At 40.6% G+C, this 72,089-nt stretch overlaps 2 protein-coding genes across 3 annotated transcripts in view; both read left to right on the top strand.

The window, feature by feature from the left end:
• Nucleotides 1-27,938, top strand: part of aff4 (AF4/FMR2 family, member 4) — a 29,356-nt gene extending 1,418 nt beyond the window's left edge. The window contains exons 2-21 of the mRNA XM_072661835.1: nt 98-275; nt 7,438-7,564; nt 9,451-10,227; nt 13,254-13,298; nt 13,444-13,530; nt 13,896-13,920; nt 14,239-14,308; nt 14,791-14,874; nt 17,313-17,463; nt 17,831-18,631; nt 19,014-19,093; nt 19,254-19,467; nt 20,774-20,862; nt 21,186-21,249; nt 22,201-22,337; nt 22,565-22,636; nt 23,394-23,487; nt 23,697-23,740; nt 24,971-25,188; nt 26,586-27,938. Coding sequence (XP_072517936.1) covers nt 7,442-7,564; nt 9,451-10,227; nt 13,254-13,298; nt 13,444-13,530; nt 13,896-13,920; nt 14,239-14,308; nt 14,791-14,874; nt 17,313-17,463; nt 17,831-18,631; nt 19,014-19,093; nt 19,254-19,467; nt 20,774-20,862; nt 21,186-21,249; nt 22,201-22,337; nt 22,565-22,636; nt 23,394-23,487; nt 23,697-23,740; nt 24,971-25,188; nt 26,586-26,713 — 3,303 coding nt within the window. The 5' untranslated portion in view covers nt 98-275; nt 7,438-7,441 and the 3' untranslated portion in view covers nt 26,714-27,938. The remainder of the gene's footprint in view (nt 1-97; nt 276-7,437; nt 7,565-9,450; nt 10,228-13,253; nt 13,299-13,443; nt 13,531-13,895; nt 13,921-14,238; nt 14,309-14,790; nt 14,875-17,312; nt 17,464-17,830; nt 18,632-19,013; nt 19,094-19,253; nt 19,468-20,773; nt 20,863-21,185; nt 21,250-22,200; nt 22,338-22,564; nt 22,637-23,393; nt 23,488-23,696; nt 23,741-24,970; nt 25,189-26,585) is intronic.
• Nucleotides 27,939-36,044: 8,106 nt separating this feature from the next.
• On the top strand, nt 36,045-65,751 carry shroom1 (shroom family member 1). 2 transcript variants are annotated; one of them, XM_072662331.1, is made up of 8 exons: nt 36,045-36,131; nt 55,506-58,210; nt 58,291-58,340; nt 58,562-59,122; nt 59,235-59,810; nt 60,086-60,209; nt 60,424-60,696; nt 62,476-65,751. In XM_072662331.1, the coding sequence occupies exons 2-8, from the start codon at nt 55,673-55,675 to the stop codon at nt 62,728-62,730; spliced, it is 4,377 nt and encodes a 1,458-aa protein (XP_072518432.1). In that variant the 5' UTR covers nt 36,045-36,131; nt 55,506-55,672; the 3' UTR covers nt 62,731-65,751. The 2 variants fall into 2 exon arrangements, with proteins under 2 accessions (XP_072518432.1, XP_072518433.1); XM_072662332.1 differs by lacking the exon at nt 36,045-36,131 and adding an exon at nt 46,026-46,069.
• Nucleotides 65,752-72,089: the final 6,338 nt, after the last annotated feature.

Raw genomic sequence — 72,089 nt, 5'->3', positions numbered from 1 at the left:
TTTTCCTTCACAGTCAGAGCTTTAAAACAAGTATTTCAGGCTAGATTTGAATAGGACTGGATTGATTTCGTCTTTTTTTCTTTATTTTCTTTCTCAGATTTCTACGGCACAGCCTCAGTTGGTGTAGCGTAGTGGGCGACACCATCTCCACCACCAGCTTCCTTGTGACAGTCTAGGTTTCGAGTTCCCAAGCTGCATAAGCATTCAACGCTACACCAATAAGAGTCCTTGGGCAAGACTCCTACATTCGCCTACCTGTGTAATATGATGTAAATGTAAGTAACTCTGGAATAGTGTCAGCCGAATCACATCAGTGTAAAATGTAATGGAAAAACAATCAGCTACATTTTTTAGTCTTAGTCAGGATTTATCAAAGTGATTTATTAGTCCAAACTGTTGGTGTGTGAGTTCCCCTCCTTCTCTCCTGTGTGTGTTCACTTCATTAGCAGAGGGATTGCTTGTCTCATGACCTCTATCCGGGTTTAGATTACCCTCTTTACGACTGTTCTGTAAGAATCAGGGCGGCAACATTTTTTTTATGGTATTCTCTGGGCACTTTTGACCTTTTGATGTTAATTCTGTCTAATCGGAATCGCATCGTCGTATCAGTTAACAATCCATTTGGCAGCGTCCCTTTTGCACTTGGAGACCATTTTAAAGTTGAGCTTGGTAGGGGAGGGGCAGCCAGTGGAGTAAGTTTTGCTGCATAATTGGCCAACGCGCTCATGCATGGCCCCAAGGCTGCTGCCAGGCATAGCGTAATCTGTGTGGCACGGACAGTAAGTCCTACACCACTTGATTTGAACTAGGACAGACCTTCTGGTGCTTATGTAACGTGCACACACGCGCACACTTCACTTCAATAGCTTATGACTTCACTTGAAGGTGGCTGTGCACATTTTGGTGGCAGAAGGCCTAACCGTGTCCACATGTCTGTTCAGTAAACTGTGGTGGCAGCAGTTGCTTTCTGGAAAGCATCAGCTTTTGAACACAGGATTGCCTGTTCATAAACACTGTTTCAAGTCCTCCTTGCACTGTTTCCTGTTTTAGTTTCGCTGCCTGGCGTCAGTTAACTGTTTCCTATGGCGCTCTTTGTGATGAAGGCCGCGCGCAGTCTTCGCATCAAAACATTATGTAAAACGTTATGTAAGCAGCAGCCGTAAAATGATTTTGGGTTAGAGCGTTTTAGCCTGTTTGGCCGCTAACGTCAGGCTGTTTCTTCATGATTCGCTGGAGGGGGGGGTGTTCATGCAAACCCTGACCCAGTCTGCTCTTCTGTTACGGTTAGGAAATGGAGCTGAAAACCTGCAGTGGTTTTTATGTAAGAGCAAGTTTTTCTGCTTGCTGAGGTGTCTTGCTCATCTTATCGTAGCATTACTCAGGACCATTTCTTGGTAATTGCACAGTGCCTTGTCATGTGTAAAGAGACATTTCCCAGGGAAAGGTCACCATGCATACCTAATGACATTTTTGCTGATAATTTGACATACAGAACATGAAATGGGAGTAATGATGCTGTTTATAATGAAACATGCAGAGTGCTAGTACTGATCTCCACAATATGCTTGTGAGTGTATTGTGTATCACGGTCAAAAATTGTTGGGTTGTTAAATTCCTAGTTTGACAAACCATTTTGGGTGGCTTTGAAAACTGTATTTACGTTGGCATGGTTAAATAATGAGAGTTTGGTACATGATAACAAAAGGTGAACATTTGAATGTGGTTGTTTTCTTCATTAAAAAGAAAATCAGACCTGATCAAAATCAAGCAGGCCAATTCAAAAACTGTTAGGTAGCAAGAGTTTTTCTTCTATATAATATTATTATTTTGTTAAATGGTAAGCAGGAAAGATGTAGTGAAACAAAAATAATTAAAATGATTTACAGGCTGTAGCAGCATGCTGCAATGTTACTTGGAGCTACTATCACTCGTATACGGCCAATGAAGTAAAATAAAACGTCAGCCAATGCTACATGGTGCAGTGTTATGTTACCATTACAGCCGCGGTGCAGAAATTACTTTTAACATCTTATAATTCTGTTATGCTGCTGTCTTAAGACAGCAATTGACAAAGAGAAGCCTGCCTCAATCTCCACTTTGCAAAGCTTACAGCACGCTACATTGTAGGATCACTGCATGTAGTTCCGTAATCAATGACATCAGTTATGTCAACGAGCCTTAAGTGACAGCGAAAGCAAATGAATAATGTGGATGTCTGAGCAAGGCTAAAAGCTAACCCTAGCCGACTGGCTTTATCATCTTTTCAGCTTGCTAACCACACACCACAGAACAGGATAATAGCACAACCATTGCAGTGAACTGTAAATCAGCCAATCGAAGCAGGGCTCATTAAATTATTTATGAGCCCATCATAAAGGAACGTCAGTGTGTTTCATTCCAAAAACATTATAAATTGGACATGTTAAGCTGGGTTTGGGCGTTTTCTCACCCCAACCAGTCACATATGTACTATTATTCTACACCATAGAACAACTTGAAATGCAGAACAAATGCATTTAGTGGCCGTTAAATAAATGGAGAAAGAAATGCTTGAGCTCATGGTAGTAGATGTTGGATTTGCCTCAGCATTTGCGGAACATTGCTCTTAAACTTCCACAGTGCCGTGTGTGTGTGTGTGTGTGTGTGTGTGTGTGTGTGTGTGTGTGTGTGTGTGTGTGTGAGTGTGAGAGAGAGAATCAGATCGTCCACTGCAGCTGAACCAATGATTGGTGTGGCGCACAGTGATTGGTGTGGCGCAACAGATAACACCACTACCTGCCACTGGGCTACCACACCATGTGGGAGACTGGGGTTCGATTCCCAGTCTAGGTGACTATGCTGTGCTACACCAATAAGAGTCCCTGGGCAAGACTCCTAACACTACACTGGCCCACCTCTGTAATACGAGTAACCTTGTAAGTCGCTCTGGATAAGAGCGTCCGCTAAATGCCGATAATTTAATGTAATAAAAAGAAAAGCTGTCAGTCCAGTATATAGACCTTTTTAGAGGAAACATTTCTGAGCCAGATTAAAACTGTACCTGTACCAGAAAGTAATTTCCCGTAGTATTAGAGCTGATGTCTGTTTGAAAAGTAGGACATCCAAAGTACAGATTTTTGCCCAGCATCTCTTGGGAAATACCTTTGCCTTTAACTGTCAGTTTCAGTGTATGAGTGTACAGAGCGTCTTCACAGGATGTGTGAACACACTGTGGCGAGGAGAGCTGTTATAAATGGTCAAGCCATTGAAGGTCACCAGTTTGCTGTAAAATATGACCAAATCTCTTTAATCCATTTGAATGCGTCCGCCAGCTACACAAACAAAAACCCTATTCATGTTTCTGCCCATTATTTAGAGAACTTTTAATGTAATTATTATAACGCTGACAGTGTTCCAGTGGAAGTCAAGGGACCCACCAGGTGCTTTTTAACCTGGCGTTTTATTTGCATTTGCACAATAGCACAATAGTCTGGGTTTAAATAACTTGCAGAAACATGAGTCACACAACTAATACAAAATGTCCTGCCATGTCTTGTGAACAGAGACCAAATAGATAACACATTAACAGTAACAGGCAAGCTGACACCAAGGCATAAATTCAGTCACTATGTTGGAGTGCTGTTTGTGTTCTTAATTATGGGGAAAAACCCATCATGTTTTACTCAGTTAAACTCTCATGATGTGATTGCTGTGATGAACTATGCTCATTTTAAGCTTTGTTATGTAGCGATTACATTGTCCGTACAGTCCCTTTTTGGCCAACTGATGGGACAGCATTGTTTTGGGGGGGGTCTTATTGCACAGCTTTTATCGTGTTCTAACTAGTTATCCACTCTTTAAGTGCTAAACCAGATAGATCGAAGGTAAATGATCTGCCTTGCAACTGGATGCAGTTGTTCTGCCCTTGACTGAGGCATATTGCATCATGCAACACGCTAGGGACGTGTGCCAGCATCCCAGCAGGTGCGCATGTTTTTGTGTCCACGCACATGCATAACGTACAAGGAAAGCCATAGGACTGCACATTGATGAGGGAGCAAGGGCTAATTACATTAAGTATGTACACCTAGGCAAGTCTATAATGACTGTTGGGAATAACAGGGAACATTAGGCTAGGTAAGTGTCCAGAGGGGTTTCTTTATGATTCCCACATTGCAGTCGATTGCCTCAGCGTGATGGGACTACTGGTTATTTTAGGAGGGTTTCCCCTAGCTCATGCTCAGGCTCTTGCAGAAAACAGACCATGTCCCTTTAAGAAATGTACACTGTGCTGCTTCAGGCTGGAGGGGAGGGAGGGCTCTGTTTGCAGATCTGTCCTGTGATTGGCCGAGCTCCTCTCTGAGCCGTGACCTCACAAAGCAGACTCGCTCTCTGGCAAAAATAACATCTCCTTATATGGAAAGAGGTGGACTGCACCATTTCTCTCCCACTAGAGGTGTGAATGTCTTTTTCCTGAGTCAAACCTTTATAAAACTATCAACTTGCTCAGAATGTTGAAAGGCAGCGACTTCAATCTGTCATTATTTATTTCTCTGTTTCAGAGACCAGGGAGACTATTTGCTTTGTTTGGTTTTGCAGAAGCCTTTAATTAGTTTAGTGGGAACTTTGCTCCCTAGTGTAGTAAAGATTGAAATGTCTGCCTTGTCAGACGTTCATTTTGAGAAGAAGCAGAGCTGTTGGTACGAGACAACAGCTGTCATTTACCAAAGGTTGATTCACAGCCACAAACCTTATTCAGAATTAAGAGTTTGTACCATATATAAGAGTGTGTGCTGCATTCAGTTTGTCTCTCGCTGAATGAGCCTTCTGTCCAGCTTTGATGTATTGTACTTTGGCAATGCTCCCCCTATGTCCTAAAGAATAGTATCTCCCACAGACAGCCTGTAACCTCCCTCCCGAAGTCAGATTTATCTCAACTGCTAGGAAATATGCCGCGTCGGATGAAGTGTGTATGCAGCTGATCAGAAAAGTGATTGGGACCGACCAAGCGGGGCAGTCGGGAGCACCACCAAAGCGTCTGGAGTTTTATTCTTAATCCTCTTCCAATGGTTCTTTGGTTGAGGCTATGGCCTCTCAGTCAGGGTAAGCACTAGTGCTAGTTTTGCTTAGCCATGGTTCAGCATAGTAACTTTAGTGCTACTGTTGACAAAGTTGTGGCCCTACAGACAACCAACCACATCCTCAATTTTGTGATGTCGATGCAATGGCAGGGAACATAAAAAATGTGAACACTAATCACCTTGTTTTGTTGTACCTTTCAGTCAGATTAAACTCAGAATAGTGCTCATCCATGTTTGTGTTTATAGGAGTGTAATAATCTATAGATACTGCAGGTCTGTCACGTACAGTAATTGGTCAGTTTAATGCGCATAGATCAAGTGTAGTTATCGACTTTATTGTGGTTATTATTGTTCTATGTTGAAGGAACACCAACTAAACTAAATAAATATCCTAGTGTGTCTCTAAGGCATTAACATTATCAAGGGTTTATTTTATGATCGTAAGATAAATGTCATTAGGATTCTATTTTTATGTCCACTTTAACAAGGAGAGAATGAAAAACACCTGAATTTGGTCACTAATCATTCACTCTTCCACATGGTATAACATTAATACGCTGAAGGTGGACAAGGCGTCTGAAATTCTACTTTACTATATTGTACATTTAACCAGCTCTATGTTCAGCAGCTGGTTTCTAAATTGTCATGATTTTCAACCAACGCTACTGAAACTGTTGAAATAAGGGGGGCCTTTCCAAGTTTGAATCACTGAACCATTCACACATTTAATGAACACCATCATAAGTCTTTCCGATGCAGCACAGAAAGAAACTCTGCAGGCCAGTTACTTCAGTTGATCCATAATTACCAGTAACATGTGCTGAAGACAGCTGTAATTTGATTGAGGTGTGGAATGGCTGATTATCATGCTACTGCCTGGTAAATTATGTTTGAGTATCTTTGTCTTGCAAAACAGCTGACCATCAAGGAATCGTTCACATGCTGTTCTTGCCACTGGTATCCACTGAGGAACACGGGCCTTAGTCTTACACCCCCCCCCTTTCCGTTTCAGGGCAACCCCCATCAGCAAACCTTTAGAAAGTGAGTTTAGGCTGAGTTCTTTTAACATATGTTAAACAGGTCCTCTTCCACCCCCTATAGATTGAAGTGCCATCAGACTTTGATGTTGATCTAATCAATAATAAGAGTGACCTGACTCCTGAAATTCAGTCTCGTCCGTTGTTACTGGTTTGTGTTCCAGGATCAAAAAGGAATAATTCTGCAAGACCAGGCAATGGCTAGTTATTCAGCTTGTTTTGTTGCTGGCTGACCCTTCTGGGGGTTGTTTACTCACTTGTTTCCCTTCCTTACCACTTTCTTTACCACTTGAAACATGTTAATATAATTCTTGTCCTGTAGGTCCATAGCGCTGGTGTTTTTACACTTAGTTGGCAATGTTAAAGCCTAAGCACATTTTGGAGGAGCTGGAAAGAAGGAAAGTGTTCAGAGTGCTTGATTTGCTGCTTAAGAGTTGTTTTTCAATAGGAACTTGCTGTCGTGTTGTCCTTTTCTGGGTAGCTTGGGTAGCAAGAAATCCCTGCCCTCCTGAATGACTTCCTGTCTACATGACACTGGCATACTCTCTAGACATTTGCATGCGTCAGCAGAAAATATCATGGCAGCAGCTTTTTCAAGTACCATGTTTGTCCCAGGCAAGAGCACTTAGCACTTTTGGTTATCTGAGTCCACCTCTGGGCTCTCCAATGACCAGGCCACACTAACCCTCTTGCTTATCATCTTCTAAATCTAACCAAGAGGGTGATTAAAACCTGCCTGACTATTGTTGTCGGTCATCTCAGATTCCCTTCAAGTTGAGATGCCTCTGCAGATCACATATTAGCTATTGTGTCGCAGAATATGCAATTGCCCCTGGCTAGCCTGCAAAGCTCATATTACATGTAGGCCAGATGATTAAACAGCACTTTCTTTTAAAGAGTGTTAGGACAGGGAAATCTTAACTGTAACGTTTAATAATGACTGAAACTAAAAAAGCTTCACCTTCACAAACAGGTCTTAGCCCTGTGAAGTGTAGAAGAGTTATGAATGCCTTTAATGTGATTTTATGGTTACAGTTTCAGGAACGACGTCTGCCATACGGACACATTGTCTAATTTAGTTTGGTTTGCAGATATCAGTGAAGAAGTATAAAAAATGAATAGTCCGGTTGTGTACTCTGAATAGGAAGAAAAGGCTTAAAGTTTATGAATTAAAATCCTCTTCAGACCATTCAAACATCAGTACTTCAGTAGCTGTCTTGTTTTGCCATTGATGCTCACATGTATGAGTGTACCTTGGGTTCAAATGTGGACTGAGGCTTTGGAAAGCTGTTTTTTTCCCTCCAGTTCTCCATGCTTAGTGACTGTGTCTCTGTTGTTAGCAACATGAACCGTGAAGACCGGAATGTGCTCCGTATGAAAGAAAGAGAAAGGAGAAATCAAGAAATCCAGCAGGGAGGAGAGGCTTTTCCAGCCAATTCCCCTCTCTTTCCTGAACCTTATAAAGTTGTAAGTTCATTTTTTTCCTCTTTTCTCTTTGATCTTTAGTTTGTTGAAGCTTGGTTTTGTTTATTGTTTCACAGATTTACTAGTCCTAATCTCTAGCAAAAGACTGTTTTACATTAATTTGTGATGTTCGTATTAAAAACCACAGAATGAGGTAAGTAGGCCCGATTAAATGCAGCAGTTAGAGTTTACTGCACGTCTGTCTCTGCCTGACCTAAAATGGCTGTTCTGTTGGCGAAGCGCAAAAAAAAAAAATCTAGAGCTTTGCACTTGAGATTCAGTTTCACCCTCTCTGTAACATAGATTACGTTCCTTTAGCTAGACTTGCAGAATGCTATTAACCCCATTGTCCCCTCATATTCCTGAATGGCACTTGTCTCTCAGTGCAGGCTGGGCCCTGAATTTTTTTGCACACGGTGATCAAAAAAGTGGGTGTTTGATATTATATTCTACACATTTAAAGAATCAAGCCAGATACAGTTCTTCCGTTTACTTCCTTGAAAATAAAGGTGCCGGAAACTTTCAGCAGCGTGTTCTTTAAACTCTTTCTAACACCCAGTTGAAACCACTTTATTGAAATGTCCTTTAGAGAACGAGAGTTGGGGTTTCTTCAGTGTTATCGTAGGACCTTTCTGGTACCTTTCTTTTCAAGATTCTACCCTAATTGCAACATGATTCTGCTGAACCATGCTCCCCTTGCAGTGAAATTAGATATGGTCTCTAACCAACTACAGACAGTAAAGAGGATTTTAGTCTTCCACTGACTAATCTTGTGCTGCTAAGCAGCTTTATACAAAGGTAAGTGCTTGCCTTACCTGAGAAGAGAATCCATATAGGTGGCATCTTAGAAAGAGCTGCTAACATGAAAGGGAATTTGGCAGAAAATGGAAGTTTAATGCTTTTCATTGTTACATTTTTGCCGGTACTAGTTTAGTCCAAGACTAGGCTATATCATGGATATAGGCTATGTCCAGGAAACCCTCAGACCCTCCGATTTCTTTTTTTCTTCTTCTTCTTTTGTTCCCCTCTTTTCTTTGGCTGTACTATTGTTGGTATTGATCATTGTGTTTCCAGAGTTGCTAACTATATTGGAATTGAAATTCTGGCTTTGTGACCACCCTAGTAGAAGTAATACAGGAGATCCGCTGTCCCCTGGTGACCGGCAAAAGGTGCACTGGTGCTTTCGACAAAGTCTGGCACCTCGGAATTTCTCTGCATTTCATACTCTTACTGACTAAATCAGGCTTTCCAGGTGGTTTGAATGAATTTAGCTGAGATTGTCTTTAGCTTTGAAGATATAATTCCCCCCTCCCCCCCATATATTGGTTTTCATTTCTTCCAAGCATGCTTTAATGATTGGTCTGTTGATCTGATTTGATCTTTTATTTGAATGTAGTAGTCAGGAAGATGTAAAAGCCAGGACTTCAAACTTGGCCTTAAATCAAGCTTCCAGTCCTGGATTTTGTACTCTCTAGTGGTTGAGGGGGCAGTTAATGTAATTGATTGGCCATGCCGTGTCTCACTTATCAAACATTGCTACATCCAGGACTGGGAACTGAATTCAGGGTCTAGATTTGAAATCCTCTGGTGTAAAAGAAGGGGAAACATGACCCAAGGGCTTGTATGTCGTGCACATAGATATGGCGTCTGCTTTATCTGAGCTTATAACCTAAGTCCATTTTCAGTGCTCACTGTAAGCCAAATGCCAGAACTGGTATTAGTGTGATGCTGCTGCTCAAATATATAGGAGCTTTCAAATATGCGCCATAAATGTAGTTGCTGTTTTGCATGGTTTTCTTACTGTTACATTTGCTGTTATGTAGTTTGTAATGATTGTCATTGTCCTTTTTGCATCCATATTAACTCATGTTTTTTCTCTCTCTCTCTAGTCCAAGACTGAAGACAAACTTTCGAGTCGCATCCAGAGCATGCTAGGAAACTACGACGAGATGAAAGAAACCATTGGCGAACCTCCTATGTCTAAGCTCATGTCCAAGGCCTCAGGCTCTTCCTCCTCCGAGGACAAATCTATGTATGGTGAGTCACGTGGGGGCGCCAGCCAGAGCCAGGGCAATAAATGGACTCCAGTGGGCCCAGCTACTGGCACCTCCGGCTCTTCTTCGTCCAAGTCCCAAAATCGCTCCAGCTCAGGCAGCCACAGCAGTAGCCAACGCAGCGGCTCCGGTGGCAGCAGCCAGCGGCACGAACGAGAATTTAGCAGCAGTAGTAGCAGCAAGAAGTCCAGCAAGCATGAGCACAAGTCGCACAACACCTCCAGCCCAGCTAAGGGCTCTATGAACTCCAGTAGCCACTCGCGCTCGTTAACTGCTGAGCACCACGGCAAGGAGCGTTATCGCTCCAAGTCACCCAGAGACCGTGAGGCCAACTGGGACTCGCCTTCCAGGGTGCACTCCTCCTCCTCCTCTTCATCCTTCCCCAGCGGCCAGCATTCCAGCCAGACTTTTCCTCCCTCGCTTATGTCCAAACCGGGCTCCATGCTCCAGAAGCCCACAGCCTACGTGAGGCCCATGGACGGCCAGGAGACGACAGAGCCCAAGACCTCCTCCGAGTCCTATGGAAGCCAGTCCCACAGCAGCAGCATGGGGGATGTAAAGGGCAATGGCAAAGCATCGCTTACCAAGCTCAAGATTCCAGCACCAGTAGAGGTGAGGCCCCTTTTTTGTTTTTTTATTAAACATGGTGTAGTTAGCAGCGTGCTGAGCAAAGAGTAGCAACAATAGAGACGCTATTCTCCTTATTACAAGTTAGTGAAGTATCAGTATGATTTTGAAGCTGGTGTTTTAAGGTAAAAATGGTACCTAATCACATCACTTTCTTTGGTATAGTATACAGTAACGTCTTAAACTATAAATGTTGGTGCAGTAGAACTTCCCAGTCTTCACACAGGGTTGGTATTTTTACCCTTATGTCCACCAAGCTTTCAGGTATTGACCCTTACTGAAATTTTTTTTTTGGCTTGTGCAGAAGTACAAATATTCACAAACCACCTTACGAGTGCTAATCTACAATCAGTTTTTGTAAGTGTGACCAGCTTTGAGACTTCAGCCCAGAGCTACAAATCTAAGAAGAAAAAAAAGTTGAGCAGCTAATCTGGTTAAACGAGTATCCATATTCAGTTTTGTAATAAGTAGTGTCTACTGCACATAAGGTCTTACAACTGAAGGTTAGCTAACTAAGTTTGCAGAAAATCACAATGTAAGCTGCTCAACTGAAGGCATGTTCCAGTAGTTTTCAAGCATTGTTTGAGATACAGATAGGGAGCCATTATCACGGAATCCTTCCTGTTCCGAAAACACTGGTGGAATGTCGGTTTCTTTCAATGTACACCTTCCCAAACTTGTTGGTAGTTCTTCAGGCTGAAATGACTGCAGTCTGTGAAATTTGAATCATTTTTGCTATGAGGGTTATGGGTTGTAACAGTATGCAGTTGCAATCAAAATGATTCAGCCCCTTTTGTACATTGTTTGTGTTGTGTATTATTATTATTATTATTATTATTATTATTCTGTTCAGCTGTTTGCAGTAAACCAATCAAATCAACTCCACAGAGGTTTCGGGAATCTGTTCTGAAATATAACAAAATAGGAACTTTTTAGGCCTATAGATCAGCAGGATGTCTGGAGCAGAAAGGTATGCATTGAAAAGAATGACTTGCCTACAGTGAAGCATGGTGCTGGCTCTGGGATGCTCTGGGGCTGCTTTGCCTCCTCTGGCACTGGAAAACAGTGTGAAGGGCAAGAGGAATTTAATCAATTATCAGCAAATCCTAGGAGACCTCATGCCTTTTGTGAGGAAGCTGAAGCTTGGGCATCATTGGGCTGTCTGACAGGACAATGATCCCAAGCATACCTCGAAGAGCACCAAGGCTTGGTTTTAGAAGTTCTGGATGATTCTGGAGTGGTCATCAGTTGCCTGACCTGAACCCCATAGAAAATCTTTGGTGGGATTTGAAGAAGGTGGTTGCAGTAGCAAACCCAAGAATATTAGTGAACTAGAGACCACTGGCCATGAGGAGTGGGCCAAGATTCCTCAGGAACGCTGCCAGAAGCTGGTGTCTGGCTGTACATTATATTTGCAGCAGGTCATAACTTGTCATGAAGGAGTTGAATTATTCTGAGACTGCGGTCGACATTACAAGTGGTATTTAGCGTTGAATTAGGAGAAAGCACTCGTTATGATTTTGAATTGGTCTCGTTTGTTTGGTTTATTGCAAGCAGCTGAAGTTTTTACGTTTTGCTAGTGAACCTAATTTGCAGTGGGGGTTAAATAACTTTTATTGCAACTGTGCCATATTGTATAAAGTAAACCTAAGTATCAAGCAATATTTTTAACAGACTGCAGCACATATAGATTATTTTATTGCATGAAATGTAATACAAAAATTAATCAAACAAGCCCGCAATGAAGGCAGACCACCCTTTCCTTTTCCGTTTTACCTCGAAATAAAACAAGGAAAGGTTTACTCGTAGATCAAGCGTAGATTAGTTGGGGGCCAACGCAGTATGATAATTGTACCCTTATAATGTTGAGAGAATTCATGTAATGGTAAGAGAACACAACCTAAATAAATCATTGTAAGGCTAACATTAGATTCTCAGGCCCTCCACTGTATTGTTTGCATGTGAAATATTGCACATGTACTTGCACTGTGTTCTCAACACTGAGCTTGGTTTGCTTGAAAGCCCTCTGAAATGTTATGTCCCTCAGTAAGAAATGGCAACATTGTCCTTCACTGTTAACCTTTGCTTTTCATGAACAGTGCAAAATTATGAAGGATGATCTCAAAACATCTGTTCTCTCACTTTGGATGCTCATGAGTAAATTCTCCCTGAGTGGGGCTTGAATAGCTGGCTGCCATGTTAAATATGGTCTTTATAGAGAGCCTTGTACTTGAAAACAATTATGTGGTGAATGTAGTGACTAAAAAATCCACTAAGTTAAGAATGTTTTGGATTGGGAATTTCTGACCTAAATATTTAAATAGTTTAAGTCCGATCAATCTTTTAACTAATAATTGGCATTCATCACAAAGCACCATTCTGCTTTTTAGAGCTGAAGTGGCTGATTTAACATAAACCAGCGACTTTAATTGCAGATCCTTAGTCAGAACCATCTCCAAGCCACAGGTTTCTTTACATTAACGTGAGCTGTTTTTTCTCACCATCAGGTAAATATGGGCTAATAATCATGAGCAATACAGAGTAATAATATGCCTACGTACAAACTTTTAAAATGTGTTATTGGGGAGGTGGAAGTGTTATTTGGAAAAAGCCCTTTAAAGACAAGGATAAACAGCTCTTTGCCCATCAGATGAGGACAGAGCGGAGATGTGTAAAATAAAATGTGTTGCTCAGCGTTGGTCACAGATGTCAATAGAATTTTTTTTAAATGTCAAACACCAGACAAATCAAGGCTTCTGTTAGGAGTGGGTAATATGATTATATTCAGTCAAAATCGTTATTATTATTATTATTATTATTATATAGTCAGATGTGATCGTTTCGCAGTAGTCACTTACGAGATGCATTCAGTTCACCTAATGAAAGCCTGAGGACTGAGCCTTTATGAGGGACCTTTGTCCTCATTTGACGTTTAATGCTGTTCTCCGTTCTCCTCTGTGCTTTATTGATACTTTTTTTCTGATGCTGACTGGCCTTATTTGACTTGACAGGGTTCCATGACGGGAGACCCAAGCTGTGTTGATGAGATTTTGAAGGTAAATGCAGCGCCTTGCTTGTCTCTGCTTATCAGTAATGGAAAGGTTCATTATGAATTTAGTTGCGCTTTACTTTGAGGCAAGTTAGTTTTTCCCCTTCCAGGTTCTATTGACCTCATCTCTTTCTTGTCTTTTTCTCTCTCAGGAAATGACTCAGACCTGGCCTCCTCCACTTACAGCCATTCATACTCCTTGCAAAACGGAGCCTTCAAAGTTCCCCTTTCCCACTAAGGTCAGACATTGCTGCAGGCACCCAGCTCTCTCCCTTGACTTTAGAATGATTGTCATACGCCGTCCGTTGTCATCTCCTTGTGTGCAGGGCTGTAGCAGGTTATTTTAGAGCGCTTGGAGAGCTGCTGCAGTTCTAGGAACATGACTCATTGTTGAGTCAGCTTGTTGGTTCAAGCACTTGGAATCTTAACGGATGTTAACTTACTGCTCCACTGATGTTTTAAAAAAAAATAAAAAAATAAGCAGGGATTGTTTATTTCCAGATAAGATACTGCAGCCTGTCTGTAAACTCTGCCCAATTTAAATTCCTGTTCAGTGTTAATGTTACCTTTTCTAAGTCTCCACAAATCTGCCTTTGTGTTGCAGGATGCCCCAGGTTTTGGTGGACCCAGTAAGTACTTTTTACCACAAAATGTAGATGTTTTCAAAGATAATTAATATTTTATAACAATAACTAAAGACATAGAAATGTTAGAGTAATCACACACCTTCATGGTCTTTAGCATGGGTGTTTTTATGGAGCTGTGAGATGCATATGAATTTCACTTTAATAAGGTGCAATTCAACATAATGGATCAACCTTAGGTCATTTTATGATGTTCCAACATCTGTTATTGTAGTCATCATATTCTGATAACCACACTGCTTGGTTGAACTCTTTAGCAACAGTGATCTGTCCAAGCTAACGTTGTTGTTTTACCCCTCTTAGAAAAAAATCTCTCAGGAAAGGGCTCCTCCACTATTCAGCAGACTAAAGCATGTGATGGCGAACAGCCCAAGTGAGTAACACGTTTTTCAACGAGTGTACCCTTTGAAGGGTTTCAGTATTCTGTTTATGGTTTAGGCAATTGAGTTTAGAGTTTTTACGTACATCATCTGTAATTTAATAAAAGAAAACCACAAACAAGAGGTTCACTTTCTGTATTATTGATTTAATAAGAACAGTCTGAGTGTGTTCTGACTCTGACTCTGTCTTCCCTGCTTTAACTGACTCTGCCCCTTAACGACTTAATACTAACTTAATAGTTGATCATTGAGGAAATAATTTGTAGTGTTTATTTTTCTTTTTCTTTAATTTGGTGAACGCTTCCATTAAATGTGATAGTACACTTTAAATGCAGGTTTGATGGGTAGTGAAAAAGCATATTGAGAAAGAAAAGTAATTACGGGTGTGTGCCTAAAAAAAGCAAACAAACTGTGAGCTCATTTGTAGCTGTAACTGCAGTGTAACGGGTGTCATGTTAATGTGCATCTGCTCCAGCATGCTACATGATGATCTGAAACTCAGCAGCAGTGAAGATAGTGATGGAGAACAGGACTCTGCTAAAAGGAACACCTCAGCAAGGTACTAGAGCAGCACTTCAGAAAGCCACAGACTTGATTTACTGTGAATGGACGCATGAAGTTGCCTTTAATAACTCTATAAATGATAGATCAGCCAAAGTCAACACTGTTTTCTCCTTACACAGACAATGTAGTCAGTTAAGACGTTTTGTATCCGAAGAACTTTTGTCTATGTTTACCTTTAGCGGTTTGTCACTGAGCAGTAGGAACATAAGCAAATTAATTTTAGGTTACCTATAGGTTTGTTTTCGCAAAACAATTAAGGAAAATTAAAATAATACTAATTAAAAATTAAAATTTGATTATATTCCACACAACTCCATAAATGGACTCAACAAAATTATTGCCACCTTTTTTTAAAATTGTAAGAAATTACTGAATTTCAATCATGTAATTCTTATTGAATTAATATGTGTGGCAAGTAATGGGTGCTGTAACGGGAAATCACATGTTCAGCCAGTTTAGGAAACAAGTGGAGGAAAGTTGACTCAGTCTCAGACTGCGTCAGAGCAAAACGTTATTTGAGGCTGTAAGAGCCAAAATTGTGGAAAGGTATGGCCAATCTCAAGGTTACAACCCAATCTCCTCAAAAACATTAGGATTGTTGACCACACTGTAGCTAACCTCCCTGGATGTAGAGGGAAGAGAAAATTGATAGACTGCAATGAAGGATTATTCAAATAGTGGATAAAGAACCTAAACTAAATTCAAGCTGACCTGCAGACACAAGGTACAACTGTGTCAGCTTGCACTATTCGTCGCCATCTGAATTAAACGGGATGCTATGGTCGGAGATCTGGAAGGACCCCACTGTTGAGACGTACATGAAAAAGCCACGCTAAAGTTTTGCCCTACTTAACTGAGGAAGCCACAGTGGGCAGATGAGACCAAAGTAGAGCCTTTTGGTGAAGGGTGTTATTTTACCATTTACAGAATTCAAAAAAGAAAAGAACACAGTCTCTTAAGTCAAACATGGTGGAGGTTCAGGTTCATGTTTTGGGGCTGTTTCACTGTTTGTGGCATTGGATGCCTTTACTATGTGCATGGCATTATGAAATCTGAAGACTATAAAAGACTTTAAAGCGCAATGTAGGACCCAGTGTTAGAAAGCCTGGTCTCAGAGGGTCTATCAGCTGAACAATGACCCAAAGCTTACTTTACAAGGCACCCAGAAATGGTTTTGGAGAAAGTGCTGGAAGAGTTCTGAAGTGGCCGGCAGGGAATCGGAGTCTGGTCTAAATCCTATAGAACACCTGTGGAAAGATCTTAAAACAACATTTGGGATATGAGCTGTTGGCAAAAGACGAGTGGTCATAAATTCCAGAAGTGAAAGAATCATTCATGATTTTAGAAAGCAACTGATTTTAGTTATTGTATATAACATTTTAAGAGGGGAGGGGGGGTTGTCCAGTCAGTTTCTGGAGTTCTGTGTGGAATAATATCAGATTTTTTCCCCCCCCAATGCCAACAAAATAATTACAATTACAATTATTTATTATATATTTTTTATATAATGTTTTAATCAGTTAAAAATATAAACACTTGATCTTCACTTTAATGATGAGCTGAATGGAGGACTTCATTCTTCATAATTTATTTATTTATTATTTTATGCATTGCCCATTTAAAATCACCCACAGAACTGGGCTTTGACTTGGCTCTGAACTCTGGAATGTATTGGGTCGTTGTCCTGTTGCATACTCCACCTCAGCTACGTTTTTTGGGCATGTGGTGTCATTTTCCACAAGTGCCCACTATTACCAAAAAAAGGTGAAGAGCTTGCCAGCTATGCTTCAGTTTGTATGAGGTTCTTGTGCTCAAATGTTGTTTTGGTTCTTTTACTGTGCCCAAATAATTTTAAAGAAGTCCTGTCTAGGTGCTCTCTGGCAAACTTTAGTCTTGCCCAGCCTCAGTCTCTGGCTAATGATGGATGCATGTACTTTCATCATCAACTGAGAGCCACCTCTAGGTCCCATGATGATATTTTATGATTGTTTGAGACATCTTTATGCATCGTGTGACCTGCTCTTGAGCTAAACTTGCTAAGACTGCCTGACCTGGCCATGGTTGCATTACTTTTCCACTCGTAAATTATTTTCTGCACTGTAGAATGGCTGTTTTGTAGTTGTTTTTACATCCATTCTAGCTGAAGTGGTGCACCTCATTCTAATTTGAACCGCTTTAGGTATTAATAAATGTGTGTGTCTCCTAATATTTTCTTTACAAGAAAACTTCCTTAACATTTTAAGATTTGTTTTATGTAACATTTTTAAAATGGATATCAAACGTACTTGTGTGGATATATACACAGGGTTTTATGAAGTTTGTGTCTAAATTAGTAACACTAGTTGCGTGTGTGTTAGAGAGAATTATTCAGTACTTTATTTACCTGTATCTGACCCCTGTTTGTTCTGTGTATGTTTCCTATTGTTTCCTCAGTAATAACAGTAATAATAATAGTGAAGTAGCTGAGCGGGAGGATTCTAGCAGTCGCAGTGGCTCAGACAGCAGCTCTGGATCTGAGAGTGAAAGTGAAAGCAGTTCCACGGACAGCGAGACCAATGAACCACCCCGTGCAGCTTCGCCTGAGGTGACACTCTTGCACATGAGTCTGAGGACAGCCTCTTCCACCAGTATTTGTATTGAATATCCTGTAGTCATACACACCCATGCCCCCTGCCCCTTTGCCTATGATCTATACTTGGGATTCCTGTTAAGGATTTGATTTGATGCATGTGAACAATTCAGAATTGTAATGTTATGATGTTTATGAATAGGAAAGAAAATGTTTTGCCAGTTATATTTAAGAGACATTTGACTTACCATGCACTGCTATTTTTAACATTTGTTAAATACTGTGCTTGATCTTGAACAAAGAAAATGCATTCACTTTTCAGTCACAGAAGAGAGATTTGTCTGAATCTGCTTGAGCTTGTACTTCTTGTTTTCCATCCCAGCGTGAACCCCACAACTGGCAACTGGACAACTGGTTGTCAAAGATGGAAGATCGCGAGGCCAACACGGGTCGGGGCTACGGCAGCCAGGGCTCAAAAGACTCTACACCTACCCCAGGGCGGGACTTGCGGGCTGCCCAGAAAGGTTCAGAAAGCGGCAGGGGCAGGCAAAAGTCTCCTGCTCAGAGCGAGGGTGGTGGAGCCAGCCAGAGGCGCGTTGTGGGCAAAAAGCAGCCCAAGAAGCCAGAGAAACCACCTGTGGTGGAGGAGCCTAAAGGTGGACTGAAGGTGGAGAGTGAACCACCGCCTGACATTCCACCACATCGTGCCCGAGCGCCCAACAAGGGCCCACGCAAGCCCAATATTAAGAAGGAGCCCAAGTCGTCATCCTCGCCCCGCCCTGCACAGGATAAGCGTAAGCCTAAGGGACCAGGCAAGACTCCACAAAAGTCGCGTGAGTTTGTGGACACGGCCTCATCATCATCTGACTCTGAGGGCGAGGAGAGTGCACCTTCATCTTCGCAGACGCCCAAATATGCGGAGAGCATCCGTACACCTGTTTGTGTCTTCTCGCCCATGGAGGGCACAGAGCTGCTATCGCCACTCAGTGACCGCAGTGACGAGAGGCCGCTGCCCCCAAGGCAACTTTTGGTGACTATTGACCTGAATCTGCTGAGTCGAGTGCCTGGCCGAATGTACAAGGACTCTGAAGTGAAGGTTGAGAGGGACTCGAATGGAGAAAACAAGGACTTCCAGAAGCAGCCAGGGGAGAAATCAGCCAGCAAGGGCAAGAGGAAGCATAAGGTAGCTGTATTTAAGGGTTTATCATCGGCTTGCCACCAAAATGGTAGTCTAACTAACCGGGAGTGTGAACTAGTAAGATTTTAAATTGAGATCTGAATCATTTAAAATAAATGTCTGACAGGCGATTGACACTTTCGTTTCGCTTTTGTCAACCCTTAGTTACTGATCATTTATTGATAATATAATTGTTTATATAAAACTGTTCAATATTTTACTAGATAAGCAGGTTTTTGTTTTTGGAAATGAGCTTATTAAAACAACCAAAGTTCATTCTAAAATCGAATCCACATAAATCAAATCACCACCCTTAGCAAGTGTAAAAAAAGTTAGGATTCTTGATGTATGCTGTAGCTTTCTAACCACTTGGTTGTTGTGTTCGTAGAACGATGAAGAGAGCCATAAGCCAGAAAATAAGAAATCCAGGCTGGATGAGAAGTCTTCGCATCATAAGTCTAATAAGGAGTAAGTGTAGTTTTCCTGAAAGTTTGTTAAAATTGCCTCTTAAATTTAAATGTTGTAACCTGCAGTGAACCATTGTATTTTATATCATCAGAATTGTTTGTATACCCCTAAGTCGATCATGTCTTTGCTAGTGGCTTAATACATATGTCCCTTCTGCCAGGTCATCAAAGCGGAGTGTGAATAAGGATAAAGAGCCTGTGCCCTCTCCTTCCCTGGCCCTCCCGCGAGTGCCCAAGCCAGAACACCAAGGCCGCAAACGCACAGCTAGCCAGTCGTCCACCTCGCTGCCCAGCAGTTCCAGCAGCAAGGAGGGCAGCAAGAGCAGCTCCAAGCGAAAAGGCGAAGACAAACAAGGCCGCAGCAGGGAAACTAAGGTTTGTGTTTATGGCCCCGCCTCCTCTTTGGTAAACACTGAGTTCATGTGAGCATCACATAGGCAATACCGTTATTTCTCCAGTGTGAATGGAGTTCTGTAGTTTCAGAATAAATGTGTGGTGTTTTCTAGTTGAACAGCATACTGATGGTCACAAAAGGTGCTTACTTTGATGACTAACCCTGCATGCACACCACAAGCTATAAAACCGATCCGCGTTGTCCGTGCAGCAGGTGATGAGTCACGTTGTTTTGAACCAACAGCAGCCAATGGAAACACCCAGAGTCTATGTAGGCTTTATTCGTTCATTCTCTAATTGTTGACAACCCTGACATAACACTTTCTATTATTTGAAAGAAAATTCAGCCAGTAAACTGCTGATGTTTTTAACAGATAAGCTGCATTCCTTGTAAAAGAGTAATTGTCCTGGAAAAAATGGATCCCTTCTCAAAAGTATTATTCCTCAATGGATGTGAGATATCTGTCTTGGTAACTGTCGGTGCGCTTTATCTTTGTCAAAAACCCTGTTATCTCCATTTTGCGAAAGGAACAAATCTTCAGTAGGAACCAAAGTCAGCGGAGCGGTTTTGAGGGAACATGAGAACAAGAATTAGTTCTTTCAAAAGTAAAGTCAATGTGAAATCACCATCATATCACAGACTAGGTGAACAACTTCATATAAACTTTAAAATCAGTTACTTGTCAAAATAAATAAATAAGTAATTGTCTGACAACTGCAGATGTTAAACGTGAGAATCGGGAGAGAAGCTGGTTAGCATTAGTAGTGTGACAACATTCGGTTCAAGATAGAACACACTAGAATCTGGCTTACTGAAACCCTACTTATAAATGTCTGCGTGACTCAGATGGGGTGACTGTTGACTAACTGACAAGAGTATTGACTATAAAAATTCTAGCAACTGGGATTGGTGGTGCCAGAAGGGCGAAATGAGAGGTTCTGCTGTGTTTTGGCCTGTACCAAATACCTACGCAACGAGCGAATATCCAAATTCCCAAATATTCAGTTACAGCCCTACTAGATAGACTCGGGCATAACTGTGGCGGTGATGATTGAGCTCAATACTGTGGTAGGCATCGTCTAACCGCTGTATTGTGGTAATATGATTGTCACAGATGGCAATACTGTTGTTGATGATATTATTATTATTACTGCTGCTAAGTAGTAGTACAGATATGTCAATCATTTATAGTGATGAAAATGGATGATCTGTTGGTCTATATTGGTTTAATGCGCACACTTCCCATTCATTCTGTGAATGTTGATTTTATTCTCATCCTCCTTCCAGGAGAAGAGCTCAAAGACAGAGAATCAACTGGCTGTGCCTCCTCTTTCTTCAGACAATTCAAAGAGATCAAAACTGCTCTTTGAGGACAGGTGAGAGTTTTATGTTTGTTTGTTGCTGAAGTTGCTCTTTACATAAGTCTGTGACATGTACAGGGCCATGTGGTTAGCAACACAATGTATTGTTTTGGGACAGTACTTGATCAACAGTTGCAGGGATTTAAGTGTAGCTGTTATAAAAACACTTAATAGGAGAGGAAAACAGCAAATAGATTACAACCGTTTCATTATGCAGTAAAAGAATCGAATGATTTGCTCTTGTAGCAAAGAAGGGTTGCCAGTCCTCTCATAGCTTTCGTAGTTGGGGTTAGGCAGTGGGTAACTTGAGCTACCTCTCATGCTTCTGACATTTTCAGGGTTCATTCTGCTGACCATTACCTCCAAGAGGCCAAGAAGCTGAAACACAATGCAGATGCTCTGGTAAGGACATGTTTATCCCTTACGCAAATTGCCACCTGTTGCTATTAGGTACTGCTCATGATATTTCTGTGGCTTGTGACTTGTGGGTCTTGAATTAGGAGCTAAACAGAGGAGCTTTTTTTTACTCAGGTAATGTAATAGTGTGCAGTAATGAAGCAAATGATTCCTGACTTATTTCTAAAAAGGTCTGGGTTCTAATTAGTTTTTCTGTGACATAATTATGAACTTTGGTGGCAGGTGTGATGCTGTTTACTTAGTTTTAATCATTACACAGTACGATAAAATGGTCATTGTTGGGTAGATATTCATCTATATATCATGCTTGGACATTCAAACATAATACTACAGTGCTGTTACTAGGGATGTAACTAGGCCTGATCAAAGGCATTATTTAAATCGATTGGGTATCTGCTCAAAGTTCTGATCTTTAGGTTTGCTATCACAGACTCCCTGTGACTGTTGTGCATGTGCACACTGTAATGATAATGATGCAGAAACAATATATTGTGCAGCCCTAGTTCACAGTGTGTACTACCACACACACTCGTTGATTTGACTGCAGTGTTTTAAGGGAACTGGGTAGGTGAAATGACCTGGGTGACAAGATATTAAACACACAAGTTTAAAACTAAAGATAAAAAAAAATAATAAAAAATGTATTCACCAAAAATACAGTAATATTACTAGTGTTTGTAAACAGTGTCTTACTCAGTTCTTGGGGGCTGTATTTATAGAAGTTCGGATCGGTATTGTCGTTCTTCTGTACTCTGATCAGTTCTGAAATTTAAAAGAATAATCATTCAAAAATTTAGGACCTCCCTATCTGTGCCATTTCAAATGTAGGGTTTTAAAGGGTGTTGTTGTTTTCGATATCTTTGATTCTTTTCAAATTAAACAACATTAAGCCCGATTCATTTTTGTTTATGTACTGCCTTCTTCTGTGCCCCATAGATGGACAGGTTCGAGAAGGCTGTGAATTATCTGGATGCTGTGGTCTCCTTCGTTGAATGTGGGAATGCCTTGGAGAAAAGTGCCCAGGAGGCCAAATCCCCTTTCCCTATGTATGCTGAAACCGTGGAACTTATCAAGTAAGGGTTTCTTCTCTTCTGTTTTTTTTTTTTTTTTTTTCTCCTTTTTTTCCCCTTTACCTAAAAACACTGTGCGTGCGATCTGTTACTGTGTACATAATTCTTAAATTTTGGTTGTGCTTTCGTCTGCAGCCTATAGGTACCCTTTTCATACCATGTGACATACAAGAATGTTAATCTTCTGCTAAAGGAATTCAACATATTGTGTGTGTGTGTGTGTGTTGTAGGTACACTATGAAATTAAAGAGCTATATGGCGCCAGACGCTACCTCAGCAGACAAAAGGCTAGCTGTACTGTGGTAGGTGGACAGAGCACAATGAATTTTATATGATTCCGTCTTGAAGAATTATCCTTGTATGTAGTCTTTTTGTTTTTGTTTTTTTTTTGTTCCGGGAGGATTTATGACGTTAAGTCGCATTGACTCACGCTGCCCCTCCTGAGCAGAGGTTGTGGTGATGTATAGAAGTGTTATGTATTGTGAATTACAAAACAGTATAGTTAAATGTGGACGTGCAGAGAATCCTAATGCCTCAAATACCAGTAATGCACACATGACTGATGTGTTATGGTGGATTGTTACTCATGGATGAGTAAGAAGTATTTCAACACGGCATAACGATGGCAAAGGGGGTTTATCAATGACCTTGGCTATAATCAAGGTCATTTGAAAATCTCTTTCCTGCTGTTCAATAAATATTTTTTTCTTCATGGTTTGACCACTAGCTGCTCTGTAAACTTTATAAATAATTCTGGATGATCGTCACCATTTTGGTGATACATGCGTTTTTTTGTTTTTTTTTTATTATTGGATAGTGATTATACCTGTGAAATGGAAACTAGGACATCTTCCTTCTTATATGAAACTGGTTTCATATAAGAAGGAAAAGTGTGAAAACATTAATGTACGTTAGTGACGCAAGATTTTCTTTTGGTTATTTCACTTTGACGTATTCACATTCACAGCAGGTGTTTTGAAATGTTATGTTTTTCTTTGTCGTCTTATCAGAACTTAATGAATGAGTTTTAGATTCATTTTCTGAACTATGTTCACACAGCTTGAGGTGCCAGTCTCTCCTCTACTTGAGACTCTTCAAATTGAGGAAGGAAAGCGCACTGAAGTACTCTAAAACACTCACTGAACACCTGAAGGCAAGTTTAAATAGCATCTGCAGGATAATCACTTTTAATTATTTTATATATTAGTACTGCTCTCTGTTAGGTTATTTTTCAACACACAGTTCATTAACCAACAAGAAGTAAAGAGAAGTTGTGAATGAATGATTGAGCAATGGTTCTGTGATCGTAATGGTGTATTTGTTTCATTTATTTTTCTTCTTTTTTTTATCTTTCTATTTTAGAATTCACTGAGTAATACTCAAGCTCCCTCTCCTGGAATGGGAAAGTAAGACTTTTTTGCATTTTGTTCCAATGGATTTTCTCTAATGCCTACTGTCCTGTGTAGCTTCAAAATGTCCTGGTTAAAGACTACTTTCAAAATGCATGCTCTATAATGCATAGTATAATAGTATAATGATGCATGTGACATACACAGTCTACATGACGCAGCCTTCCTCTAACATTTAATAAATGTTCATACTATTTATTCACACTACTTACTCTTTCTACTATAATCTTTTGTCCCTGTACTATAAAGTTAGTTGCAGTTCCTCTAGGATTACATATACAGTCATATTCACCAACCCTGATGGTACAGTAGGTCTTATTGTTTATGGCTTAGGAGTAACTTAAGATTTGGGTAATGTCATTAGGTAATGTTCTAGTTAAGCAGTTCAGGTTTCACTGTTGGGATTTCTATAGAGCTTTATGCAACGGTTTGGGCACCTTTTGATTACTTGGTTATTTATTTGATTGAGAAGTAGTAAACACAGCCTGTATAGCTTATTAAACAAACACAATTTTTAGAAAATTCTCACCAGTTACGCTTTCACAACCAAATTAAAATCAAGGTGCTCTGTGCAAAACTTGCACACCTCATAGAGTCAGGACTTAGTAACACCACCTTGCAAACACTTTGGGGAAAATCCAACTACAAGACCTGAGAGACTTTAAGCTGCGTACACTCTTCTTTGCAGAAGGCCTCAAGTTCTGAGATATTCCTGAGTCATCTTGCGTTCAACACAGTTGCTTGTTTCTTTCTCTAAATGTACCGTTGCTGGTTGTGGGTGTTCTATTTTGATTTCGGCAGTCCACAGCGCTTGTCTCACAGTTCCAGAAATGGACGATAATAATAGTTTCCATTCACTCATTCCAGAACTCATCTGGCTTCTTTCGATGTTCTGTAGCATACTTTAAACACTGAGTTTTGTGATTAGGTTGCAGAAAAAGGTTTCCTCCTTATTACCCTTCCATGCAGATTATATCACAGTGAGCAACGCTGCACAGGGAAATGGGGCACCACCTTGGCAGTTTTGAGGGGGTGGTGCTTTTTTGCACATCCAAATTTGAGCCTTTTACCTTGCGGTGTCTAAACGTTTGCACAGGCCACATTGATGATTTCGAAATTTGTTATAAATGTGTGTTTCTTGTTTGGTTAGCAAATAAAACAATGCTATTTTAGTGACTGACAAACAGACCTTAGCCTTTAACATGCTTCCTCTGTCTCCCTCTCCAGTAAAGCCGCCGGTATGCCGTCCCCAGTGTCACCCAAGTTGTCTCCTGGTAGCGCTGGCAGCTATTCCTCCAGCAGCTCCAGCCAAAGCGGCAGCTCCTCAGTTACCATCCCTCAGCGCATCCACCAGATGGCTGCAAGCTACGTGCAGGTCACCTCCAATTTCCTCTATGCCACTGAAGTATGGGACCAGGCTGAGCAACTGGCCAAAGAGCAAAGAGGTAGGACAAATGTCCTTGAACATTGGTAACCAAACCCCTATCAAACCCCAAAGCATCCTGCCTGAGTCCGACTGAGTCGCAGATGGCTTGCTTAGATTTTTATGTTTATTTAAAAAAAAATTTAATTGTGACAGCAGTTGTAAAAAGCGCTAGCCAAATAAATTTGACCTGACTTGACAAAGCACCATGTTTTAGATCTAAACCGGAGTGTAACCAAGTAATACTTGCCAATGTGACGGCGCACTTGTCATAAAGAGGCCCTTTGTCGGTTTATAATTACTGACTTATACGTAATTTACAAACCCCTCTCAGCCCTCTCATCATTGGCAAGTGAACACCATAGGACCACCACTGTCCGAATATTGGATGTGGAGAAACAGCAGTACAGCACAACAGTTACACCAGTTTGGTAGTGTCCTCTTATTCTGTGTTACCGGTGTAAGTCGGCTGCTACAAAATGCACCAATAGTCTTATAGTAGTAATGGTATAGGTGTACCTGATGAAACGGCTGATGATTATAGATACAGGTGTATCTGTGTACTTATTAAGAACTATGCTAGCTGATCTTTCTTCTCCACTTTACTCTTTAAATTGATGCCCTTTTTCACTCGCATCCATTTCGCATGTGTCTGCCTCATGGACATCAGTGGCAACTGTACAAGTGCATCCAGATTAAAAGCTTTCAGTTCAGAGATTAAGTAAACAAATCTGCAACATTTTTGCTTATTCACATATACATTGTTATGGTAGCTACTGTTTTCTTTTTACAAAAGACATGTGCTTCTTCCGGTGTTTTAGATTATTTGCTTTTTTCCTATGCTGTGGTATTTTATACCACTTGGCTAATCTATCAGACTCCAGTGATGATTGAAGTCAACTTTGTCAACTGCAATTTGTTCAGGACCTACACAGGATTGAAATGGTGCAACAATAAACATCAGCCATTTAAATAAACATGAAATAACATGAACTTGTATTATACTCATTTATAGGAATGTAAGAGATTTGTTTAAATAATAGATTTAGGTCCCTGACATTGTCATCAGAAGTAAAGGGGCATATGCAGGAATGTACATATAAAGCGTATGAATAAAGTATATGTATTGAGGTCCCTGAAATGAGACAAAAATCTAACCCAGGCTGAGTGTGTGAGTATGTACTGAAGGAGTCCAAAGTTAAGATCACATTCATAAGCTTTAAATAGCTGCTATAAAATACTCACATTTACCACTGTTGATTCTGATACAAAAATCATTTTATCAAATTATTATTATTATTATTATTATTATTATTATTATTATTATGTGATTTATTAAATGTGACTAAAGGCTATTCCTATGTATGTAAACTCTGCACACGCACCTAATTCACGCAGCATTTTCTTTTCCTCTTTCAGAGTTCTTCACTGAGCTGGACAAGGTGATGGGCCCGCTGATCTTTAACACCAGCACTATGACTGAACTGGTGCGTTTTACTCGGCAGGGCCTCCACTGGCTACGACTCGACGCCAAGCTCACCTCATAAAAGCCTCATGTCCCTTCCCTTCCCTTCCTCCCTAAATCGCTGGCCATGTCCCCCATCCACGCATACACACCACACTCTCAGACTTGATCTGCCTCAGACATATCTGTGACACTGTGTTCATTTTCTTACACCAGCTTGCCAAAAACAAACACTGAGCTATTTGGAACACCCCACCGCATCCCCCTTGACCCTTATAAATATTCATGAGGGGAGAGGGGAGAAACCAAGTGCACATTAATCAACTGAGCATTCTTAGGCTGCGAATGTCCTGTCCGTGTTGTTGGGTCTTTCTTGGGCCGAAAAAAAGAAAAGCCATTCTTTGTTTTCTTACTTCTGTTTGTTTTGTTTATTTTAGCCTGCTTTGTTTCTTTTCTTCTCTTTTCTCAAAACCTCTTACAGCTGTGAACAATACTATGGAATTTTATGGCTTTTTTTTTTATTTTTATTTAATTTAATTTTTTTTTTTAACCAAAGTACCTCCCTTTAACCAAAGGTGCTTTAAAACAAAGGGTTTGTCCTTTTATCTTTTTTGTGCCTTGTATATGATATACAGGAAACTAGGAGGTACAGTACCACGTTTATCCACAGGGGTGGGTCCTGGAACTAGGTTGAGGCGAGGGGCCTGTGCTGTTGAATGCTAATGGACGTTAGCCGTAATCCGAGAAGGCATTCCATTTGGTGTACAGAGCACGGTGTGGTTACGCTGCATCATAGAGAGATATCATTGCATGCACAAAGTATCAGTTGTCTTCGCAGGCGCCGAGCCAACTAGTCATCCCAATTCGATGTGGCCATGGTCCTTAATGGTCTGCAAATCTTAACAATGTAAAATGTGTCAGCAGGTTTTTATTTATTTATTTTTTTGCATCTTGTTGACCAAAAGGACCCCAAGCGTCATATCAAGGTTTTTTTTTTTTTTTTTTTTCTTGTGCCCTTTGTCCCCCTTGTTTTTTGTTCTCACCCCACCCTCTGTCATTTTCCAAACCAGAAAGTGAACAAAGAATTAATCTTTCAGAGTTTTTACACAAAATATATCTTCATACTGGCCAAGGCTTTTAGACTTTTAGCCATAGTTTTGTTTGTTTTATGTTGTTTTAAATCTATCCTTTTTTCCTCCCCCTTCCTCTTCTTCTTCATCCTAAGCACAGGAGTATTTTATTCACTCAAGTACCTGGCCCAAAATTATATATATATATATATATATTATATAAATCTATTTTATTTAGATAGAGAAAATTAGCTTTGTTCAAACTTGCATTTTCGCTTGCAGTTTGTTAGTATTTTTTTTTTTTTTTTTTTTTTTGGTTTGAATACAGGGTTGTAATATCAGATGTATTTCTATTGTATATGAAAATGTCATATTTAAATATTTAACGTCAGTCTTGAGGTTCCCTTTATAGCTTCATAGTCATTTGTGTACTACAAATCATATAAAGGAAAGAAGTCATCAAAGGAATATATTTGATACATACTGTTGCAATTCGCAGTTTATAAATATATATATATATATATATATAGATATAGATATACACAATACACAGTATATTTCAGGTGAAGTTATTGGAACTAATGGAAACCTGTCCTAAAAATACAAGCAAGTTGTACTTGTACGATCACATTGTTCCATAGCCGTCTCCTTTTGTCTGAAGTGTTTGCAGTAAGTCGGGCATCGTAAGCTAAGAGTTAAATGGAGTGAACCACTCGCTGTGGGACAGTAATAACAAAAGAAGCGCAATTATATCTCTGAAGATTGAAGTTTTTTGGGTTCAGTCCGCAGTGTATTAAATGCTGGAAATCTACCATTTCTTGCACTAGAAACTTTTTATTTTGTTGGCTCCCTGTTTTTTCTGTAGGGACAAACTGTTATTTCTTCTTGCACTCCTTCAGAGTCGAGGAAGAAATCTGTCTATGCAGACTTTAGTTTTTCTCCTTTTCCTTTACAGTCCTCATAACGAACATGGGCAGTCGATTCAGTAAATTCAGTGCTGTTCCATGTGTCATTTTCACCAAGTATATTGCACATTGACTTTAAAGTTAGGGTTTGGTTAGGTTAAGGCAAATCGTTCAAGTAGTTTCTTTCTGTGTATTTTATTAAAAAAGACAATTCTGCCCAAAAACATTCACTTCAGCCTCCACTGAATGTTGCACATATGCAGAGAGACAGTGTTTTGAATCCTGCTGTCCAAGATTAAGAATATTTACTGCTTGGTTTAGAAGTTAAATGACCAAAAGAACCAGATGTCCCATCACTGCATGGTGCTGTTTTGGCTGGGTTTGGTGGTTTGATGACACAGTTGGTTTTTTTTTTTTTTTTTTTTTTTTTTTTTTTTGTGACGCACATTGAGGCACATCTGGAGGAACAACCTTGGGTGAAATTGGCCTTTTTATATTCTATTTGTTTTTATTGTATTTGCGTTGCTCTTGTAGACCTTTTCTCAAAGTCCACTGATTTTTATTACTTGCATATTGACTTCACTTATGCACTACTTTCATTAAGGTAAAGATGGAAACATTAAGTCCAGAAAGTGCAAAACTGCCCCAGGATTGGATTGGATTGGATTTTGTTCCATCTGCCTGGGTTAGAACAAAATCCCTAAGCTCATAACCTTTACTTTCTGGATTTTCACTTTTTGGACCTGAATTTTCCACTTCTAAAATTTACATAAAGGTTCCAGAGTGAGTAACTACAAGTGAATCTTGATTAATAGAAATGTTCCCAAGGCCACAGTTATTTGGCATGGTTTTATTTCATTTCTCTTTTTTACGCTTTCATAGGACTGCTTTTAGATGAATTCATTTCCAGGTCGAAATCAATAATTCTTATTACAACTATAAACCAGGGTAAGACTACCTTTTTTTTTTTGTTTGTTTGTTTTTCTGACATCCCATACAATAAAAAAAGCAAAACACTTGCATGTTTCTATTTAAATACTACACTGTACAAATGTACATAATGTCTTTTAGGGTAAATTTTTATGGCAATTTAACATTTGTATTAAGTTGTAAATAGAATGTGAATATTATGCGCGTTTTTCATTACTGAACTTTTGATTTCTTCCTCTTTGGATGACACTTTGGACTCAACACTGTACGTCGTTATGTGTGGGGTTTTTTGTTTTGTGTTTTTTTTTTTTATTATTTCTCATCGTTTATTTCCCGTCACATCCATTACTGTACTGCCTCTTTGTTTTTGTTTGGGTTTTTTTTTTCCCTACAGCTGCGGCACTGCGCAGTGTATCATGGAAATTCTTAGAAATGATTAGTATGTTTTATGTACTATACGATGGAGTCTTCATTCAGTTGGTATCGTTGGTCTGTTTCCGAATCCTGTTAAAATGAGATGTTGGCAGTTGATCGTGAGGAAGTCCTGCTCTAGGACCGCTGTAGCCCGTGTTCTCTGAGCTGTTGCCGAGGTGTCCTGTATGTTGAACTGATCTCGATGTGTATATGTTGTACTCATTTTGTGATCCGCAAGAAGGCAGATTATCTTGGCGAAGACGGTTCAGTATAGTCCAAATCGAGGTTAGTTTTAAAGTATTAAGAAGAGATTGACGAGAGATTTTACATATATATTATGGATGCAATATGATTTATGAGTTAATGGTACTCCCATGAGCCTCGATTATCTTAACTTGTAATTTAAAAACTTTTTTTTTTCTTCTTTTTTTTTTTGTGAAGTGAGTATTACTGGATACTAATGGGTTTTCCGAGTCTCTTGCGAATATTCTTTGTATTTTGCTGTATTGAGAATAAAATATATGATCAAGTCTCTTATGGTGGTTGTTGTGTGATGTGTTTATATCCTTGAATCTTGAATGTCTATCACTTTGATGTTACATAAGCTGTGATGTGCCAACAAAAAGATTAAGTTTGAGCTGATGATACAATAATCATGTTACTAACCCTGCTACTTTCTAATAATACTAAATGATTTAGGATCAGTTGTGTATCCAGTAGTATTTAAAGTCTGTTCGGTTGTAAGAGCTTCAGAGAATGTGGAAATGAAGTTTGGATAATATCTGCAGTTATGTAAATGATTAATCAGTAATTCCACTGTAAAATATGTATTGGCCCCTGGTTGTGGCAAACTATTGCTTCTTGCTTAATAAACTTAATACAGCAACAAGACAAGGCAAGATGCCACACCTTTCATCAAACGCTTGAATGGGTTGGGAAGTTCGGAAGTTCGGTTTTGATGATCACCTCCTCACTTCATTCCCAGCTGCTCAACTCCTCCCAAAAGTACTGGCTGGAGCGCCATCAATCATTCCAGGGAACACCGTTCCACTGCTCCACAGCTTTTAATGTGTGGGGGCTTTATACCCCTTTATCCCTCCCCTTGGCATGGTGCCAACAAGTCTGTGTTTAGCTGTTCCAGAGGGTCCTATTGGTAGTATATGTGTGTGCACATTTGCTCATCTGTGTCGGCAATAGGTGCAACCTAAAGTAGCTGAATGCATTCATTAGAAGGGGTGTCCAATAGAGCTGCGTGAGGCGGTCATCAAGGCTAGAGAAGGATCTATACATACTGATGCTCTCCTTGATTTATTAGCAGTGATCGTTATAAAAAAGCTCATTAGGTTTTAGTAGTATTTTGGATGTCCATGTCCAACCATTGACTTTCCATCACTGTCTTTCCATTGTTAGCTACATTAGCCGTGTAGCTCCAGTGCAAAACGGAAAGAAAGACTTTAGACGTCAGAGGTCTTTTGGCTTATTGGCCTTATTGATCTTTGGTGTAAGAAGCAAACTTCATATTCATATTATTTTTTGTGTGAACCATTCTTTTAAAAAGCTGCTGAAGAAACACTGAAAAGCGCCTCAGTGACGTTTGGTCAGTGATTTACGTAATTGTCCTGTATGTCATTAGAGGTCAACAACCCTCCCCTGTGTCTTAAACTGTTGATCGGTAGTGTTCAGTGTCTCCTTTGGCCTCATTTATGGAGGTCTGAGCTTAAAATTGGAAATAGACTAGAAATGGACTAGAAAAAGCAATCGCTGCTGTCCAGTGTAAACCATGTATCTCTATTTTTAGCCTTTATTTAGTTTTCTCCATGGTTTGAACCCTGTAGCTGCTCTGTACACTGTAAATAAATCTGAATGAATGGACCAATAGAACTCCTCTAAATCACTTGGAATAAGCTCTTCACATTAACTTCCATTCAAAGCTCAGAACATTTTCTCATCAACTTCTCCTGTAAAAAGTCATTTAGGAGATGCATTTTTGTTCATTGGGCAGCTACAATATGCTGGTCTTGCTTTTACGCATGCTAGTGGTTGTGTTGACTACAAAACACTGGTTGCTGTTAACATACGAGTCCAGATTCCTCCACAGCTTAGCTATCTGTTATTTGTATGAACTTGTAGCCTTCTGTAATCCTCCTTGTTCACTCTGGTTGAAGGTGCAGGCTTTCCGCTCATAACAAGACTTCTGCAGCAGGTCAAAGGGCATTTTGCTGCCGCTTCGAAAATGCTGGCGCACTCAGATAATACTACTGATTTTGCTTAGTTTACCTTTTTTTTTACTTCATTCTCTGAACTACAGAAGGTCATATCAAATTTGTTAAGAGTGTTTTTCACAATTTCTTTTGCACAACAAAAAAAATTATATATGATATAGTACAAATTTATCACAGCTAATGCTGATGACAATGGAGCAGACGGGAATACACTATATGTCCGAATGTTTGTGGACACCCCTTTCTAATAAATGCATTTCACTACTTTCCATTGCAACCATTACTGACACAGATGTGCAAAAACACAGCTCGTCTAGTCCCTGTAGAGACGTAATGCCAATAGAATAGGACTCAGATGCAGCAGATGAACATGAACCTATTGGCACCATGTCCATGTACAAAGCCCCCCAGTATTGAGCTGTAGATCAGTGGAGCTGTGTTCTCTGGAATGATGGCTAGTGCTCCATCCAACACTTTTGGGATGAGTTGGGGAGTTGGGGATGAGGTGAGGCAGTGATCATCATCCAACATCCTGACCTCACTAACGCTCTTGTTGCTGAATGCAATCAAATCCTCACAACAGTGCTCCAAAGTCTAATAGAAAGCCAATAAAAAGGGTGATGTCTTTTTTAATACCCTTGATTTTGGAAGAAACAATGAATGAGCAGGTGTCCCAATACTTTTGTCCATATAGTGTATGAAAACGGTCTAAGACAAAGTAAATATACATTCATTTGTATTGTATTCATATGTTAAGGTGGTGTATGGGCCTCGAGTGAGCGTGCTCCTTTCTTATGATAAAAAGGTAAGCACTGAAATACCATTGAAAGCTGCTTGGCAGAGCCTGCATTGCAGCTGCACAGCCTTCCTGAAAGCAGCTAAAACCCTTTGCATTGCTCTGCGGTGCAAATGCTCTTAAACGTAATTAGGTTGCTTCAGTCCACACTGTGCCTCTATAGAAGCACACTTAGGCTGTTGACCAGATCAGGGAGGATTTGTTTCTGTGATTTTTTTTTCTTTCAGTTTTTGCACAGTGCAGTGTAACATAATGAGGCCTACTGACTTACATGTGAAATAGTTTGCATTTCTGTTCAAGCCACGCTCAGCCCATATGTTTACATTGCCTCAGGTATGCTACTTCAGCTCTCTCCAGTAAATGACGCCAGATTTAAGTGTAAGTAAGTGTAAATATGCTTTTCATCTACAAGTAATATCTGGAGATGCTTTGGAGGTTATTAAACATCACTGAATTAATCATTAATAATTATTATCAATTAATGACACTATAAAACACACTCATATTTGAGGAACAGTTCACCAAAACATTATATATACACTATATGGCCAAAAGTACATGAACTTGAGTGACATCCCATTCTTAATCCATAGGGTTTAATATGATGTCAGGCCATCCTTTGCAGCTATAACAGCTTCTTCCATGGAACCTTAAGGCTTTCCATAAGGTTTAGTGTGTTTATGGGAAATTTTGACAGATTCAAATTTATCACATTCTTCCAGAAGCGCATTTGTGAGGTCAGACACTGATGTTGGACGAGAAGGCCTGGCCCGCCGTCTCAGCTCTGTTTCATTCCAAAGATGATCTATCGGGTTGAGGTCAGGAGGATGGATAGATTATTCTACACTAAACTCCCTCATCTATGTCGTTATGGACCTTGCTTTGCGCTCTGGTGCGCAGTCATGTTGGAACAAGAAGGGGCCGTCCCCAAACTGTTCCTGCAAAGTTGGGAGCATGAAATTGACCTTGGTCTTAGTATGCTGAAGCATAAAGTGTTCATTTTACTGGAACTAAGGGGCCGAACCCAACTCCTAAAGAACAACCGCACACCATGATCCCCCCTCTACCAAACTTCACACTTGATACAATGCAGTCAGACAAGTACCGTTCTCATGGCAACTGCTTAACCTCGACCCGTCCATTGGATTGCATCGGAGAAGCGTGATTCGTCACTCCGGAGAACACGTCTCCACTGCTCTAGAGTCCAGTGGCAGCGTGCTTTACACCACTGCATCCAACGCTTTGCATTGCGCTTGGTGATGTAAGGCTTGGATGCAGCTGCTCGGCCATGGAAACCCAGTCCATGAAGCTCTCTACACACTGTTCTTAAGCTAATCTGAAGGCCACATGAAGTTTGGAGGTCTGCAGAAAGTTGAATCTGCAGAAAGTTGGCGACCTCTGTGCACAATATTCCTCAGCATCCATTGACCCTGCTCTGTCATTTTACATGGCCTACCACTTCATGGCTGAGTTGCTGTCGTTCCCAATCGCTTCCACTTTGTTATAATACCACTGACTGTGGAATATTTAGTAGTGAGGAAATTTCACGACTGGACTTGTTGCACACGTACCATCCTATCACGGTACCATGCTGGAACTCACTGAGCTCCTGAGAGCAACTAATTCTTTCACAAATGTTTGGAGAAGCAGTCTGCATGCCTAGGTGCTTAGTTTATACACATGTGGCCATGAAAATGATTGGAACACCTGAATTCAATGATTTGGATGAGTGAGCGAATACTTTTGACAATATAGTGTATATAAGATGTTATCTATATGTAATGGATTTAAGATCCTAAAAAATATAAAAGATTATATATATGTAATGAACTTAGTGAAAGTGAATACCTGAATTTCTATGTTTTCACTTTGATTTATTAAATTTTCAAGATTCATTTTGGAGCTTTTCTATTGGTCCATTTATCATGACATTTGGAAAACAATGTAACAACAGCCAAATTCAAATTATGTCAGGGAGCCAAAAATGACAATAATGGAGAGGCTATGTATATATATCTACATATGTATATATATTTCTTCATCATTGCACACTTATTGAAGTATTGGTTGGTAGTGGTTGGTGTGTTTGGTGTGTGTAGTGGTTGGTGTGGCACAACAGATAAAACCACTGGCAGCTAATGAGCTATTACACCATGTGGGAGACCAGGGTTTGATTCCCAGTCTGGGTGACTATCCTGTGCTACACCAATAAGAGTCCCTGGGCAAGACTCCTAACACTACATTGGCCCACCTCTGTAATACGAGTCACCTTGTAAGTCGCTCTGGATAAGAGCGTCAGCTAAATGCCTTAAATGTAAATGTATTTTCCCAGTAAAATCCCTCAGTGATTGTATTTATATATATATATATATATATATATATATTAGTATCCCCGCCAGTCACATGGGGACCGGGCTTCAATTTCACGAAGGGGAGTCCAAAGCGGTTAGAGCCACAGGTTATTGGTGACAGGGTTGTGGGTTCGATACACAGGCTCTGCAAGCTGCCACTGTTGGGCCCTTGAGCAAGACCCTCTGTGCTCCCCAGCAGCAATGGATGCCCACTGCTCCAGGCATGTGTGCTCACTGTCACTGTGTGTGTTTGATCAATAGTGTGTATGTGTGTGTGTGTGTGTTCACTTCACGAATGGGTTAAAGGCGGAGGCCACATTCCAGCACATGTCCAACACAAATGGTGAATATGGGTGTCTTTCCTCAGCTGCCTCGGGATCAGAGCACTGCTAATGACAGCTTTTATTCTTGCTCAGCTGTGCACAAACCTTTGCACATATTTCGAGATCTTTCATTGCATTTCTCACACGCCATGGACGTCCCTGGACGTGCTGTCAGTGTCGCTACATAATGAACTAGGTGACCCCTCTCCTTCAGCGCCGCTTTACCTATCTAGCTCCCTTCACAGTAACCCTCCATCAGCCTCGTTCTGAGGCGCGTAGCCACGCCCCCCGTGCGCTGATTGGCTCGCGTTGAGGTTCACCTCTCGAGCTCCGCGCTCTCTGCTGGAGGTGCAGCTCGCGCCGAGGTTTGGGTGTTTGTGCCTGAGGGAAGCTCGGGGAGGAGAGAGCTCAGCAGCGAGGGGCCGTTGGTTCCTTCTCCTCGGATGTGGGACACTCGTGAGGACGGGGAACACCCGAGCGGCGCTACAGGTGAGTACTGCTGGAGACGTGTCGTGAAAAGCTGTCGGTGGGGTTTTGTTTACAGCATCAACAGCGAGAGTTTCGGTCTTCAACGGCTTGTTCTCAGGTGTCTCTCCTGGCCGGGCTGCCCCGGAGCTGCTGGACCGGAACGTACAGTAAAAGTAAAAGTAGAAGTGAAGCCGCTGTGCCTCGCTTTTAAAGGGCTTTTCTAGCTACTTCACATGTGTGTTTCAGTCCTGGACAGACTGTCCCGACTGCTTTAAACCAAGCTTTGCAACCGGTGTCCTAAACTCTTACACAGGTAGCTAGCTAGCTGGTCTCTTTAGGCGCCGAGCAGAGACGACCAGTCTTCACCAAACCTGTTTCCGTTCAGTGTGAACTCCTCAGGGCTGCCTGAGGAGGATATTCTATAGGAAGCTTATGCCAGTTTCTTCTCTGTGGAGGAACAAAGAGCAAGTGAGAAATGTGCTTTTCTAACACCAGCACAGCAAATAAGCAGCTGAAGTCATTTAGATAAGAACTGTGGAGAGTTTGGGTGAACCCTTGGTGCTTATCACTGTTACCTGTTGAAAGTGAGAAAGGTGGGAGTAGGAGCTGCAGTTGTGCTTCGCTGTTTTTCTAAGCTAGTGGTCTCCACAGAGGTCACTGAATTATTCAGTGTGTCCGTTAGGCCTGGTAATGTCTCTATGTTTAATTCAGAGTTGGAAAAATGGCAAAATCGGGGTGCATTGTTTGGAGGAAACTGGACACTGGGGTTTTGTCCTGGTGCTGAAACCCAATCACTTCACCTTTGGTGTGAACACTGCCTCCCGGTGTCCTCGGCGTCCTCACACTTACACACACCTGATTCCAGCTGGCTGCATAAATGCCGTACCAGGGCCGTTGCGTAGGCCAGTGGTTTCCAACCCTGGTCTTGGAGGACCCCCTTCCTGTCATGCACACCACCTCCGATCAGGGCGGGCTTATTAATTAGCTGATCAGCTGAGTCTGGTGTGTTGGGAGCCGGATAAACACTAAAATGTGCAGGGCAGGGGTCAACCAGCACCAGGGTTGGGAACCACTGATGTAGGCTATGCACTTTTTAAACCGGTATAATCAGGCATGGTGAGCTGCTGCTTTGGCCGGTCGGTGTCCGATCAACTCAGGGTATCACCTAAAAACAGGTGGCACCATGTACAGTAAGCAGGACGCCACGTTATCTCTCATTCCAGTGTTCTGACTAGTAGATGGGCAGTGTTTGTTTCTATCTCTGATTTAGCACAGTGGTCAGTGATTGCAAAGGGGCCGTCTCTTGTGATAACCTCTGTTATTGGTCAAGACAAAATAAAACATATATTGCATGACGCTGGACGGCAAATGCACTTTTGCATGTTTGTTCATATCTTCACTTTATAGCCAACATTTTACCTTATTCTTTTTGCACTGGACATTAATCCTGTACACTTTTGATTTACAACCTCTGCTTCAGTATATTGCTGTATATTTCATATTTTAATGTTTTTTCATATATATTTTTAGCTGGTCTTCTATCTTGTTTGATATATGGTTTGGTATATGATTGGGTAGTTGTGTACCGTGTATAACATAACCAAGACCAATAAACTATGATTTGACATGATATATTTAATAGAATTCTAACATCTGAATTAATAATTATATAAAAACCTGAAAATATGAATACAGTAAAACCCTCGTAAGTAAGTGCATTTTAAAATGTTTGTCAGTTATAAGTTTTGGCAAGTAACTTTTGGAACTGCTGCTAATACAACATTATTTGACGGCTCAACTCGCTTGGAGGAGAGCACTAACTGTCCAGGGTGGATTTTCTCAAAACATGTATAACACTAAGAACTTTGTAACCTTGTACGTAAGAATATTGTTAAAAATACGAGAATTACCCAAAACCATCATAATTAACATTGTTCTTAAACATGTTTGTAAACTTAAGAATATTCTGACCCATTCATAACACACTAAGTATTACTTAAAATCAGATTACTAACTTGAATTCTGTAGTTATTGTGTTCCTACTAGGACTGCACAAAAACAAGTACAAGTACACAGTGGAATGAAATTGCATTTTCCCCAGAACAAAGGTGCAATGTGGAACAAAACGAGAACAAAGCAATACAGCTCATGACAGACTGCAAAAGTAGATGTAGGTAACAACGTTAAATTAAAAAGACAATGCAATAAATACAATAAATATGACTTAATACTGAGTAGAGGTAGTGAGTATAAGGTGCATAGATATTTAACCACAGACAGAATGCACATGCACGTGGGTAAGGGGTTTAGTTCAGTCTCTGAGTTTAAAAGGTAAAGGTGCACGCATTTGTCACTGTACAGTGTACAGTGAAATGTGTCCTCCGCATTTAACCCATCTGGTAGTGAACACACACTCACACACACACACACGTGTTAGGGGCAGTGAGCACACACACACACCCAGAGCGGTGGGCAGCCAACTCCAGCGCCCGGGGAGCAGAGAGGGTAAAGGGCCTTGCTCAAGGGCCCAACAGTGGTTCAGTTGCAATGTAAAATTAAATCAAACATGTCATTTTGCTGCTTGATACAAAAGAAAAAAATCCACACTGTTCTCATTTATTTAACTCCAGTGCTCGATATCCTAAGTTCATCATTAATATCCCAGTGTGTTTGGTCATGAATTTATCGCAGAAAAAAGTAATGCTATGTCATGCAGCCCTACTTCCTAGTATTACATAAGACATTGTGTAGTGGTTAGCGTTACAGCCTCCAACTGTGAAGGTCCTCAGTTCATTCTGAGCATCATTCTGGTTCTTCATTCTGAGCATGAATGTGTGTGTATGTATGTGTGTGTGTATATATATATATATATATATATATATATATATTTATTTCATTCTATTACAGGGTTTAAATTATTTCATTCACATGAAATGAATCATTGAACTTAAAGTACAGGAGATTATTTGCTGATTTAAATAAAATAAATAAATAAATAAAATTATTTAAATGAAATGTTTTACCAGTGTAGTAGCAGTAGTAGTACTGTGTTGATAAATGTATTCTTTACAATTAACTGGCTACAAATTGGCCCGCAAGACCTGTCAACACTTGATTAACAAATTGACTGACTAACTCATTTACACAAGTAAGTAACCTAGAGTAAGACTAGCAATGGTGCCGGTTTGTCGTACTACTGGGTAATTGTGTGGGCTTGATATGCGATAAGTAGGAATTACATTTTTTATGTAAAATATCTAGTTGTATCTGGTTGTGGTATCACCAAATGACATGGCAAACGCTTATCTGTATGGCTGTCCTGATCCAGTGCCCCCTGATCTGAGTGCCTTAATGGTAAGTATTTGCTAGTTCCATTCCAATGTGATCTGTGGGATTCTGTAAAAAATACAGCTGCTTAATTTAGGTCATGTGTAAATAACGCTGAAGTAAAAGCACTGTGTTTTAGTAAACAGGTTATGTAATGTGACTGGAATGGGTTATTTTGTTTGGTAACAAACTTTTTTAATGGCCATTTTATAGTGTGTTCAATATCTTATAATCCAATCCAACTGACCTCCAATACACAATCCACTGAAATAGTCCTGGTTCATCCCTGCCTAATCCCTACTTAGATGGTTGTGCCCAGTGTTTTTTTTTTATGATCAGCGATGAGTTATTTATTGTATTGTGCAGATTTTTAATGACATGGTTGTAGAAGGTGTATAAAATTTCACTGTTGCATTTTTATACTCCATGTGAACTGGTCATGCCAACGTCTGATCCTTTTAATGAGGTCAGGGTCAGTGCGGATCATAAAAACATGAGGCGTATAAAAGACAAGTGAAGTAAGTCTGCGCAATTTCATGTAATGTTGTTATGTAGGCCTCGTTTTCTGACTTTCTGTTGTTGTACAGTGTATTTGACACGTATCTATACTACATACTCATATTCAAAAACTAGTCAGTATTAGTAATTAATTAATTACTCAATTAATTAATCAATTAGGACACACCCCAGGTATTTTATAAAGCTTTGACATTGACCTTACCTGACCTTACCTGACCTTACCTAATGATGATGGTGATCAAACCATAGCCATTACAAGCTAATTAAGGTTTGGGACCTTGGTAAAGGTTTTCTGATTTTGAGTGTTGAAGTGTGTTTTATCTTTGACTTCTTTAACACCTTCATGCTTTATATGCCTTATTTCTTCTACTCACTTAACTATTCACAGTACCAGAACTTTTGACCAGGGGTGCACAAACTTTTGCATGCCTGTGTGTTTGTGTGTGCGTGCATGCAAAAACCTTTTCTGAATGAACTTTGAGGTTTTTAGTGAACGTAAATGATTAAGTATGGCATTTTAGAGAATGGTTACATATTGGCTTGAAGCAGTGCTCAATCTGCTGGCTTTTTAATATAACAGTAGTCTGTCTACGATGAGTTCTTGTGTCAGAAATCACTACAACTGTCCCTGTTCTAAGTAGACCTCAGCAAGAGAACTGTGTAGAATTCATATTCTAGTATTTTGAAATAATATATAGTTTTATATTTTCTGTTTTTCGGTATCAGAAGAAAATAATGGCTTCAATCATAATATTCCTGTTAATTTAACATTTTTAAAAATGGACTGCTCCATGTTTACGCTTGTTATCAATCCAGATTGTTAGTGTTGGAATCTCGATTAGCAGATGTAGACATGGAATCAGCTCCGGCTTGTCTTTGTGTTCTAATTACGGTCTATCAAGTGCATGTATTAGCAAGTGATTAGTCATGCTTTAAATGCATCTTTTTTTCCCCCTTCACACTTTTCGTCTGACCTATTGTTGACAGTAAACCATGCGTGTGCCAATTTTGGAAACAGGAAATGTTGACCTCGTTGAGTAATATGTTTTGAGTGTCCAACTGGTAAGGAATAGTCATTGTCAGCGTTTTGTGAGTCTTGTATGAGGATAAACAGTGACCGAAAACAAGCTCTATAACGTTCAGTGCGAGCTTCAGTTTCACAGCGCTGGACGGATGTAGCAGTTTGTGTTTCAGCTGTGTTTCATTTACAGTGGAAAAAAATGATTTACTTGAGGAAATCTGGAGAATGAATAGTTTACATCAACAGGTCCTTGAGAACCCGTTGCTCTGAGTGGCTTGACCTGCTCTGGAATGTCATGGTGCATGATATGAGAGCCGTGATTGGACAGGGCTCTCAGTGGGTGCTGTTGATTGGCTGTGGTGAGGTCTGATCGCTGCTGGGGACTTCGGCAGATTGTTTCAGTCAAAAACAATCAAGCATGACAAAGAACCACTAAAGCACTGAGCTGGAATTTCAGCTTGTTTGCACATGCTTAAGATCCCAGTATATCAGTCTTTTTACCTCGCAAAAGAAGTAAAACACTGTATAATAGTAGTAAATAGAGCCTGAATAGAAGGTGATATGTCACACACCATAACTTTAAAAGGCTTTTTGGTGTCAAAGCCTGATTGTGTGCTTTTGTTATTCAAACACACAACATTGCATATCAAATTAACATGGTTAACATCACCCCAGATGCAGTAGATCAAGCAAAGACTCAAGAATCAGTCAAAATGCTACATAAACCCTTATTCATGTTTTATTAATTTAGCAAAATCAGTGGATAGATAAAGTAGAACTCTGTTCAGCTCTATTTGCTTTACATTTGTGTTTATGGACTAAAGTAAGCCAGACAGTGTTGTTAACCACATTGTTTTGTTCTGTGATTAGCAAACTGAGATCTGGAGATGTTTGGGCAGACATGGGGTTGATGACAGTCTATGTCCAGTGATTGTTAGCTTGCATTAACATAGCATCTCCCACTACTTAATGAGAAAACCTCAGATGTGAATCATGTCTTGGCCATAAGTCATAAATCACAATAAATTATGGCATTAAGAAGTTTTACTTTGGTTGGGTTTAACATGCCCTTTAACAACTTTATGATTTGGTCTCAGAATGAAATGAGCTGTTTTTTCTTTTATGACGGGCTCATGAATAATTTGAGAATCTCTGCTCTAATTAGCTAATATACAGCAAGGCACAAAACACAACAAGATTTTTTAATTAGTGCTAATATCGCTAATATTCTGTCTGGCAGTGTGCAGTTAGGGTTAGCTTTTAGTCTAGCACAGATACACACTCGCTTCCTTGATTTTCCTAGCCTCAGGCCTTCGGAAAAGCACCAATGAGGTAAAGCCTTCTTGCGATATCTAGCAGAGTCAGACAATGATGTGCTGTTTTACAAAAGATTGTCTCAGAAAACTAAAAACAAGTTAGAAACCAACCATTTTCTCCTGAAGTGACCACTGCATTTTACCACCTTGCCAACTTTCACTATGACTAGCAGGGTTTTCACTAGTGGTCTTGGTGTATATGAACTTTTAGGTTTAGGGTCAGAGTGTCTCTTCACACAGTGCTCTAGGTCACAGGAGTGTCAATATAGCTGAGATTATTCTGTTAATTTAAAATGTGTGTATTATCTAATATGCATGTGCCTTTAAAGGGGAATTTTAAGAAGATATGCAAAAATCAAGAAAGTGCCCTTAGACTTCAGAGGGTTAAACACAGTTTTTAGTTCTAAAGCCCTATTTGAACGAGAATAGTTTTACCAGGTGTATTTATGTAATTTTGCTACAGAACTGATTCACACAGTATAAATGACTGAGATTGGAGTGGCTACATGTTCATAACACGCGTGTATGCTTTAGGCTACTTTAACAATGACTTCCCTAAAGCTGGAGTTCTTCAGTTGGTCGTCTGGATTTGACTGAGGTATTTGTGCCATGCACAAAAAGAAGCACCTCCACTTTTATGGCTTGTTAAAAGGTTAAACACGCCTGAATCTTTAGTGACGCAGAAGTGCAATCCATAAAAATGACAGAACTGGACCAAAATCACATAGAAACTCAGGTAAAAATGACTCCCCCACACTTAAATTGTAAAACTAATCCTGGCCGAATAGGGTTTAATTGATTTTTCGCCTAATAACGCTTAAGATGACACAACATTGTGAAAGACATTTTATGTATTTATTAAGAAAGAATATTCATCACCAAAATTCCCCTGTGTAAAGAAGTGATTGTCCCCTTTCTTTCAGTAGCTGATTGCAATATCTACAACCAAACACTTTCTGTAGTTCTTAATTAGTGTCTCTCAATGCTGTTGCAGGAATTGTGGCTCACTGGTCCTTGCAGAACTGCTTTAGCTCAGTGACATTTGTAGGCCTTTGAGCATGAACTGAGCGTTTCAGCCCATAGCATTTCAATAACGTTTAGGCCAGGACTTTGACTAGGACATTCCAGAAGTGTACATTTCTCATTTTCTATGAGAAATGTACTTTCTCAAGTATCTGAATGATACTTGCTTGCCGCAGAACCAATCAGAATCTTCATTTCATGTAGGGGGTTGAAGAACAGGCAGTGAAACCCCGTGACAGAATGAATTAAAATCTTCAATCCTCAGGTGGGGGCAGGACTTCAGGTTTGGGCTCAGGGAGACTGCTGCACATCGCTGATCTGATGAATGAAACTTCTGTGATGAACAAGCTAATATTTATGAACGTGTTCAATTCACTAAATGTCTGTTGGTGAATTTATTAATGCTGCTTAGCTAGAATAAAAAGAAGTTATGTATCTATACAGGGTCAGAACAAAGACAGATACTGTTTGGGACACTTACTGTAGATCTGACCGTTTTAGTTTTAGTCAGTCAGCCGGTGGCTCGGTTGTGGTTTATCAATTAGAGAAAGTCATCATTTGTCAGTCAGTCAGAGAAGGAATAAAACAGGCGATCAAAGCAGGAGTGAAAGGACAGAAGGAACAGGGAGAAGGAGCGGGCCTTTTGTAAAGGCTGTGAAAATGACTTGGCAAACAGAGATATGTATTCAGGGCAAACCAGAGAGCTTTTCATTGTGATTAATTTGACAACTTTTCAAAGGGTTGGACTGTTTAGTCAAAAAGATTTCTGTTTTTCATGCAGACTGTTCAGACTGTAATACTGCTATATATCTAACTACTGCGTTCAGTCCTAGTGTAGGAGCAACACTGCCCGCGTCTTGTAACGCATCGTACAGTCAGTGCGTGCAGATTAGCATGGCGAACCGTGCCAGACGCTAAGGTTTCAACCTTATTGCCCCTGATGAGAAGGTGTGCGTGATGAGCCGTCACCGCACCTTAAGATATCTACAGCTCCAGTGATAGCGTTGTCACATTAGCACATAAAAGAGGTATTTACATTACACTGTCATGTGGAAGCCTCAGAGTTTATCACGTAATTATAGTGTATTTGCACTGCAGACAGTAGAGTGTTGCAGAATTGCAGAACAAGGCCACTATTGCTCCCTTAACCTGACATCCGCTGTGTTTAGCAGTGGTTCTATCATTTTAGTCCCTGTTCTCTTTTCTCATTTTTCTCTTGTGGTTCTCCCTCTCTCTTACTTGCTCTCACCCTCTCGCTCTCTCTCATGCTTTCTTGCTCTCTCTCATGCTTTCTCGCTTTCTCTCGCGCACACTCTCTCACTCTGCACTGGTGCCAGGTAGCAAAGTTCAGCAAGCGTGGTACTATTGCAGAGCAACAGGCTGAAGTTTAATCTCTCTCTCTCTCTCTCTCTCTCTCTCTCTCTCTCTCTCTCTCTCTCTCTCTCTCTCTCTCTCTCTCTCTCTCTCTCTCTCTCTCTCTCTCTCTCTCTTCTCTCTCTCTCTCTCTCTCTCTCTCTCTCTCTCTCTCTCTCTCTCTCTCTCTCTCTCTCTCTCTCTGTCTTGATCTCTGGATCTCTCGAATACCTGTTCTAATGGGTGGTCTTTTTCATCAGCTGGAATTAAGAAAAGTATTGTAGCGAACATAATGAGCGCTCAGGAGATCTTGCCACACGTTCCATCGCATTGCCACCATTAAGAGCTTAATAGCAGCCATTATCTTGCAGTGCAGTGTTCAGACTTGACCATAAAAGTCTTTGTATCAAACTTCAGAGCCTGAGAAACAGAGCTGGAAAGCTCATCTTCTTTGCTGTAGTCATTATTGCTGGGGTTAGGTTTCTAATTCTAGCTGGGCTTTGTGCAACGCTTCAGGCAACATGGAGGGATGGAGTGATGTTCTGCAACTCTCCGAATGAACCCGAGCAGATTGAAAACACACTCCAGAGAGTTAGCATGAGCAAATGAAAGTTTAAGCCTTTATAGCATGTTAATAAGAAAGCTCTACTCGCCTGTTTACATTGGGGAGGGGATTTATTTTACAGGAGAATGTTGTACATAGGGGTAGTTGTGTAATGTCTTCATAGCTGGTGAAACTGTGTCTTTTTTGCAAGTCAAATCTGTAATGCAACCATGCAAATGCACCTTCTCTTTCTCAGGTCATGTTTGGAACAAAGTGTTCCTCTCCACTTGTTTGCTACCTAACAGAAGTTATGTCCATGCATCTTTGCCGCGTTTGGTTTCACTTCACTTCACTGTAGACCTAGTAATATAAAAAAGCAACCTTGGCACCTTGGCACCTTGGATGGCTGCCTGCACTTGTTCAGCACGACTGGAAGTGTAGTGTACCTTCTCATGGTCATTCGATTGCCCATTGAGGAATGTCAACTTTCAGCAGTCGACTTTGTGCTCCTCATAGCGCAAAGATGAGGTCATGTCTTCACCTAGCATTCTTATGGAGGCCAGGAGCGCAGTTTAGAGCAGGAGGGTCTTCGTTACCAAATTTTTTCACCCCATGCGCTGAGGTCTTCTTATTCCCATAAGACCGACTGCTGTCTGTTACTGTGCGTGCACGTTGACAGAGCTGGCGAATAGAGTAAATAATGCATAAGTGAGTGTTCTCTGCCTCCACTTAATTATTAACAGAGTCTTCGAGCCAACCGAAAAGGAAAATAACTAAGTTCCAGAGCTAAATGGCTGGGTTGTCTGTGGGTCTGTACACTCTGGAGTCATGTAAATGAGGACCGTATGAAACAAGGGTGAGCCTTGTGTTTGATTTGCTTGCTCATTAGCTTGCTAGCTTGTTGTATTTGTATGATTTTCAGTTTGTGAGCATATGCAAATCATTTTAAGTGTTTCATGTCTGATGAAATCCCATGTACAGTACCATGGTTCGCCATGTTCTGAAGAGAGCAACTTGGTAACTGGCAGGTAAGTGTCACTTGATCACATGTCAACATTTGACCTGTGTCGTTAATGTAATTTGAGATTTTGGAGAGTCTATCTGCCCAGGTAGGATTGCCTGTCATTTTTAGCATGTTTTCTAACAAAACTGCAGAAGCAGCGAAATGGGTCTGGCAGGCTTCGAAGATTCTTTCCCAGCTTCCAATGGCTGAACGTTCTTAATGATTCCAAGAATTTCCTGCACGTCTGAAGTTTGCCAGCATTGTAATCACTGTTGTCAGGAAGTAACCAGTGATATTTCTCTCTGTAAGGATTAGAAATTATGTAAGGATGAAAATTAAACTTTGGTTAAACTGTGGTTTTCGATTAAACCTTCAGTGTAATATTAGTCTCATAATGGTGTTGCTAGTGTTGCCCTGTGGTCAGAACATCTTTTTGCCTTCTGGCAATTAAGAAGAATGTCTGGCCCTAAAACTAATATTTGCCCACCCAACTCGCAGTACAGATTGTTACTCATAGAGACTAATGACATAATACAGTATGTGCTGGTCATATTTGTTTTACCTGTGTCAGCTTATCTTGCACATTCCTTTCCTTGTGTAATTACCAGACCTCCAGAGTACCGATAAGGCTTTGGTGGGGCTGCCTCGCTGGCATTTAGGGGATTGGGGGAAAAAATCCAGCCAGTCCAAATCAGGTGTCTGTCATGGGAATACATTTTTTGTGCATTAACAAAAGGAACCCTTTTTTTATTTTAGGCATATTTCTTATTCAAATATATTGGGTTATCTTACTAAGTTATCCTGCCATGACTCTAAGCATCTTAAAGCAAAGATAAAATGACAAAAACACTTAAATATTTAACAAATAAGTATCAGTCAGTCTACTCTTTAGAAAAGTGCTGAAGTGCTGAAGTGCCAAAGTCTCACTTGTCTTTAGCTTCAGCACTTTTTTGTTCCAGGAGTGACCTATAATTGTGAGTAGTAAGGAAATGCAAATGTGATGCATAATGAAATGTTTGTTGTCCCATCTACCAAATGTCTGTTTTTGAAGTGATTCCATTAGAAAATACCCCCCTCTGCACTTTCCTTGCCTCTCAAAAGCACAGTTGGGTGTAATGGATAATAAAAATACCCTGTTCCTATCCATATCCCTGTCACAGTTTTGAATACGCACAAACAAAGAAGCTTTGTTTGTGTGCTCGTTGGTTTCCGAAGCCGCCAGGCTCCTATCTCACCAAGTTTCTCAGCCTTTGGTCCGTTTTGTGCTGTTACTGTCTTCTACTGCTGCTGTGAACGCAGAGGTTGCAATTAAGAACAACAGCTCCCTGTCAAGGAAATGGGTCATTTCCTCAGCATTTGTTCTTCGTATCCTCTTGCTTTACCTTGCCTTTAATACAATGGTTGTGTTACTATATAAGAGTCAGCATTAAGAAGAAGAAGAAGAAGAAATGTTTTCTGTTGCCTTTTCACAGCTGGGCAGAACTAATCCAGACATTGTCATAGGTTTGCAACAGTACGACAGTTTCACATTATGATAACTGTCATAAAATATCACTGGATGCTGTATTTCACAGGTCTTCTGGTTAACACTTTATGTAGCAGCTAAAAGTTTTTCAGTTTTTGTTTGGAGGAGTTTCGTCTGTGAAGGCCATTGTAAAACCTTTTTGTGGTGTGTTTTAATAGGCATGCACTGATACTGATAAATAAACTAATACAGATACTGTTCTAATAAAGTTGAATTAATAAACCATATGCCTCACCATGTGGGAGACACTTAAGGCATCTGGATTGACAAACATTACTTTGCCAACTTTTTAAAGCAAAATATAACACATTTCCCTACCAGTAAAATGCCACCACCTGCAAACCCAAAGCATGATGCAGGATTGGTGTTCTTGTTACAAAATTCTTTGAAATTTTTATCACTTGGCCTTTCCGAATGATGTGATAGTAAAAAAAAAAAAAAAATGCTAAATTAAAAGCTAATTAAGGTCTAATGTAGGTGTAACTATTCCTTTTTGGAGATCAGTTAATCTTCTATTCTCTTGTCTATTCACAGTAACAGAATTTCTGAATTTCTGTTTAGGGGTGCCCAGACTTTTGCATGCCAGTGTACGATGCCTGAATTTGACTTTAGAATGTGACCTTTACCTTGGGTTTGCCTGAGCATCAATAATATCTGTTACTTTTGGACTTTTTTTTTACTTTATCTGACCACAAAGAAGGACTGTATCGCCAAGCTGCTCTCTAATCGGGCCTTTTACTCTCCCTCTCCCCTCCACAATTTCTCACTCACTCACTCACTCACTCCTTCTCTATATATGGGTGTTCTTGGTTGGCCTCGTTACTCCCTGAAGAGGAACAATTTTCAGGATTTGGGCCCTTTTTTGTGCTCTTTGTGTCGAACAGTCTAGTTTTTGGCTCGTGACTCATGACTCTGGCTGCTCTGATTCTCCTGAAGCGTGAACGGGTGTTTGGCTGTGTAAGGACGTGTGTGAGAAGATGTTGTTAGACAAAACATTGTTCACTGACACCTTTTTGAGCTTCTGTTTCCACACTCATGACCCCCCGCCCCCTTGTATAGTTGGAGGTGATTTGTGCAGCTTGTTTTCTTTGTAGCATGTCTTCATATGGCTACAATGTTCTGCAGGATTTTTTTGTGTTTACTCAACACATTTAATAGATGTGTACATCTTTGAAATCACAGCAGTTTAATACATTTTTAATTATTTCAGGGAAACATGACATGTCAAATATCACTGATTTCAAGTGAATTAAGGTTCAAACAATGAATACACAAAACAATGGTTAGAGGAACACAGTAGCAGAATGTAGGCACCACCTTTGAGAAGTACTTTTTTCCCCTTATTTATTGGACAAACTTGGGCTCAGTTGGGTATTATTTTAATATGTGCTCTACATACTGTATTTGTGTCCCAGATATTGGACCTGCTACTCGTGCTGTGGATTATTGTCAATAGCTTTAAATGTCTAGGCCGAAAGTCAAAACGGAGGAACCCCTCTACATGTGCCCTGTAATCCTAGACAGACGTCTTTTCCCGGCTGGGTCAGTACTTACAGTACCTATTTTGTTGTTGTCGGAGTCACAAAATCTAATAATCCACTGCATATTATACTGCATTTGCCTGCAAGCATACTGAGGAATTTGACTCCCTCTTCTTGGAAGTCAACATAGCATAGCATGGCATACATGTGATGACCCCCCCCCCCCCTCCATGGTCCAGTCTTCATAGCAGAAAAATAAGTGCTCCCTGCATCCGGAAACACTTGTGGAATTCCCCCAGCCTTGTTGTTATAAAGGAAACCAAGGTTGGACCGCCTCATTGACATTGACTCCGTACATTCATGTGTATGTTCTAGGTCAGGGATGCTGTGTAAGGGCCATCGCATCCATTCAATAGATGTTGTTGGAGGGCTGCCTTAATTTTAGGTAGCTACGTTTTGTATAAGATAAATTTACGATCTTGGGACCATCACTGTACTCTAAACTTTTACTCAGAATATTGTCACCTAAAGTTTTCATGTATGAACAGATTTGTCATTAACACAGAGGTGTTGTTATTGCGAGTGATTGCCTCTATATTTATTTATTTTTTTAAGAGACAAAATAAGAAATGCGCTTCTACCATGTAGATGTTGGTCTCAGAGTGGTGTGCTTGAGTGCTTGAGGTTAAGAATAGCTTGCCCATGTTGTTTGTAAGCCTTTGTGACTCACACATTCATCTGGCAGGTGGAAATGGCAGGAAGTTCAAAACAACAATGTTGCTTAAAGGTTCTTTACAATGAAGAAAGCTGGGTTTGGTTTTGAATGAGTAGTTATGAGGCAGTTTGGTTGTGTGATGATAAATATAAATGTCTTTATTATTTTAAATGCTTTAATTCAAGTTCTGTTTGTTTAAAATTCTGGATAATTGTCCGCTAGCGTGACTCTCTGGGGTGTTAATCTTCAAAGTACTGTAATTTCAGGAAATGATTCATTAGCTTTATACACAAGTAAAGTTTTAGCATCAAACTGTGGGTCTGTAGGTCTTAATTTGGACATTTGGTAAAAAAGGTAAAGGTGCACATATTTGACACTGTGCAGTGTGCACCGCACAGTGAAATGTGTCCTCCGCATTTAACCCATCTGTGGGAGTGAACACACACGGTAGTGAACTAGGGCCAATGAGTACACACACACCCAGAGCGGTGGGCAGGCAACTCCAGCGCCCAGGGAGCAGAGAGGGTAAAGGGCCTTGCTCAAGGGCCCAACAGTGGCAGCTTGCCAAGCCTGGGAATCGAACCCACAACCTTGTTATCGATATCCCGGCACTCTAACCACTGAGCCACCACTGCCCACTGGTTATTTAAAAGAGTCATTTTTTAAAGTAGACAAGACCTCATGAGCACAATGTCTGAAAATAAGTTTTATTTCAAATATATTATTTTATTAAAATGTGTTTTCTTTTTAATTAAAAAAAGGTTTTAGTTTGTTACATGACTATACTAGCATAGTAAGCTTTTGGCATCTGTCTAGGCCAGAAACCAGGTATTATTTCCAACTTAGCTAGACAACTGTGGCTTGTCTCTACTTTGCCGAACAATAAGTTCCTAAATGTTTGTCACACTTGTTTCTAGATGTGTGTTTAAGCCAGTGAACTAACTGGTCCCTCAAGTAATATCTAGAGACAGGTCTAACTAGGGAAAAACTGTAAAATAGAACTGAAAAATCTAAAGCTAGAAAGTGAAGTAGGCCATTCAAAACAGTGTTGAAATATGATGATGCAGTACTGCTAGTTTGATCAAGGAGAGCAGTTTTATTTTAAAAATGTTCTTTGGAGATGTGTCATGCGGAGTGACAAACAGAAAAGATTCATAAATTGATATTCATTAAACACAAAAAAAGGGAGTTTTATTCTATAAAGGTGTAAAACAAATCTTTTTAAACTAGATATCCCAAATGTTTATAAAGACATGTATATATATATTTGTAATGAGGTATTACATATTGTAATTCTATGTTATTTTTATTATATATATATATATATATATATATATATATATATATATATATATATATATATATATATATATATATATATATTATTAAAGATGATAACAGTTAATTAGGTTTATTTTTAGTTTTAGTTTTCTGTCTAATATCTGAATCAAATACACTTATTAGAATTGTTACACCAGAAGACAATGTGTAGACAATGGTTAAAAAAAAGGAGCTCTAAAACGTTGACTGACACATAATTGAAAATCTGTAGACTTAAAAAGAAAGTTTCATGCAGGACAGCCCAAGAATCTCATAGAACCAGAATCCTTATTTTTTTACTCAAAAATTACATCCCACATTAATTTAGTTACTCATATTTTCTTCATGTTTGTGTTTATTTATTTATTAGTTTGTTTGGTGTTAGATTTATTAGTGCATTTTAAATTGTATGAGACCTGTTTGTATTTCTTTCTCCTAACTAACTTAACTAAAAATACTAAACTGAAACTAACAAAAAATAAAGATGAACCGGAAGAGGCCACATTCAATTTGGAGTCTGCTTATTAACAAATATTGTTACAAGTAATATAAATATAGTTATAATAATTAAAAAGAAAATCAATTATTATTTGCCCACATTGAGTTTCAGTTTACTACCCATGTGCAGTATGGATGCATACTGGGCGCTTTGGGAAACACATTATATCATGATGTTTAAAGACAATTTTACAATGCACAGTATTTATCGCAATAGTTTGACATGCAGACAAAATGCACATCAGTAGCAGCAGATTCTTAAAAACGCTGTTCAAACTCTCCTATACAGAGTACAGTGATTTATTGAGAATCTGCTGAACCATATCTAATTAAACAGCTGTTTCTAATCAAATGTGCAGTTGGTCAGTGTTCTTTAAGCTCTAACAATATCCACAGTGCACTCTGAAAAACACCAAAAATGATCACAATTTACAAAAAAATAAAAAAATAAAAAAAAATCATCAAAATTGTCCACCACCACCATCTGGATTCAAAACCAGTTTCTATTCCTTTGCACAGGCCTGTTGATGAATCTTGACAGTAATTTCATCACACCTGTAGGATCAGCGGGTCGGCCGGGTTTCTTCTGGAATGTACATAATTTGGTTTGGCTTGGAGAATAAAATTGAAGTTATACATAACTGTTCAGGACCTTTTCATGGTACATGGTTAGACATGAGCAACAGTGCAGTGGAGCAGCTGAAATGGCCTCATACACACACACATTTTGGGGTTTGCATGTTCAGGTAGGAACCATGTTTATACTGAATAGCTTGTAGTTGTTAATCTCATTGGTGTTGGCGTGGATGTGAATCTTACTGAAACAGTCCAAGACTGTGACGCATTAACTACGCATTACGTTCTGGATCAGTGCACGTTCTTGTAGCTGTTAAGACCTTAAAGAATCTCATTGGGGTTTTGGAATGCAGTGGTCCAAAGAAAAGACGGACCACCAAATCGGAAATGTGTCAAATAAGACAAATTAGACGAATGTTATTAAAGTTACGGTAACGCTATCCTTTATGATAACTGTGGAGTAAAGCTTAATGTACCTACTGTAAAATGCAGGCGACTTTCATATTTCTGCTTCAGCTTTCCATCTGCTTGTGCTTGGCTCAAGTTACTTGACTACTACAATATAGTAAAGTACTGGTCCTATGACTTAATGACCATAAAATAGATTGTTAATAGAAGTAGTGGTCAATGCTGGATGACCAGGCCTGTTGAGGGGGGGGGGTCACCTCTCTGAGTGAGGGTTTCTACTGAAGAGTCCCTCCCCTCCTGCTTGGCAACTCTCCATGTGCAGAGGACTCTGGGAATGAATGGCGCCCAGGCCCTTTCTTTCTTTGAAGCCAGCCAGGAATGTGAGGCCTTTTTTCCCCTCTTCAGACACCATTATCAGCAGTGAAATATTCCCTCTGCTGGGCCTATTGTGCGTTTGCAGGGAGGACGTCACAGGCGTGCAAAGCCCGGCCTCCCAGCAGGGTTTGAGGAGAGCGAGGCCCGCTGGAACTCCACTGTGTGCTGGCTGCCCAAGTAACACGTCTGTAGCAGAAGACGGCTCCTCCAGGATGTTTTTGCAAAATGAATCGAAGCGGAATACCTAACCATTTCTTCTGTCTTTCTTGGGCTTTCCAGCCATTAACTCTGGTAAGGCAGAAGATATTTATTATCACCTGCACAGTGAAAGTATTATTATTATTATTATTATTATTATTTTTACCAATAATAATAATAATAATAAATATTTATTATTTAGTCAGGTGCATAGCCTACATCACCTGATCATTATTTTGTACAGAAACTACAGCCAAAATGTTTTCTTTATAACAGCCGATATAATAGGTCTAATTTGAGGAGATGCCTAATTTCCCTTCTTTGTGGAAGTTTGTGTAAGTACAGTTGTCCTTAGCAGTGATCCTGTCCTCTGTATGTTTTGTCACAGGCTCTCAATGCCAACCTTTCCACTTGAGTGCTTCCCTGTGTGTGCGTGCCCAGATCATTATGAATACTCTCACTCTCGCACATGAGCACCCATGTGTCCACATTGCAAAATATGAATTTAGGCCACAGTGTTCTGCAGTGAATAGCCAATTAAGCTATCAGGTTCCTTCTGCCTCGTGATCACGCACTAGTGGTGTCTTATCAACCTCATTCTTCCACTGTACAGTTTTATATGGTTTGTAGTTGCAGAGGGCAGTGCTACCCTCTTTATCTCCTGTGCCTTGCATGACCTGTGCAGGTGCATGCAAAGAGACTGCAGCAAGAGTAATTGTTTGTAACTGTGAATAGGAACCGGCATGTCCTTCATAAGGGGCTTTATCTTTCTGGCAAAGCTGGCAAATTAACAAGCAGACCCTGGTGAAAGGTTGTAGCAGCATTTTGTGCTAAAATTAAGATTAATGTCAGCTTTCATGTTTTAGAACATTAAAAAGCCCCAATTTTTAATATTTAGTATAAATGTTTGAGTGGCATATAATTCCTCAGAACTGCACAATCCATTTAAGAGTTATCACATGATTAATCCCAAATTATTTCACTCAGGTTGAAATGGCATTCCAGGCATTTTTTGATTACCACTACCCCAGACTTGCACTTCCAGGCGCTCATTAAAGCTGGTGCAGATGGCATCTTTCATTTCATTCTTTGCTTCTTTGTAGTCTGTTATTGTAACATTTCTTAACGGACACCACAGGAAATCTGTTGCAGTCTATTGTGCATGCAGTAAGTGAGGGCTTGTTTTTCTGTGAACTTGAGAGTTTAGTTAGCAAATATTAGTCTTTTATTCTTAATTGCTGAGTGTACACATCTAAGTTGAAGTGAAGCTTGTTTTTATCTAAATACACTTTCAGACCTTCTATAAAGATCATCAGCGTTTAGGTTACCCTGACCGTGCACTGTTAGTGACAGATCAATAAATGTAGGCAGTGGCTTTCGGAAGAGCAATACAGCAAGAGATTTTATTAATTGCACCAGGGAGGCGTTCTCAGGGTTCAATCCGTACCAAGCACTGTGTTCAAAGGTTATTTGGATACTTTCTTTTATGAATAAAAAAAAATTATTAAAACTATTTATTTGGCCATTTCCATTATAAAGGTTGATGCTTATATACAAGTTAGCTACTGTTGTCAGTTGGCCAGTGGTCATGCAATAATGAGAATCCAACACAAACGCATGCTATTTTTAGTCAACACTAGATGCCCCGAGCTACATGTGCAGTGTAATAACACACAGCAGAATGCCAGATCAGGTTATATCAGAGAGCGTTCAGCCTGTGAGAGCTTTCATCTACTATTGAACTCCCATTACAAACCAAATGACACTAGCAGAAACTGCTAAGTTGCACGGATTGGTTTCCATATTTAATCTATTCGCTGGAGGCGATGCTTTAATCAGTTTGTTAATGAAAATAAATGTAGCATGCTGATAGAGGGTGAAAATGAGCCAGTTAGCATCATGGGTGTAAAAAAGAGTAAATGAAAGCTTGATTTAAATTTTCATCCAGTCAGTGTAAAATACTTACCCTTCATTATCTAGACCTTAATGGCAGCGACTTTAGAGTCCGTACGGAAACAGATTGCCTAATTAGTCACACTACAAGTATGGCTCATTAACTTGATAACTGTCTGCAAATTTTTGAATCATTGGCTGTTGATAAATGCAGTGTTCAGAGGTGTCACAAGATGCAGTTAGTAGCATAATGTACATTTCGATTATCCATAATTTGTGTATGTGTTTATTTGTTTCTAGGAACTGTTGCAGTCCTGCCATTTTTGATCTGGGAAGATACTGAGAAACCAATACTGGATGCTAAATAAAGAAGGCTGGAGATATGACTTGAAAGTATATCGAGTGAGCAAGTAAATGTGCTTTGTCTTTCATTTCACTTGGATCCATGTTTCCAGCTTGCACTCCAGATGGATTCCTACAGTTTCCATTTTGAGAGAATGAGCAACCTCGACTTGTACCCTCTTGGTCTTCCCGGCAGTCGACTTTCTCCTGCGAAGTCTACTAGTAGCATAGACCAGTACACTCACCAACACGGCAAAGGGGATTCTGCTTATAGCTCTTTCTCTGGAGGATCTTGTGCACCTGACTACCCCTCACCCTTTCTGTCAGACGATTTCCACCCACATAGCCTGCATTATGCAGATCTCAAGTACGTGAAAGCTGTATATGGTTCCAGCGTCCTCAATTCAGATTCAAAGAGTCCGATTCAAGACCAGCTGTACCGTTCCATGGAGGCCATTGCACATCATCAACAACATCAAAACAACAATGGGTGCCACCTGATCCAAGATCCCCCAGCATCTTCTGCCCCTCTAACAACACCACCGCCACCACCTCCTGTCCGCCTCGATAGCTTCATAACCACTAGGAACCTTGAGACCTCAAGGGCACGCCAGAGTCCTGAGGGACAACTCGCAGACATTTCCTCCTTTCGAACCCAGACGACTAATCCCAAAACCTTTGGTCCAAGACCTGACCCTGTCTTTGGCTACAGAGTTTCGCAGCATTATCAGAGGGACCAACTGAAGCAAGACCTTGCGGATAAGATCCCCGAGTCGAAGTCAGAAACCGTCTTAAGCCGATTGCCCCAGCAGACAAGTCAGCCAGAACACTCACAACAGATGAAGTGCAGCCAGTCTGAAATTCAAAAGAAGAGGTTGCATTCAGCTTATGGGGGTTCGGTCACTGAGCAGCAACGTGCACTCAGCTCCTGGCACATGGCACAAAACACGATCAGTGGAAGTATTCAACACAAAGGGCAGTTTTATTTTGTCACTGGCGTGTACAAATCGCCCGAGTCCAGTGTCCCACAGGCACAGTGTGTGGTAGAGAGGTCCAGCACAGAACCCCACAGGCAAGCTGAACAGCAGAGGTCTCATAGTACAATGGAAAGCATGTTTAAGAATGTTGACGGGAGAAAACCAAGCAGCCCTGATGGAGCCAATGGTAAACTCTTCTTTCAAGAGGAAAAAAAGTCTTGCACACCAAATGAAGAAACAGAGTCTCCCAGTAGTAACCTTGTTTTTAACAATTTCTTTAAAACCGAGAAAGCTTCCCAGAATGTAGACGATTTGGAGGATGCCCAGAGTTTCCTTAGTGTGGATGTAGGTAGACAGCACACTGCCAATCACCCTATCTTTTACTGTGGCCCAGAGAAGAGCTTCCCAACATTGGACACATCTCAGAATAGGGCTGTTATTGAAAAGAACCAGAAAGGTCATGCAAAGACTGATGAACCTGTAACCAGATTGACAAGACATCTCTTAGCAGACGTGCCTACTGATAAGATCAGCAAAGAGACCACCCCTCTTCTGTATCACCTCACTGGAGCCAGCCAGGTTTCCCTCATAAACAAGGTCAAAAATGACAAAAACTCAAGGTTTGGAAGCAAGGAGTCTTTCAGTGGTGACTCGCCTCATAGTGACGTGTCTAAAGAAGAGAAATTAAAAGATAAAGAGTTTTTCTACCCATGCAATACCTTAGATGATTCCTTTAAAAAATATTACAAAGAAAAACTGAAGGACGCACAAAGTAAGGTTTTAAGAGAAACTTCATTTAAAAGAAAGGATCTGCAGCTCTCTTGGCCGAACAGAATTGAGCAGTGGTCTGACAAGAGGCTCTCTGTCACACCTTTAGCCCCTTCTTCACAGGATATGCACTTAAAGCTGGAAAGCCCCATCCAGCACCACCTGCCCGGCTTTCAAGAAACAGATCAGAATTCCTTAAAGAACCCTAGTCAAGTGATTGAGAAACAGATTGAGAAGGATACCGCAAAGCCGCAAAACGTTCCACAGCCACAGGTGGCCCGAATTGGCTCTAGGAGGCGTCTGACACGATCACAGAAAAAACTCTCCCACTCTGAGCCAGAAAAACTACATCAGCTGGCAGACAGACCTATACATATGACCTGCCGATCCCTTGGCAGCGAAAGTGAAGTACTGCTTTCAGAAGAAAATCCCGGTGAACATGGTCTGGTCGCCACCAGACGAAAGATGTTTGAGACACGGGGACGTGCTCTGTCAACTTCCAGCCTCTCAAAAAGCACTCTTAAGCACCTTCAGCAAAAGGCCTTGGTAGCATACATGGAAAGAAAAACTGGCCACAAAGCGGCTGAGCCTCAGCAGCCAGCTCCACAGGTGCCCAGCCAGAGGCACTCGACCGCAGGAAGGCAGCCAGACTGGGGTCCCAGACCTCATTCAGCCAGTGCAGGTTCCAAGAAGAAGCTTCTCCGGCCACTCTCTGCAGGTCGCATTCTAGACTCAAGCTCCGCCAGATCTGCCCAGTCCATCTCTGCCCAATCAAGTGTTCAGTCACAGCAGTCCAGCTGGAAAGAGGGTCTGCCGTCACCACCGTTATGTGCCTCAGTGGAGAACCTTCTGGATGAGCGAGAGAAACCTTTCTCCTTCAGAACCTGCGGTACTTCAGCAGCCAGCGCCTTCCATCAGGTATGGTAGATTTATTAACATAATGGAAATCTTTATTGTTTTGTTTGTTTTGTTTTGTAACATGATATTTTTTTGTACAGATCCACAGACATTTTGAGCCCTCAGCTTTATATGACCAGGACATCTCAAGGTACGCTTTTTCTTATACAGTATATCATTTATAATATGTAATTAATTACACTTTTCCTTCTGGTGAGATTTCTTTCTCCGTTTCTATCCTTTGTCTTGAAATTTTTCCTCTTATTTTTAACAAATATTAAAATTTTTGTGAATAGGTATTTAGACTTCAAATGCTTTTAAGCAATTTTGTTTGTTTTTCTGCAATTTTAAATATAAGTCCTGTGCATTCAGTTCCCAGATTAGTGTGGAAGGAGAAGTACCGGTTTCTAAGCACTATGGAGGATCAGTTCCAGACCAGCGGCGAATGCGAGTGATGGCTCCCAGAGGGAAATCGTTGGAGGAACTTGGAGTGTCAAAGGTTATCAGCCCTAGAGTGCTAAGCAAGAGCTCAGAGCAACTACATCAGCTTCCTGACAAACACGTAGTGTCTGACAGAGACAAGAGAGGTTCATGGTTTTTGAAGCACGAACACACCCAAAGAAAAGTCAAGCAAGACTGTGTCGTCCTTGTTGGCTCTGAGAAAAATGCTCAGGTTGCCCCAGGACATCGGTTATCTAAGGAACCATGTTCAGGGCAAAGCCCATCCACAGTATTCCACTCCAGGACCAGATCATGTGGTTCCTACCCTGCCTCTACTGGATTAGAGATTTCTGCCCAAGTTAATTACGTGCCCAGTTGTGCTGACAAACCCCAAATGATGCTGTATGGTGATGACTGTATTGCCAGAGAAGACAAAGGCCTATCTCCAGCCAGTTCTCCGAGAGGAGCTAGTGAAAACAACCTGGGTGTCAGGTATTTGTTTCATTTACTTCCTTTTCTGCAAATCATACCACATGATATACTCTATATATAAGTTTATATATATTTCATTGTTGGGTTTCATTGTTGTTGAACTTTATTTTAGCAAAATGAAGGCAGTTCCTCAAGAGCAGTCCGTGATGAAGGCTGAGGAGTCCGCCGGAGATGTGAGTGAGGAGATGAGATATAACTTGGGTAATGAAGTATCCCTGAGCCTTGGGGTCACAACAGAGCCCAGCTTGTGGAACTTGCCACCTGAGATAGATGACAGTAATGCAGGTGAAGTTTCTGAACATGCAGCCACTGGTCATCCTCAGAGCACACCACTTACTTCAAGTGCTGAGATGGAAACCACCCCTAACCCTTCAGACCTTGACACTGAATCCAGCCCAGTGGACGATGGGGATCAGGAAAAGCAAGAAAAAGAGATGAAATGTGGTCCTCTGGTGGCCGAGAAACTAGAAGAGGATGGTCCTAAAGACCAAACTTGGTGGGAGACGATGGTTCATGTAGTGGTCTCAGCCGACCAGTCGCTAGCTCGCATTTTATATCCCGTAACCAATCGGAAAACCGCACTCATGCTAATGGAGCAGCTGTTATCGGAGGACACTCTTCTGATGGAAGAACACTATAAGAAAAAGCAAGAACAAAAAATTGACACCCCAGACCCAACTTCACACAGGTAAATATGAGATATTGCTATTTGTCCTGTATATTGTTTATGGTATTGTATGTGTATGCTCCTACTTTTGAGATATCATAATCACATGAATATTAAATGATAGATTTTAAGACACTGCCTATTATTATGTCCTGATCTGTAAAACCAAAGAATTCAAAGAGGGTGTGCTTTGTTTTTCATATGACTGTCTCATATGACTATGTGTATAATATACAGTAGATGTGCGTGTCTGTGTGATTCCTCCTCATCCTTTGCTTTGTCATTCTTCTTTCAAGCTCTGAGATGACTAATGCTGATATAGTAAACAACTCACTAACACCAAAAGAGGATGGCATTTCTCTGACTGCTCAACAGCAACATGGGCCAGGCAGTATAGGAGGTGAAATCACAGAAAAGAAGGTACGTGACTGCTGGCCGCTTCACTCTTTGCTTACTGTTCATAAGAACCCAGCAACAGGTTTGTTCATGACCGGAGTTACAGCCCTGTTCAGATGTTTGTAATCAGCATTTAGAAAGGCTTTCAAATGTACATGTAATAAATGATTTATATACATATTTATTATTATTATTTTTAAATTTTTTATCTCCTTTTGTTATCAACCTTGTCACACAGAGGCAGATGATAGCCTGTATTGAGAAGCAGCTGAAGTCCTTGGAGGGCCTGCGTTCTTCTCTGCAGGAGGAGGAGAGGGAGATCGCGGCACAGGGAGCTGCCATGGAGGCTCTGGTGAGCGCTTGCTGTGTGCCGTCTGAGCTGGAGCGCTACACTCAGTTCATTGGGGACCTAGAACGTGTCATTAACCTGCTGCTGGTCCTCTCAGCGCGCCTGGCCCGCGTGCAGAACGCCCTCAGCACTGTGGACGAGAACACGGACGCTGAGGAGAAGGTGAGAAAGCTGGAAGCATAGAATTGGCACTAGATTTCAAAATATTTTGTTTCCCTGAATAGAGTTACGACAGCATGGTGTATATTGCTGTGGTTTAACGGGTCTGTTGTCCACCTGTCCGTACACTACAGTTTGAATGGTTGAATTTAAGTGTTTCCAGTAAAATAGAACCAGTTGGATTTCAGAAAAGTGCATCAACTGTGTAATGTCACAGGTTACAAATAACTTGAAAGGTTAACAAAATGATGTAGATGACTTATGTAGATGCATGTAGATGTCCAGGAAAGCTTAATAACATCAAGAATGGAGTTATAATGAGTCAGTTAATGTCTACCTCAATAGAATTTGACTAAAATGATGGCACATGGATTATATTTATATAAGTTTATTAATTAATATAGTCATGTCTCTCAAAGACTGGAAATGTTGATTTTAATATCTCAAAACATCTAGTTTATAATGTCTGCATCTTTCAGATTTAGATAAACTTTTTTAATATGACTAGTGATTCCATGTGGTTCAGTGGTAATATTAAGATGTTCTATATAATGGTCTGCACAAAGTATTGCCTTGGATGTTTTTTCTGCTTTTGTAGAGCAGCTGTTCATCAACCTATCAGTCATTTCACCACCTGATTATTTGAATTGGGTGTGTCAGGGATTTGCTTTAGGAACCAATGCTGAAGTGAGTGGTGGTTAAGGCAAGAGTTTGGCAAAGGCTTGTCCCCTTTTCACTGAAAGTGCATGAAATGTGTTTGAAAATTGCTTGAAAATTTTCAAGAACGCAGGTTTTCTTTAGAAGACTCTCTGTTGCAGACTTCTCCACCAGGTCTAAGATGAAAGTGAAAGACTTGCTCCTCACCGTCCAGCCACTGCACTCTGTGCCCTGCTGCATTAATCAGCAGTTCCTGGTAGCGTATCACCGAAACTAACCTTTAGTTTCGATGGGTTTAGCATCTGCACTGCCCTCTGGTGACAAATATTTGAGCACCCTTGTCCCACCCTTGACATTCTCTGAATACTAGAGGATGACACTGAATGGGGCGTGTCGAACGCTTCACAAAACTAATGTATGACTTTTGTGGTCAATGATATTGACTTAAGGCAGTTTGTACATTGTGCTCAAGCCAAGGCACAAAGCAGGCTTCAGACCGGAGTGTCTAAAACTTCTCTTCCAGTAATTCCTTCACCAGCATACCAGGGGTCACAGAGTTTTTTTTGGTTGTTTTTTTGTATGAAATGATGAAATTGACATACTCCTAAGCTGTAATAAGAAAAGAGTAATTGCCTGTATTTACATAACTGTAATGTTGATGCAACACAGTAGATGTTCATACTTTCACACTTTTTCATGCCAAAGTTAGTTAAACTAACTTTACCTGACCTATTAAGTGTAAACCTTTTAAATACATTAATGAGTAAACTGTAAGCAAGCAAGTACACACAGTGCCACCTAGTGGGGAAGAAAGTGAGTGAGTGAACAACAAGCCAGGTCCATGAGGTGTTTTGCATCTAAAACAGACATTACAATTAAATATTTATTTCTATACAAATATAAATGTATGCATTTTACAATTCACATACCATCGACCAAAATGCTGTGTAACTGAACTGACAACATCTGGTCTAGTTTAACTCTCAGTTGCTGAAACATAAGGTATGAGGTGACCTCTCAATACAGTGATTAGAAGAAGAACACTTTTTTTTAGAATTGGGGCATAGTTTTGGAGAGTGCAGGAACTCTGAACTTTTCCATCTCCCTCATTCTCTCCTACAACAGCAATCGCTGGACAACAGACACCATCTCCTGTGCAAACAGCGGGATGACGCCAAGGACCTGAAGGATAATCTGGACCGGAGAGAGCGCATGGTGTCCACCTTCCTCGCCAAGCAGCTGACGGACGCCCAGCTGCAGGAGTACCGACGCTTCGTCCAGACTAAGGCATCGCTACTGATTCGCCAGAAAGACCTAGATGAGAAGCAGCGTCTGGGGGAAGAACAGCTGGAGGCGCTGCTGAACAGCATTCCTCCGTGAGAGGTTCCACACCTTTTCCCTCTCTCTTCTGCCACTAAACACTCGCAGCCTGCAACCCCCAGCTTGGAGACAGCTATTCAGTGCTGAGACTGGTTATGATTTCATGCTGTCGGAGTGTACATTTTGAACTGGCTTCATCAATTTAGCGGCAGTAAGAGACCTGTTCAAGTTTGATTTATTATTTTTTCCCCCTGTTGTTCTTTTGTATTACTATTTTACACTATAATGCCTGTATTTCAGGTGCTCTTCAATTCACATCTCAGCCGTGCAACTCTGGAAACTCTGAAAAGCTTTAAGTTGGGCATAATAATGGACAGAAAGGGTAGAAATGATAAGGAGCACGCCACCTGTTGCTTTTTTGTAATTATCTTGTTTTTGTTTTTTTGTTTTTCTTTTGTAGTGCTTAATTTATTTTGTACTCGAAAGGCACTCAAGACCAAAAAAAGTAACATAAGCAAAAAGAAAGCACTTTGAGAATGTAACTGCACGTACTTTTCTAACCTTAAAAACACTGGTCTTACAGTTACGATAGCATTAAAACGTCCCTTAATGTATATTTATGTTTATTAACATTTAAGTCTTAATTGTTTTCATTGACATTTTAAATCCACAAGCGTGATTTTAGTCGTCCAACAGTCTTCTGTCCTGCTATTTCACTAGGAAGGATCATGTTCCCTTGAACTGACCGTAGCAGATCAGCATGACAAATGTAGCAAAGGTCCATTTGTTAGAAATGAAAACTGAGTCCTAAATTATTATTTAAGAGAAAAAGCTGCGTTTTACATTTCATGATGATTCATGACCCACAGAAAGCATTCTAGAATAAATCTCATAACATCTACTATGTAATAAAGATAATTCCCACACTTATAAAGCTTTCAGGGATTCAGTATTTTGTTACAACAGCAGCGATACAGTATACAGGTACTATTCCTGTTTTCATGCTACATGGTAGAAGAACTCACTATTGAATCTTAGTCCTTAGCTTAAGCCGTTAGACCCTGTATGTCTCACATATCAGTTCTTCAGTCTTGTAACTACATTATTCTCACTATAAACATCAGTTTTATAGGCCCTAAAAGTTAACCCTGTGGGACTCCACAAAATTAAGCAACTGTTAATTCACATGATTCACAGTAGTTTCTAATAACTGAACAATAAGCCTATGGTTCGTTGGGTTAAAGAGATGTTATAGGACCGGCATGCTTCAAATGTCACTTTTATCCAAATAAACTATCCAAATAAACTATCCAACTAACTCCAAGCTGTTGGGCAGCACAGTGACTAGAAGTGAAGGCTCATGCTAACCTTTTGAGTTTGAGAGGAAGAGCTTTTCTTGTCTCTCGTTCTCAGGTCAAACATGCAGCTTCCTTCCTTTTCTAACAATGCAACAAACCATCTGGCCATACGGGTCACCGCAAGCTATGAGCGAGAGCCAGGGACACAAGACAGAGGGGCCAAATACAGCTAACTCTTTGTTACCTTAGTGTTGCTAATGAATTGCTGAATTCGCTCACTCGTTCAGAACGTGATCATGATCTGTTATTCATGATCGAATCACTACAATTCTTCCGATTCGGAACACAGTTAGGCTTCAGTTAGTCATGGGATTCAGTGGAAAAAAACACCTTGTATGCTCTGGACTGCCAGACTTAAAGAAAAGCAGCAATAGGACAATGTGCTAGTAATTTACTGTCATTGTTTGGAAAGTAAACAAAACAGCCCATGTCATAAATTTCTTTAATCATAAATATCTTTTATTCATTTCTGTTTGTACAGTTATGAAGACACTTGAAGTGAAGTGACCCCTTATTTAGCAGTCACTACTCAGTCTGTGAATGTGAATCAGTGAACAAATATGAAGTGCTTAGGAATTTCTCTTTTTTTTTTTCTTTTTTTTTTTGCTGTATTTCGTTGTATTTACATTGTGTAACTTTATGCTGATGCTGTTTTAAGGGTTTTTTTCCCCACTTGATCCCGCTTCAATAGTTCCCCCATTACATTCGGATTATTGTACAGATAAATTATACACACAGACACATCTGGCTAGAATAATTAGACTGTGGTTAGTGAACATTTGTCTACACAAGTCACTCAAATATAGGAGTGTATCTCTGATCACATGCTTCACAGCTGCCTCTACACATTTATTTTTCCTCTGCATTTCTGTGAAGATTTTTTAGCCGCTTGCCATTTTCGTCTGACAAACAAATGGATGTTTGTTTTGGCTTTTGTACGGCGGGTGACCCCCAAAGGTTAAGCGAGCCTTTTCTCTCAAGGGCCCGTGTTTATTCGGCCGCGAGGAATTCCAGAGGCATGCGAAAGACCACTAGTGTTTTCCACACAAGCACGACAGCCCACCAGCAACAAGGCGCCACATTCTTGCCGCGAAAAGTCACGTACCCTGCCTGTCAAATGTTTAAAGACTCCCATCTTTTTAGACTGTCTGTGTAAATAATATATAAGAAATATGGCTTATTAATGAGCAGGATTTTGATTTTGCAGTGGGGTGGTGGTGGTTTGATTTGCAACAACTTTAAACTGCTGGAATGTCGGACAGAGGTTCTAGCTCCTTGGCATGTCAGCAGTGTGAAGATGAAGGTGTTGCATAATACACCCACCGCATTAATTCATGGCAAAACCTGAACAATTACAGTAACAGTGAAAGGAATCCACTCCAAGAAAGGCGAGGCGAGGTCTCCCCGAATTTGACTGGCAGCCTCTGTAGAGAAGTGTTGAGCACTACATCTCGTCTTTTGCTCATTTGCCGTTCATCAGTGGTTTAGGCTTTGGTGCTGTTGTAGACCTCAGCCAGCCAGGGTGTTGTGCAACCTGACTGGAGGCTGGAGGTGGAGAGCGAGTGTATATTTGTGTGTCATTGTGTGCTGAAGTGTCCAGATGCTGTGTTAAACACTCTTTATCTTTCCCTTTCCTCTTCAAAGCACTTCGGTGCACTGCTTGTATAGTGGCCCGTATGAGTTCCGTTGTTTTTGGTATAATGTGAATAAATAAGACTTTTTCGTTGACTACTCAAAGCATGTCTGGTGAATGTTTTTTGAGAAGGTTAAACACCTCACAAAAATAACAATTACATTACATTGAAGGCATTTAGCAGAAGCTCTTATCCAGAGCCACTTACAAAAGAGCTTCACTGTTTACTCAGAAAATACCCTTAGATAGTTTGAATTGGCTAGGATCCAAAAGATACCTGTAAGCTTAAACACTACTAAACACAAAAGTCAATCTGGAGATCACAATACTCAACACTACACTTCACCCAAGTACTCTCTGAAGAGGAGGGTCTTCAGTCTGCATTTTGCGAGCGACTCCCAGAGGAAGTTTGTTCCACTACTTCGGTGCAGGACAGAAAAAAGCCTGGACGCTTGTCTTCCGTGGATTTTAAAGGATGGCGGGTCGAGCCGAGCCGTACTTGGGACTCAAAGGGCTCTTGGTGCGGATCGACTTTTGACCATTGCTATCAAGTACGGAGGGGCTGGTCTGTTCTTGGCTTTGTATGCCAGAGTCAGGGTTTTGAATCTGATGTGGGCAGCAGCTACAGGAAGCCAGTGAAGAGAACAGCAGAGGATTTGAACAATGCCTGATGGTGCACAGAGGAAGACCAGCAGTAGTCAAGTCTTGTCAAAGTGACAAGAGACTGAACGAGCACCTGGGTGGTCTCTCTAGAGAGGAAGGGTCGAATTCTCCAGATGTTGTACAGGAGAAATCTGCATGACCGAGTTACGTTTGCAACATGAATTGAGAACGATAACTGATCATCCACGACTACACCAAGGCTTCGAGCTCCTGTAGAAGGAGTGACCAGTAAGTTCTCAAAGGAGATGGCAAGATCATTGTGACGTCCAGGGATGTACAGCAGCTCCGTCTTGCTGGGGTTAAGTTTGAGGTGGTGAGCCGCCATCCAAGACGAGACGTTGGTTTACCAAAGGCATAAAGTTAAAGCACCTCTATTTGAGGTCCATCAACAATGTTTTAGTGATGTTTAAGCTGGGGGACTGTCAGGGCCTTGGCAAACCTTTAGCTTACGCTTCTTCAGGCAGTACATTGTGGACTTTTAGTGTGTTTAGGATTATTATCCTGCTGTAGAAGCAGTTTTCAGCTTTTTAACAGAAGTTCTGATGTTTGATGAAATGTTCCCCTCACACCACTGCCTTCAACACAAGCCCAGAGCATGATCGGTCTATCCCCATGCTTAGCAAACGTACCTTTACTAGTGACCTATTCTAGTTCTAATTTAACTTAATTGTTTCCAGGCTTGTTCAGATGTTTCTTTTAAAACGTCTGATGCTGAATGTTGTGGGGTAAATGCAGGATAGCTTTTCTTCTGATGATTTGTCCTTTTTCTGCAGGGGTTGCTGCACAGTAGAACAGCGCACCACCACTCCAAAGTTTGCTAAATCATCCTGAAGGTCAAACATTGATTGATTTTCTTCTACTCAATTAACTATTCACAGTAACAGACATTCTGACCAGGTGTGCCCAACACAGTTTGAGTGTGAGGACTTAGACATTATGTTTGCTACATGCTAAATGTTTAGCCTCTATGACTTGTTACTCTATGTAAATAACAATTCCTGAAAAGACTCTTTTACTTGTGTAGAGCTCCTACAGTTGCAAAATTATTTAAAATTAATTGCAAATCAGGTTCATTAGCAAAATGTACAAAGTTTCATCTGTTTACAATAAGCCAATTACTGCGAGAGGTTAAACGACCATTTTAGTAAATGACTACTAAGATTATTGTAATAAGCCAATTACAATAATCACACAAGACCAATTTAAACAACTTTTTTAAACATTCAACACAGAATATCACGTTTAATGACGACTGCAGTCTCAGAATTGTTCAAATCCTTCATGACAAGCATCTGTAGTCCTTATCAGAGCACCCTTCTGCTGTTATGAACTGCAGCAAATGACGGCCAGACAGCAGCTTCTGCCAGTGTTCCTGAGGAATCTTTTCCCATTCCAGATGGACAGTGGCCTTAAGTTCACTAATATTTACTAATACTCTTGGGTTTGTGTGCTGTAACCCCTTTTTAGACACCCCCCCCCCACACACACACACAAACACAAAAAAAAAGATTTTAAATGGGAGTCAGGTCTCGCAACTGTGGCGGCCACTTCAGAATCATCCAGGACTTCTTCTAAAACTGAGCCTTGGTGGACTTTGAGGTATGCTTGGGATCATTGTCCTGTTGGAAGGTCTAATGACTCCCAAGCTTCAGCTTCCTCACAACAGGCATGATGTTTTCTCCTAGGATTTCCTGATACTTGATTAAATCCACACACTGCAGGTTTCCAGTGCCAGAGGAAGCAAAGCAGCCTCAGAGTATCACTGAGCCACCGTCATGCTTCATTGTAGACAGGGTGTTCTTTTTAATGTTTGCTTCATTCTTCTTCCTTCAGACACATCGCTGATTCATAGGCCCGAAGTTCCTGATTTTGTTTTTATCGCTTTCGGTCAGTGTAGGTGTATGAACGTTGAGACCTTCAGCATTTAGTATGCGCCTTACTGTGCTAACTAAAACCTCAATGCCTGCTACTATCAAATCTTGCTGCAGGTCTCAAGGATTTTCACCACCTGCCTCCTCAGGAATCTGTTGGCAGCTGGGGAACGCTTCATCTTTCTGCCACGTCCAGGTAGTGTAGCCAGTGTTTCTTTAACTTTGAACTTGTGAACTTCCAGCTCTATCCCAAGGAACTTCCAGTCTTTGCTGAATGATCTTTTTGTATCCTTTTCCTTGTTTGTGAATGCACTGATTTCTTTACTGAAACTTTGACAACTCTTTCGCCACAATTCTTATATGCAGTCAAATGTCAGTCAACAAACCCCTGAGCCAGTATTTGTGCTCTTAAGAGAATGCAGTCATTAAACGTGTCACTGTGTGTTGAATGTCAAGAAATCCCTTGTTATTACTTTTATTTACTTTTATTACTTTTATTAATTTTTTTGATTGGTTGATTACAAACAGCTGTGAGTTTGTAAATGTTGCTAATAACTCTAATTTGCAATGCTGGGTTAAAAACCTCCATGTAGGATGTAAACACTGCTGAGGTTTTACAATGTACATATCAGCAAACCGAAGCTGCAAAACCCACAGCAGTTTAGCCACACCCATTTTTCTTTTTTTTTTTATTAGGACACAATGCAGGTCAGCCAATAAGAATCAAGATGATTTACATGTCTTAAAGGCAAAAACATTTATGTTTTATAGATGAAATATAGAGGTTTAGAAATGGTAATGTAAGATGAACCCACACAGATGTCGGAACTGGAAGGAAAAAGATGGATGTGGGTTCTTACTATTGTTCTGCACACAAATTAAATCTCATATCATTTAGATCTTCAGTTAACTATCCATTAAAAAAATAATTTTTAAGCGTATTCAATAGCGTCAAACCTTCATAGCTGAACTTGCATTTCCCCATGTTCTTACTGTACAGTAGCCCTCCTATATAGAAAAAGACGTTGTTGAAGCATGAGCGTGTGTCTGCACCACTAGCCTTGCTTGGCTCCTACTGAGAGCAGCAGGGGGAACATTTGCTCTGTCTGGGGGACTGGAGAACAGGCCGCTCTTTAGCTGGAAGGGATATGACATCATGGGAGCGGTCTGGTCTCTTCTCATAACGTCAGCCTAGAAGGCTCAAGCTGACCACAGCAAAAGCTCTCACAGATGCTGTTGTCCTGCACACACACACACACACACACACACACACTCACTCACTCACTCACACATACGAGACCAGCTTCCTCTGAGACCAGCAGAGCCGCAAAACGGGCCTCGCATTAGCAGTGAAAAGCAAGTACCAACCAGGCCAGTTCAAATACACACACCTCTGAGGCCTTACCACATCTGTAGCTTAGCACAAACCACTTCCCACAATTTAATGAACTAAAATCAAGGAAGTGAAGCTGCTGGCGGCCACACAAGCTGCATGTCCAAGGGAGTTTAAAACCAGGCTCCAAAAGTTGGCCAAAATGGAATTTCAAGACTTCCAGACTTTACTTTCACTGAAGACTCAGTTCGGGTTAAGAGTTTGATGGTTGCTGCTGCTAAATCTACTGAGGAGGAGAAGAAAGAAGAGGAATCTCTCATTCAGGATCTGCTGAACCTGCTTCACGAGGCACCAGCTCATCTGTTCACTTACACAGGTGCTAAGCAGTAACTTCTGCTAAGCTCATGCTTTACTACATCTGTCTTTCTAACTACAAACAGAGAAATAGTCACAGAAGACGCATGTCAAATGCCAGGTGTGAACAGCTATGTGTTTTGGCACATATCCTTTTTGATCGGATCACCCAAGACGCATGGTAATGCCAGGTGTGAACAGGGCCTTTTCGTGATCGCATCGCATTCAGATTCCACTTGTCCGCATGAAAAGCCAGGTGTAAACACCTCCAAGACGGATTGTGATTGGATTGTAATTAGACCACTCAAATCACACTCTGAGGTGGTCAGAAACTGATCTTGTCCACGTTTAATACAAGTGTAAACGGAATGCGTCTCTCCCTCTCTCTTGTGTTTGTGTGTATGTGTGCTAATTTCGTGATGCTTGCACTGGTTTGCACCACACTAAGTGTTGGTGGGATCAAATCTGCAATGAACGCTAATGATTGGATCAACAACTAAGAGCCTGTTCACACCTGGCATTAACAGCGTTTTTGGTGACTGGATCATATTCAGATTTTATTTCAGCCGGATCACTCAAACCACATTCAGAGGTGGTCAGAGACTGATCTTGTGTCCGTCAGACAAGTGCCTGTATACATCCCACATCTAGCAGAAATTAGTGCAAAACACGCACACATGCACACAAACTCGAGAGAGGAGGAGAAGCAGTAATTATGACTCGTATTCATTTTAATTATACAATTAATTAATGAATTACTGCTTCTCCTCCTCTCTCGAGTTTGTGTGCATGTGTGTGTGTTTTGCGCTAATTTCTGCTAGATGTGGGATGTAAACAGGCCCTAATTTGTTGGATTTGTCATGTCAGCTAACAGATGCTCACTCTGGCTAGCATCACACTTAGTGTTGGGGACCCTAAATAAGATCAGCACTTCAACTGTCACTGATATTTCAAACTGATACTTGATGATGTGTTTATATGTGCATTTATATGTGGATATGTGCGTGAAAAATACTGGCTATTGACATTGCCCACTGTACCCATATCAGTGCATTCCGACTGTATACCAGTATATCACTGCTGAATGGTATGAATGGTAATATTACAAATGTTTATTAATTAAAAAGTTCAAATGTTCAAAAGGGATTTCAGAGTATTTCTACTTGTGTCTTGTGTGTGTCACACAGTGCAAAAAGGGGAAGTGCAAGTGAAAGGGGGGCATAACAAAGTTCTTCTTGACTACAGAGTGTGTGTCAGAATATAGAGGTAGCTCAGTGGTTAGAGTGCTGGGTTATTGATAACAGGGATGTGGGTTTACTACCCACATCTGCTAAGCTGCTACTGCGGGGCCCTTGAACAAGGCACCTAAAACCCTCTTTGCTCCAGAGATGCTGTGCTGTAGCTCTGATCTTAGCTTTCTACACATCAGACACATTAATAAATTCATAAGGGTTTATTCTTGAATATTCCTCTCTCATTATAGATCATTTGCATAGATTATTATATACAGTCATGTCCAGTTCTATATAAATCAGAGTTAACCGAGCATCATTACTAACATAATTAAAAAGCAGTGTTTACAAGGATAATCACTCAGGATACCTGTGTAAAGGCACAGTACCTGTTTCTTAAACAACAATTTGGGTAATCATGTCCTGTTCAGGTGATCTGTAGGATAAATACTGCATAAATACATTCAATAATAAAAAACAAATAATGCAGAAATCTGCATCAGGATCGGACCTTAAAAGTCTGAGGTTTAAAGTCTGCATACCTCTTGAGGTTTTAATATCGCAATAAAGTACACTGTATGGACAAATGTTTGAGGACACCCCTTCTAATGCTGAATGCATTCAGCTACTTTACGTTGCACCCATTGCTGACACAGATGTGCAAATGTACACATACAGCTTGTCTAGTCGCTGTATAGATGTATTGGCAATAGAATAGAAGCAGGCAAACATGGACCTATTGGCACCATGGTTTGGGCTAGAGGGGTATAAAGCCACCCAGCACTGAACTGTAGAGCAGCGGAACTGTGTTGTCTGGAATGATGGCGGCCCATCCAATTCTTTAAGGATGAGTTGGGGAGTAGAGAATGAGGATGGAGGCGGTGAATATTCAACACTGATGCTCCATCATATCATCAAACCCTTACAGCAGTTCTCCAAAATCTAGCAGAACGCCTTCCCAGGACCGTAGAGACA

This window comes from Salminus brasiliensis, chromosome 18 (assembly GCF_030463535.1).
Source record: "Salminus brasiliensis chromosome 18, fSalBra1.hap2, whole genome shotgun sequence".
In the NCBI taxonomy this organism is placed as follows: domain Eukaryota; kingdom Metazoa; phylum Chordata; class Actinopteri; order Characiformes; family Bryconidae; genus Salminus; species Salminus brasiliensis.
Note: the sequence above shows the minus strand (reverse complement) of the source record. Positions and strands in the feature narration are given on the sequence as shown.

Excerpts from the sequence above, each read along its gene's own strand:
- shroom1 (XM_072662331.1), top strand. The coding sequence starts at position 55,673 with ATGGATTCCTACAGTTTCCATTTTGAGAGAATGAGCAACCTCGACTTG. Across the intron at positions 59,123-59,234 it reads GAAAACAACCTGGGTGTCAG|CAAAATGAAGGCAGTTCCTC; the intron begins GTATTTGTTTCA and ends ACTTTATTTTAG. Across the intron at positions 60,210-60,423 it reads GTGAAATCACAGAAAAGAAG|AGGCAGATGATAGCCTGTAT; the intron begins GTACGTGACTGC and ends CTTGTCACACAG.